This window comes from Ixodes scapularis, unplaced genomic scaffold (assembly GCF_016920785.2).
Source record: "Ixodes scapularis isolate PalLabHiFi unplaced genomic scaffold, ASM1692078v2 PGA_scaffold1__304_contigs__length_218370807, whole genome shotgun sequence".
Taxonomy (NCBI): domain Eukaryota; kingdom Metazoa; phylum Arthropoda; class Arachnida; order Ixodida; family Ixodidae; genus Ixodes; species Ixodes scapularis.
Window position 1 is genome coordinate 74,695,735 of NW_024609846.1, and position 72,089 is coordinate 74,767,823.

The window sequence follows — 72,089 nt, forward strand, 5'->3', positions numbered from 1 at the left end:
AAGCTTATGTCCAAGTCACTGGGAAATCTGTGCTTCGTATTTAGCATGGCTACCAATTTAAGGAGGCAGCCTGGCACGCGACATTCTGAACACGAATGTTTCGGTGACGGCGAGCTAGGACGGTGAGTTACCGTGGCAACCAAGGACATAAGGCTCGTCGTAACGTAACGTAAGGAGTTGAGCTTGGTCCAACTTTAACTGGTTCACACGTTACATCTAAGTCACCGAAATATTCGTGTCTTGAATGTCACGTGCGAGGTTTACCTTCTCGAATTTGTTGCCACGCTTGTCATGAAGCACAGATATCCTGGTGTCTTGTACGTAAGCTTAAGTAACGTAACGTAAGGAATCGGGGCTATGCGAACCAGCCTATTGGGCAGGAGATCGAACTATAGGGGGAGCTTTATCGAGCTTGTTGTCTTCACAGCCCGGTGTTTACTAACGCAGAATAGCAACGAAATTGAACCTCGCCATGCACGGTCTAGACACGAGCGCTTCACTCTTACCAGTGCTTTGGTTGCACGAGGAGCGGCCATTTCAATCGCCACCATCGATATCGCTGATCAAAAATAAACAAGAAAAGTTAGGTTGTTGTCCCCACAGCTGAAGCGTGCCGCCAGAGGCGTGACTGTTCGATCTCGTCCCCAATAGGGAGTATTCACTGGCGGCCATAGCTGTGTGCGCGGCTGCTCAGCACGTGTTGAAGGCGAGCTTCCACAGTTCTTTTGAAACGTGCACACCAAACCATCAAGATTGACGGTCTTAGCAACCTATTAATGTCAGCTCGTTCTGAGCATGCGCTCTAAACAGCACCCACAAATATGGCGTTCAGTGAATACTCCCTATACTCTGTTCCATGTTCAGTGCACAACGCTGTCAAAGATGCTGGTGCGAGCATGGGTCTTGATCACGGTGTAGGATAAGACTCTTCAGGTGAGGACAGCGCGCTCCTCGCGCAGTGCAGATAAAGTTCGCTTTTCACTCTCTCTCTCTTTCTCTCTCTCACTATGATTTCAAGCGATGACTCGTCGCTTGAAAGCGCAGATGACTCGTCGACCCGAAGGCACGGCAAAGACGGCTCGTGCCGCCTCATGCTCAACACGCGCAGTGCTCCAGCGAGGTTGTCGCTCGTGCAGAAAGACCACGGTGTACCGGGTGAAGGGTGTAAGATAGACAGGTGGGGAAACGGCCCATAGAAGCCTACCGCAGCGCCGTGACCGGATTGTGTACTCGTCTGCTTGCGGGTACCCCCGATTTGCGACAGATGGCGCTGCGGCAAGAAGAAAAAAATTGGAATTGAATTTGCATGGAACTTTATGTTAGAGTGCGCAAAATAAACCGAGAGCACGGCAGTCCTCCATTGAAAATCCACGAGAAACCTTCTCCATCAGTTTAGCAGGTCGCCACCGTTCGTCCACTCGGATAGAGAGTTCGCGGCGCTCCACATAGATGGCGCCACAGAAAAAGAGAAAACCGAGGGGGACACAATCCGGTCGCTCATTTGGCTCTCGTTTCCCCACCTGTCTATCTTACACCCTAACCGGGTGTCATGGCAACGAGAGATTTGTTTCGCTCTCACACAGTTTCGCCGTGTCGCTACCGGCGACACTAGGGAGTTTTCGTAGACCGCGTTTCCCCCTCCACTAAGCCCTCCGCAAACCGCTACGATAGCCGGAACTCTACAGTTAAGGAGTCAAGGCCATGGGCGCGCAGGCGCAGTAGCGGCTTCTTCGTTGCGGAGGGCTTAGCGGAGGGGGAAACGCGGTCTACGAAAACTCTCTACTATCAGCCGCGGGCACGGTGGCCGCAGAATGATGCAGCCTTTCGGATGCGCGTCGAGCGAACACTATCCGATTCCTCGCGCCGCGCATTCAGCCCCGCCGTGTCCTCGCCTAAAGAGTGTACGTTACACCGTGGTCTTGATCTCGTTGATCATTTGCACGCGTCCTCGCGCAAAACAAAACCAAAGATGACGCCCCGCTTTCGTGGCAATTGCTTTAATAGCGTTATATATTACGTATGATACGGAATATTCGCGGTGAGAAGCTCGCAAGAGGCGCTTCTGTTTTCCTCATTATATCTCAGTATAGGTAGTGTACGTGCTGCCCACGCAGTTATGTTTTAATTTTCATAGTGCATAGGCGCTTGGCATTGCACGTTCTTGCACCAGCAGAGAAAGTTGAAGCATCTTGATTCTGAAATTGGTAACAAATTACCAGGCGGCGATACCCATACTTTTCGCCGCGAATAGGAATGGTCGTAAGGCTAATTTCATTCCCCACGCCGTAGGCGCTGCATAACTTCTAGCTTTCCCGTTAACGGAGTGCCACGAGAGCTTGGCAACAAAACAGTGGCCGGTGCCAGCTATACAAGCAAATCTGCACTGTGAGGACTGAGCAAAAATTTTAAGAAGACGACACGAACGGATCGAGCGCTTTGACATGGCAGGTCACATCGTGGAACCGCCGCGATTCATGGCATCCGAGACTCCCCTTATGGATTCGCTAGAATTTCTGGAGGGAGAAGCTCCGTTTTATTAATTCAGCCGATGAAGCATTCCTAAAAGCACCAAAACAATAAACGCTGGGTATATTTGTGTCCGCAATGCTACGAAAATGGAACAATGTTCGGGAAACACTTGCTCTACTGTGGAAAAAAGAGAGCCGAAAACATACCAATAGTTTATATTTTGACCACCAAATAGCGCCACAGATTTCATTGGTCTTAAAATTAATGCACGAAGGGTACACGGTTCGAAATGAATTCAAATTCATGCCTGCTGTCTAATCTTTTTGTCGCCCAGGCCCAGGGCTTGGGAAGGAGCTTTCTCTAACATTCGCTGAAGATGACGCAAGCCAAGCTATAATTGACGAAGACTTTAGTAAGTGCGTCTTATGTATTAAAATTTGACAAAATCTAAAGCGTATCGCCACAACTCCCTTTAGTATTGCTGCATTATGTTGTCGCGAAGCCAACTACCAATGTTAGAAATAACTATAGTTTACCGTGCCAGCTGAATCAATCGGCGTGCTTGTTGGCTTTTTTTTTATATTTCTTTACAGTGAAGGGTTTTTATTATGGAAAGTCGAATTTGAATTATTCCAGTTCCTTCGAATGCAGGGGTTGTACACTGCTCTTTGTCTCACCCTGCGATGGAATACAGCCAAAGCTATGGGCCGCCCGTTACAATCACGTTATATGGACCGTTCCGTTAATCGCCTTCTGGACGCTGCCACCTTTGTCTACCGGGCTGTGAAACGTGTTCTGGGCATGCTCAGTAGCTCTCTTCTGCGCCACATGAGACGCCCTACTTGTGTCCACACCCCACAGACTCGACGTTTCTCGCCTGAACGATGAACGCCAGAAAGGTGTAATGTCATTGACAGCTTCAGGAACGCAGGACGTAACTTATACATATAAATGTTGACACTTCTTGCATTCTAATTCGTTCTTTGTGTTGTCTGTCTTCAAATACCGATATCTCACTGGCTGGAAAGTGGTAATAAGATGCTCATTACTTTCCGCGTTCTGCCTTTTCAAAGCTGTCGTGAATACAGTTGGTACTTAGAAAACACCTATGAAATGCATACAAGTGCGTCGAGGTATAGCTTACACCGCCTAGAATAATTGAGACCTGTGCACTAGAATGTTTACTTCATCACAGTCAGTAGGTGCGAAGACAGATTAGATACGAGTGCTGTGTCAGTGCTCGGCTTGGCCTCGTGTCCAATCAACGTGTAGATGGACGCTCGACATCGGGCCCGGGTCCAATAGCTGAGTTGGCGCAATCGGAGGGTGATGACGTTCCGTGGAGGAAGAGTTGTACCTTCAGAGGCCTTCATTATTCTAGATGGTGGTAGGTACGCGCGCCTTGTGCTTGTAGAGCAATATTTTGCGTAATTTCAAAGTAGCGTCGGGTTTAAAACTGACGGCACGTATACATATAGCTTTGGCTGCAGTGTAGTGCCAGACGTATGTTAGCAAAAATAAATATTCTTCAACGTCCAAGCACGAAAGGGTAAGGTAAATCTCAATAGCATGCTTAAGTCATCCAGGCAATGGCGAAGCCGACCCCGAAAACGCGAAGTGAGCAGAGATAACGAGCAAATAACTTTTCCAGATGCTCACTTTCCCTCGGCGCTTTGGGGGTTCGGGTCAAGAGGTGACAGGGGTTGCGCAATTCGGAAAGCGATTTTCGCATACCGCAGTGACCGGAGCTATGCATGCTCTGTGGGGAATTCGACATGCGGGTATTTTTTATATTGTGAACCTTGAGCGGTCGAGGCCATTGCTTTAACCGAAGAGAAAAACTATATTCTTTGATATCCAATTGATTCTTGTAATATTTCATAGAAGAAGTGATCGTAAATGAGGTTTCAAGGTTTTTCAATTATAGTTCGTTTCAACTTAAGTGGAGACACAGGCGACACTACGAACTGACGAGACAAAGCAGACAGCATCAAAAGCGCACCATACATTCGCCATGTTCCTTTACGTGTTCTATCATCGCAGTACCAATCAACAACAGGAGAGGCCCAGTCACTTGCTCCGTTGACGCTGCGTCATTTGTCCCTTTAGCTCGTACTGTCGGCTTCGTGTGAACTTACGCTGAAAAGGAGTTTACAAGCTTTTATTTTGCAACTCTTAAATTTATTTTACTTTTACGAGACCCGAGTTGAATTCCCTTGAAAGCCTGAGCTCGATAAAGTTAAGAAAGCTTTTTTTTTTTCTTTAATAAAAATTGCCCAGCGCAAATTACACTAGAAGATTCGAAAGACATCTAGTCTCTAATTTTTGTAAGGTAGGAATCAAATACATAAATGACATATGTTTGAAAATAAATCCCCTATTTTCTCAACGCGCCAGTATATATTTTGCTGGGAGACTTAGCTTTCCAAGGAACCAAAAGTGGTAAGGTTTCTACAAGAAACGTGGGCTGCCGATTTGATGTCCTTGGGAGGTTTCTCGAAGATATGTCGAATTTCTTGTGATCAATACTAAATAAAAATTGATCTTATCTTCGAACAAAAATGTAAATTTATGTACCAGAAAGATTGCAACGTAAAATGTGTGCTCGGTCTTTTGGTGCCAATGTTTCAAAGTAATTGAACATATCTTCCGCGCCAGAGCTATTCGGAAAATCGCACGCGGCTTCACTTAACTCCAAACTAGACGACAAAGTATCACTTGTACCTTCAGCAATGATAAATGTATTCGCTTTGGCAGTTTTTTAAGTTTGGAATGACGCAAACGCCACTGACTTGCACCAATTTGCAGGCGATCAAACGGACGAAAACATCAGTATTCTTATTGACTCTGATGTTCCGGCGATAGATATCTTCTAACAATGGTAAGTTGCAGGACGAGAGCTTTCTGACGTATTTTAAAACTTGGGAAGTATGTTTTATTGCAACGCGTCCGTCTCTCTTTATAATAAATTGAATGTCTATGAAGCAATCAATTCAGACGAACGCGCTGTTTACAAATCACTCCGCGCTCTCCCGCACTATGCAGTATGTGGACATTGCGCATGCGCAGAAACCAAACTCGCGTGAACCATTTGCTCATGCGTTGAACAAGCAGCAAAGCCACCACAGCAGCGTGACGTCAGCGTGCTAATAACGCTGTTTTTTATGTAGTTTAAGTGGAATTCTTTTCAAAAAAAGGCATTTTGAAATATCTAATGCCATGCACTTTCTGCGGCCGTCATCACTCGGTGGATATATGGACTAGTCTCCGGAGCTGCGTATTCATATTCGCCGCGTCTTATATTGCGTAGAATCACAGTTGACAAGACGGCAGCTCGTAGGAGGTGAGCATCGGAATGGCCTTAGAGACTTTCCCCCTCAGAGAAAATAGAATCTAGTGGATTATGATCCTTGAGCCCCCAGTTTGGAGAATCAAAAGCTATAAACTACCTCTGCCGGCGCCAGACTACTGAGCTGCTTTGTATGCAGCTCAATTTTACGGAAGTTCGCCCCTTTCCCGCACTATCCTAGCGAAGCGAGAAATAACACGTGATCTACGACCCGTCTAGCCTTAAGGCAACAGCCATAGCTGCAAGCGCGAGCTGGCCAGCACTCCTGGTTTTGATACGTGTCTTTTAATACACCGCTCACCCTAAAGCCGAGGCTGCAACCCATGCCACAAGGCAGAGAGCTCGAGGTCGCTGCTTTGAAGTGTCCTTCCGCACAACGAGCACTCGCGTCAAGAAATGCACGTCTTCAAGTCAGGAGTCCATGCTGGCTCGCTGTTGTACGTACAACAACGAGACTGCAGCCAAAGCTACGCGCGCGTAGCTTTAGCAGCAGTCTCAGTTTCAGGGTGAACAGAATATAGCGCACGCACTGATTATTCTACACACTAAACATTTTCACGCCCTTATTGGTGTAAATGGCATGGGTCACAACTCACCCCCTTATTGGTGTACAAAAACGCCCTAGAAAAATGGTGTTATTTCTCACACCCTCAAAAACCGGTGTAATCCCTTACACCCTACACAGAAAGGAGTGATTCTGCTCTACACCTATTTATTAGGGTGTGATGGCAGCAGTACACCCTACCAAAAACGTGTACTGCAGCTAGAAGAACATGGTGGGTAAACCCCGAGTCTAGTGACAAAAAAATTGGGAAAACACAATACTGTCTCAAAATGTCTTGAGACGTGTTGTGGTGTCCCGATTTTTTGTCCTAGTCTTGGGTTTTTTTCACCATGATCCTTCACCAGCTCGCCTGCGCAGTAACTCTGACTTCATTCAGCTACAAGAAGTTATACTAAATGTGTAACACAGCACTTCATCAAAAAGTATTTACGGAGAAATGATTGCTAACAAATTCAAACATGTGGAACACTTTATTTTTTGAATCCAGAAAAAACGTGAATCCAGAAAAAACGTGCATGGACCTCATCTTCTTCTTTCGCGAATTCGCGAGAAACCCATGTCAAACCTCAAATGCTGGCATTTGTGACCTAGTGTTAAGTTTTTGTGACAAAGCTACAAAATTCTTAGAGGCTTAAAATAAATGCACTCAAACTTTAAATAAGGCTTTCCTTCGCCTAAACCTACTTTAAAGCTTTCTAGCTCTGCTGACGTAGGCAAAACTCGACAGGCTGGCAGAGACGGAACGACCGGGAGTTGATTGAGGCGTAAGCAGCAGTTCATGCTTGTAAACAGTAAGATGGTCTATTGAGACGGAAGCAGGACTACTACCAGAAGCATGCTTGCAGAGTACTTACAAATAAAACACCGATCTCATGTAATCCGTGATAGTTGCATAATCCGGTTCGGGCACCACAGAAAAATTCGCAAACACAACGTCCAAGATGAAGGCGGTTGCTCACATTCAACGGAACTCTCGCCGTCGCCGATGAGCAGCTCTCTGTCGTGATAGATGCACAATCCGACTAGGGCAGCACAAAACTACGCAAACACAATGTCGAGGATGAAGGCGGTCGATCACAATCAGCGGAAGTCTCACGAGCGCCGACGAGCAGTTAGTTCTTTGTCGAAACGCGTCCAACAAACACAGCACAATAATTCTATGGACTCCGACGAAATTCACAAATATTACCAAAAAATTAGAATGAGCGTATTCCGGCCGTTCAAGACGAAAAACCACCGCTGCGACTGCAACGCACGAAAAACAGAAGAACACTGACGCCTGACGGAAGCTTTTTAGAAACCGGACCTACGTGGCCCCTACACTCACCGTAATTTGGAATACGGCAAAGACTTCGGCCCCAGTGAGCCCATCAGCGCGTCGGAGCGAGTCACGTGACATATTATAGTCCAAGCGTCCCTGTCCCACGGAGAACGGTCACGTGTTACACACCACCCCTCTGATTTGCTAGAAGCGGCCTTCGCACTCGCTCACAGCCACACGAAGACACAAAAGAAGGTGTGGAGGCTTATCAGAAGACGAGGTCAAAGAGGGGTGGACAAAGCAGCTAATCTCCCTCTGCGGCTTTGTATAAGCCACCTGGGCTGCCCAAGGAGGGTCGCAAAATGGGACACGTCAGGACTTGCTTCACGCAGTGGCGTGCGTGCTCTGATGCCGACCGCGAAATCACAAAATAAATAACACAAAACAAATTCGAACGCATGAAACAAGAGATGCAATTTCACCCGTACGAAAAAAGAAAAAAAAAAGGGAAAAAAAGCGTCGGGAGGCTAGATATTTTGGTGTCAACTAAGGATCGCGTACTATAGCCGGGGTGTCATAAATTCGGCACTTTCGATTGTCTTGCGGAATTGTTTCGTTAGAACTACACACAAAAATAAAATCTCAGTGAAGGTGCTATAAGTAGTGCGAGGGCCAGTCAGGTGAGTTTGTAATACACGAAATGAGGGCGCCACGGCCCATAAATTGTTCAGTGGTTCAGCGCAGGAGGTCTTTCTCTGGTTAAAAGTAAGCAGATTCCGTTTTGCTTCATCTTGTTTTTCTTTTCTTTTTTAACGTCGGATTTTAGGCGGTTAAGAAATAGACATACCTCGCCGGCATAGGCCATTCATGCGGGAATCTTGACGCTCAACCAAAAACGGCATCGCCTACGGTATGTCAGGATGGCGTCGCCGCGACCCATCCTTTTTTTTCACAGATATTGGCTGGACCAAAATGGTAACGGCGCAATTTTTCATATTTGATCCTATATCGGCGCAATGCTGTGTGCTGTTTGGGTTGTATATTGACACGTCTTCGTTCATCTTTTGCGAGTGGAGATGTTTTGTTTTTAAGTCGAAGTTGAACTGATGAAACTGACGCACACGCGACACGTAATTTTCGGCTCCTCTCGGACGAAGAGTTCGATCGGAGTTGCAAAAACTATACTCCATCACTTCCTAACCATACGCGACTTCGTGTAGCGATTAATTATACTGGATGTTTATAGCGCCGTACATCAGCAACAGTTTCAGCAAAGCAATAAGCATTAACGGATATGAAATCATGGGTGTATTAGACTGGCATCACCATAACGCCCCTTTCACACCGTGTTAATACAGGGCGTATAATTCGCCCATACACCTTTTTTACACGATTTCAGACGCCATCGCAATAAGCGAGGTCGTAAAAAGGGTGTGGAAGGGATGAAAAACATCATCACACCATTTTTACACCCACCGATATTCAAGTATCGTGTAAATGAAGTGTAAGAAGGGTGTTTTTCCTAACTTACACCCTTTTTACACGATTATGGGTGTTATAATGTTTAGTGTATACAGGTGAATTTGGTACGCAATCGGTTCCTCGGCGGCGCGAACGTGGCCGTTTGTAGGGTCTTAAAAAATAAAACAAATCACGCCAAAGCTAACGTACGAGTGCAAGTATACCGCAAAGTTCGCGTCTTTTGCTGTCGCACACCCCAGCTTTGAACGTGTTCTTTCGCGTCTTCTGGTTTCCTCCGACGCATGTGGTCTCGTGCCATAACTTGAAGAGGTCAATCAAACATATCTGACTTTTGCCTTTCAGATTTTATTCCGGCATGTGGCCATGCCCTCACGTTCTTGTGAGGTGTCGGGGATAGCATCGCCGAGTCTGCAAGCTTCAACGTGCCTGGGGATTTGAGCCGCGTACTGCATAATTTTGACTAGACTCTGTTCAGTAGCATCATTGAAGAGCCCTTTCAGACAAAAATCTACCAATAAAATATTTTTATCTTAACTTATGAGTGTCATTGGGAATATATTGTATAGATAGCATAACGTTTTTTTGCCTTTCTGCAGTTCCTGAAAGCCCAGGAATGGGATTCCAATTAAAAACGAGCTTTCTTCTTTGAGTCGAGTTCGAACAAGGATAAATGTAATGTGTGTCAAAGAAGTCTGCGAAGAAAGTAAATGTTTTACGAATATTATAAACAAATAGGTATTGTTAATTCTGTATCAGTTACCTGAATGCTTTTCGTTTCTTACTTGTAGCTTTCATTCAATATTATACAGGGCCACATAATGATATATTTTGTGTTCTACAATTGATTGTGGATGGGGGCGTATAATATATGCATATTTAAAGAAACCCCAACCTGTAACAGTTAGTGGGCCAACAGTATCAATCAATAAATAAACAAATAACTGAACGAATAAATTAATATATAAAATTGAATAAAGACGTATTGGTGAACCCTGAGAGAATGCGATAGCATCAACCCTGGAAAACGCAACACATGTCCCCCTTTGAAGAACACTAAGGCTGACTCCTTCTCTTTCCTGTTTTGGCTTTCGCTTTCTCAATTTCGTTCTGCCTCCTTTTGGCTTCGTTACTGGGTCAGTGTTCGAGTGTCTAAAAGGGTGCGTTGTTTCACAAGGGTCATGCTACACTCTTTAAAAAAAACTAGTAGTATTTACTAGGTATAAGAGCTAGTAACCGCTGGTCACATATGTTACTAGGTACCTAGTAACCTTAAGTAGAAACGGTCAAGCTAGTAACGGTTACTAGGTCAAGAAGTTAGTAACTCTTACTAGCCTCTAAGTAGAATCCATGTATATTACTACCTGAAGTTAGTAACTGGGGCTACCTCCCGACGAAAGACTGGAAACGGAACTAGTCACGTGATTTCCGTTGGAAAAAAGAAGGTTCGGAGTTATGCCACTTAGCACCAGGTGGCAGGCGCAACAAAATTTGAAACTGGAAATGAGTAATCCAGGTGGCGCTAGTCACCGTCCAATTAAACGTACACAAAAAAGGCAGCAGATTACAGTGTTGTTAATGTTTATAGTTTATTTCAATTCTTCCACATTCGCAAGTAGATACATATACACAGGCAGACCCTCATTTTTAGCACACAATCGACACAATGCATTCAACACAAACACTCTAACCGGGGGCAGTGGGGATCGAAGTTCGAACCTACGTGGTTCCCAGCGCAAGCCTTCAAGCTGATACGCGTTAGCCCGCTCAGCCACTACCTCCCTGCTAACTTCCATCCCTGTTCTTAAGTCTTTTATACTGACCATTTGAGTTTGCAAACTTGTCGCCGTGTATCACCACGTCAGTTCTTCGCAGTTGTTAGGTCAGTTGCGCAACCAGGCGAACCGCATGAAAGCGACGGGAACAAGCGGTCAAGGCAATGACGACGTTTCCTAGAAATTAAAAAACCGAGCGACGCGACGGGTGACCGTGAGAAATCGCCGTCGCTCGTCGCTGTCTCCGTCGCTCGCTAAATCGATTACATGCCGTTCAGCCTTTAAAACGAATGCGGCCGCCGTCGGCGAGAGAGTGCTTTCTTTCCGTCTTCCGCGGCGAACGAAGGCTGTAATTGACGGGGAGTACGACGGCAGCTGCACTTTTTTCGCGTGCTGCCACTGCTGCGCTACAAAAATGCATGCAAAATTAATACCGCGTGCAGCTCGCATCTTAATTTTTGTAGTACACTGACGAATGCTCGCGTTTTGGGGAAGATATAAGCGAATTCGGAAAGACTCGCAGAATTCCAAAACAGTGTTTTTTTGCATTAGTCCCAAAGCTACACACACTATTTACGACGCACATCAATGGTTGTGACAGTGCACTGTCACGACCGACGACAGCTCAATCAGAATCATTCAACTACCGAGCACACAGAAACCATGAAGAAGTTTTCAGTGTCAAATAGGAGGAGGGGGGGGGGGGGGAAAGCTTCTTGGACGACGAAACCCAATCCAGTGACAGCGGCACCGGCTCGTTAGAACTATCCTAGGAGCAGTCCAGGTCCACGCACACACTCGCCCTGCCGAGCGCGCGAACGTTAACTATGCACTCCAACACGGGAACACGAGAACCGCTCACGACACAAGGCAAAAACGGCAGGTTCACATCAGAGAAATTAGCGTCTTGCGAACTCCGACTGGCCCAACCTGCTTGTCGTACAATGTTGCCTAGCGTCTCATGTGAAAAAAAAAACCAAAAACACAACAACATATGTTCTAAAAAAAAATATATATATATATATATATATATATCAGTGTGTCGAACCGAAAAAAATACGGGTTCGGTTACGGTTCAGGTTCAAGTAAATTTATTTTGTTCCAGTTCAGTTCCGGTTCGATTAATTCGATCCGCGAACCGGTTCACGAACCGGTTCGGGGCGCTGAACCGGTTCGCGAACCGGTTCGGAAATTATAAATGACAAATTGCAGCATCAAAACAAATTACAAATAAAACATCTGAAATCAGCACGTACGAAACGGGATACATCGTAGTGTAAGGCTCAGGGATTTCCCAGGAATGGTTTCTTTATGTGCACTCAAAGGTTACCTCACCGACGTTTACGCATTCGGACTTCATCTAATTGGGTCCGACGCAGTAGCTGTAAAATCCGCGACCTCCTTACAAACCCACTTACAAGTAGAACTCGCTAACTATCCCGCCACCTCCGCGTGTAAGCAATTGAAGGAACAGTGGGGAGAAAATAGAGCTTTCTTTATTTGAACTAGCCTTCGGTAACTCAAATTAGACCCTTAAAAAAGTTTTCATTAAACAAGATACGGAATATGAAAAACTCTTCACCGAACGCAACGCCAGAAGGACGTAATAGGATAAATATTAAAATAGAAGAGTTCGCTGTCTCACAAATATGTTCGCCTCTAAGTGCCTATACGAAACCGGATGCGTTATTATCAAACTCCACAGCCTTTTCTTTTCTCATTCCGATGGAAGCAAGCTTCAAGAACTCGCGCGTTGTAGAAACGTGTTATGAAATGAGAACACAGCAGCATTTAGGATTTACGAGATTGTAGGAAAATAAAATCCCGTGACGCGATTTTTTTTTTTTTTTTTTGCACAGCCTTCCAATTCTCTTTCTTCCGTGCAAGCCGCGACCAGCGCAATACTGGTTCCTATGTCAAGATTCATGGATGCAGCGTTTGTCAAGATTCATGGATGCAGCGTTTATATTTCTAAGACTGAGTGGAGAAGAAAAATATGTAAGCGAGGTGTGTGTCAGTTGACGGCACTTAAAAAACAAATGGCATTGATAGCACATTCATTGTCAACAGCGCGTGGCCGAACCGTTTTGACATGAGCCGGTAACCGTTATTTTTTTCCGGTTCAGTTCCGGTTCGGGTTCATCGCGATAACAATATAACGGTTCGGGTTCGGGTTCAGTTCCAGAAAAAATACCGGTTCGGTTCCGGTTTTCGGTTTGGTTCGGTCCGGTTCGGTTCCGGTTCGACACCCTGATATATATATATATGTATATATATATATATATATAAGAAAAGAGAATGAACTTTTCTTTTTTTCGGAACCGTTTTTAGTATGTGCTACTTGGCTACTATCATCCCAGTTAAAACCAAAATGAAAATATAAACGCTCACAAACGAATGCAAACGAGAAGAAAAGTATGTAAGCCGCATGGCCATTGCATCAACAATGTCTGCTTTGCTCGCTGCAGCGCTGGCTTCCACGCCGTCCTGGTACTTAGGCTACGATCGTTATAAAGTCAGGCCCAACCCTCAAACATGCCCCCTCACACAATATTTGACGCTACGATTGCGTGTGAATACCTCCCCCTGTGATCCGAAATAGCAAGTACGTCGCTAACGCTGGCAATCGGGTATGAAGCAAGCGCCGCCATCTTCTCCGCGCCTTTGCGCTAGTAAATGACTGGTAAAAAGCTAGTAACGATCAGAAAAAGGTAGTAATGGCTGCATTTGCTAACTTTTTACTACCTATCGCGCATTTGAGGTAGTAAATAGTTAGTGAAAGGTAGTAACGCTCAGAAAGCGGTAGTAACTGCTGCAGTTACTTTTTACTAGCTTTTTTTCAAGAGTGTAACGCATTCTCGGAGAATCCACCAAAGGACTTTCCTTTACTTTTTTCCCGGCTTCTGTCGCACGCAGACCCGCGTCGGCTTGCCGCTTCTTGCGCCGCATTTCGGCCAGCCGAGCTGGGCGCCGTTTCCACTCCGTCTGGTTCGCCCGCCTCGCTCGCTGAGCAACGGCATCCGCTGCCCGACGCTGCTACATGTTCAGAGTCACCGCAGCATCCGCGCGCGCATTGGCTTCCGCCTCGTGACGTCGCCTCACTCTGGCCTGTGACCTTCACTATCCTCCTCCTCTCTATGTGGCGCTCTTCCCTTTCCCCTTTTTTTGTTCGCAGACAGATGTCGTTATCTTTTCCTTGCCATGTGGGAAGTCCGGAAGGGCAGAATAAAGGTAGGCAGTTGAGCTGCATTTGGGCCGGGCTATCTTTCAGGGATGATCAAACCTTGGAGAGATGTAATGAGAAGGGTGAAGCAGGGAGTTATGTAAGGTTGTGTGGTCACAAATCTTCTCCAGAAAACAAAGACGGAAGTGTTGCGACGAAGAGAAAGATTGGGGAAGTCAAGCTGCGCTTTCATGGCATACGCACTGGAGAAACATCAGAAATCAGGCAGGATGAATCAAACGGCGCAATTCTGGACAGACTAAAATTTTGTTTGCTAAAATTAGTTAATGAGGACTCCAAATCGAAGGCGCATATTGTAATTTAGGGCGGACAAGGAAGCTACAAAGAAGACGTTTAAAAACAGGAGAAACAGACTTAAACTTGCGGCGTAAAAATCCTTAACTGCGGTCAGCCGATGCTATGATAGTATCGATATGAGTATGCCAGGAGTGATCAGAAGTACTGTGAGTACCTGGATACTTATACTCATTAGTATAAGTAAGAGCTGTAGCGTCAAGAGTGAGGTTCGGCTGGAGGAAAGATGAAGAACAAGAGAAACACATGCATTTACATTTATCAATGTTAAGAGTCATCTGCCACGTAACGCACCAGTCGGCTATTTTAGCAATGTCTGTCTGTATTGTTAGGGAGTCACCGTGGGTTGTTATTTTTTATACACAACACAATCATCAGCGGAAAGACGAATAGAGAAGAGAGGAAAGAATGTGAAGTGGGAGATCACTTATGCATATTAGGAAACGGAGAGGGCCCAAGGACAGTTTCCTAAGGGACGCCAGAAGTAACAGGAATGGCAGTGGAAGTTGTGTTTTAGCATAGACAGACTGAAAACGATCAGATAGAAAAGAATGAATCTACGCAAGTACTTGAGGGTCAATGCTTAACGTAGATAATTTATAAAATAAAAGGTTATATTGGATCTTATCGAAGGCTTTAGCAAAATCCAGACACACAGCGTGACGAGGATAACCGGAGTCCATATTCTGCAAGAGGTCGTTAGTAAAGCAGGTAAGTTGGGTCTCACAGGATAGGGGCTTGCGAAAACCATATTTAGAGCTGCAGGAAACGCGGTTTGAATCTAGAAAGGGATGAAGATGTTTGGCGATGATATGCTTCAGAATTTTAGAAGATATTTAAGTTAGGGAAATTGGCCTATAGTTGAGAAGGGATGTGTTAGCACCGATTTGTGAACCGGCACTACCTTGCCGCATTTCCAATCATCACGCACCTTCCTCGCCGCCAGCGATTGTACAAATATTCTGCTGCGAAAAAGGGCACATGCCAACTGTTAGCTACGAAGTACTTCAGAATTTATATTGTCATAGTCACAGGACGAGGTTATTTTCACAGAATCAATGATTTTACTAATTCCCATAAAATCTACTATAATTGGGTCCATTGGGTTGTAATCACATGATAAACGAAGGAGGCATAATTCACATCGGCAGGATCAGTAGAAACACTTGAAAGAAGCGTTATTAAAAAGGGATGCAAACTCGCTTTTCGGAATGGGAGTGTCTGAGTCGTTGACTAGCTTAAAGAAAGAATGCGGTTTAGGATTGACAACAGAAAAGAATTGGCGAGTTTTACTTTGTAAAATACTAGGCACTGTATTATAACATAACATACGATTACGCTCGGTAAGCTTAATCTTATACTTACTGGCGCCATTATTGTATCGCAACAAAGATTCAGGCGTGTCGGCAAATTTGGCTGTACGAACGAGTCGTTTCATTCGGTTAGAACGAGAACGGAGCTAACAAGTCAACCATGGGCTCAAGACATTAGATTTGACCACAACAAAAGGAACGTAGACCTCTATAAGGTCTTAAACAACACATGACAATAACCGTTCATAGGCCACGTTATTGACATGTCCAGAACATGACAATAACCGGCCTAGACTTATTTGTAATGAACGTACCTATCCTGTGGGCAAACTCAATTGGGGAGTCATCAAGAGTAATGCCGAGATGTTCATTAACACGACTAGCAATCTTACGTTCCGATTCTAACCAGGTTTCACCCGGAGTATATGATAAACCATAAAATATAGTTACACCGCCGTGATTTTCAGCGTCATCCAGACGAGGTACCAAGGAGGACGTAGCGGCTGGCTGGTCATTAACGATGCTGTTCAAATCGGCGACCTCTTTTTTGATTGAGGTAACGAATAAAAGCTTGCTCTCAATAGTAGCAACTCTTCTATCAAGGGAAGCTATACTCTTATCTAGAAGCACTTGCTCATCAATAACAGTTTTGACATCAGTTCCGAGAGCAACCTGCCGGTCCTCAATTCTTGAAGACCTAGATTCGAGTGACCTAACGAGCGTATGCTCTGCATCAAGTAATTGCTCTGCTTTTTGAGCGGTCATAGGTTCCGGGATGGACTCAGTGTCACCCGATAGTGACAGTAGGGACCAGAGTACACTCGCACAGTCAAGAACAACATAAAAAGAACCCCGGGGGCACGGGAGCACAAGAAAGTAATCATTGCTACTTCTCGCTTTACGTAAAAGGTACTGTTTACATACTTGTACGAAAACAAACATATCGGGGTCAGGAGGTTCTACCGGGCGTACGCTCCTATGCCCACTGAAGTGGCCGCCCTCGCTGCAGATTCTATATAGGTTGCCGAAAAGCACCATGGGTCTCTTGATTGCGTTGTTGTCACGTAGTCAGCGATAGTGGCACTCCGAAAGTTGATAGGCGTTGAGATGCTCTGCGTCTCAACGCCAGGTGGAGCTGTAGGGCTGCTACCGGCAGGCCGAACGATAGAAGGTGGATGAGAGTGCATGCCTGCGGGAACTGTACGAAAACGAAACATATCAGGGTCATGAAGTTTTGCCGAGCCTACGCTCCCATGCCCACTCGTTGAAAAGGTGACGTCTCTGGCAGATGTATGACGATCCTAGAGAACGTTCTCGAGGTAACGGTTTACTGAGGGCATATTCGGTATAAGAACCGGCATAAGAAGAGAACATTTCAGGAGACTGTGCACGAAATTCACTCAGTTGTGTCATAACCAATTTTTAGTAGCGAAGATTCTAACGAAAGAATGGATTAGCAGAAACACTCCTTCGTTAAGGTTAAACCGGTATTTTCGATAAGCAAGGAATTTTTTGTGAAGACCTCAATATCTGAGATAGATGGGTTTAGGCATGATTCTGTTCCGAATACTATATTAACTTTGACAGACTCATGAGACTAGCAAGTTCCTTAAAGGGGGACCAGCAGAAATATTCTTCCACCTGGCGGAAAGTCCTCCTCGCCCTCTTCCTTTCTTGTATTGTAACACGGCGAGGCGAGGGGAAAGGCCCCCTTTTGCGCCGGCTTCTTCTGAGAGGATAAGCCGAGAAAATCCCCTTTCTGAGCGACGGGCGATGGGTGCGGCAGCAGCGACCTCGTGACTTACAGGTATCTTCAGCTCCTATCGCGTAATCTGCCCTATTGCTTGGCTCTCGCCAAGCCTAACCCCTCGGGGGTAGGTTTTACGGAGCTGCAAGGCTGCGCCTTTGCGGTCACCGAATTTGAGCTGTCGAAGTTCTTTGGTTTAGCCCGTGGCAAAGTAGGTAAACGCATACTTGGGAGCTGCCATGCATCCCCGCACCCATTGAAGGAACGTTTCATAGATATTCTCGGTTTAGCAAAAAGCTCAATACACATGCGCGAGATGTGGTGATTTGAATATGTAAGGATGACTTACATCTTCAAAAAACATTCCGTCTTCAAAAAAAAAAAAAAGACGGCTTATCACGCTCATACCTACCTCAAAATGGGATCGATGGAAAAGAAAACGATGTACCATGCGCGGGCATCTTGTAGAAGGTCTCTGTTTTCTAGCAGTGAGCACAAATTATTGAAGAACTTTAGCAGACTTTGTTTTCAGGTCACGCTATATTGCCGCGCGCGCTCGCCAAGTAGGCAGCGCGCGCGTGGCCTAATGGTAATCGCGCCTGCCTCCCACGCGAAAAGCTAGGGTTCGAATCCTGGAGCGACATGTCTTTTGTTTATTCCTCTAATTTAGTGTTCTGGAGAATTCGAGAATCATGTTGCTTGTTCCAGGCCCGAATGTTCCACGCGTCGAAGTTTCTTCGCCGATTATTCCAGAAGACCACGCATGTACATAAGGGGCTCCGCGTGGCGAGCCGCAGTCAGTTTTCGCCCCAGCGTTCGACTGTGCTGCTACGCCGACTTCGACGCCCGCGACGCTCTGTTATTATCTTTGTACCCTTTTAGTTTTTGGCACAAGCTCGCCACATTAAACGTTTCTTTCTTTCTGTTTATTTAGTGTTCCTTTGGTCACCACCCGTGACATTTTGGTGGAGGTGCGGGGTAACCGCATGCCCGTGCAGCGCTCCCCTCCGAGTTCTCGGAGTGCAAGTCCGAACACAAGCCCCCAAGAACCCAACGAGGACCAGACCGAGATCCGATTAAGTCGCCGGAACCTTGGCCTACCCCCGGAGTTAGGACCCTTGCCACCCAGGACCAGGCAAACAAGGAGGACGACGATGGCCAACCAGTCGGAGACCCCGGCCGCTCCAGCCGTCGTTTACCTGCCCGTCGTACCGCAGACGGCTGCTCCATTCCACGGCGAGCAATACGAAGACGTCGAAGACTGGATTGACCAGTATGAACGCGTTGCCCGCCACAATTGCTGGACCGACGAGCAGCGCCTGAACAACGTCTATTTTTCGCTTGAGGGTACCGCCAAGCACTGGTACGAGAATCATGAGTCCTCTTTGACGTCGTGGGACATGTTCAAGACCGATCTCAAGGCTACGTTCAGCAACCACCACCGCCGAGAGAGAGCCGAGGACCTACTGCAAACCAGAACCCAGGGCCCCAACGAGAGCGTCACCGGCTTCGTCGAGGATGTTCTTCGCCTGAGCGCCCGCGCCGATCCTCAGCCTACAGAGGAGGAGAAGCTGCGACACCTGATGAGGGGTGTGAAAAGCGAGATATTCGGAGGTCTCATTCGCAATCCCCCGACAACTGTGGACGGGTTCGTCACGGAGGCGACGAATATGGAACGTGCCCTACTAGCACGCGCCAGGCACTACGAGCGACACCCTGGCGTGACTACTCTGGCGACATCCGGATACAACCTTGGTACCGACCTCCCAGGCATCCGTGACATCATCCGTGAAGTCGTCCGGGAAGAAATCCGCAAGATGCTCCCCGCTATGGATCGCCCGTCCTCCCTGTCGCTCGCCGAGGTCGTGCGAGATGAAGTTCATCGGGCCTTCCAACCTGAGGTTCCGATCAACATGACGACGCCAGAGGAGCCGACTTTGAGCTACGCCACCATGGCCCGACGACCGCCGCAAGCTAACCGCCAGGCCACGGCGCCACCCCGACGAGACCCTCCGATGCCACAGTATCCTCGACGCCAGGAAGGGCAAGTCCAGGACGTCCGCCCGGAGCAACCCTCGTCAAGGAAGACCGACGTGTGGCGAACGGCCGACCGACGCCCGCTCTGCTACCACTGCGGGGAACCCGACCATGTGTACCGCCGATGCCCATACCGACGACTCGGGCTGCGCGGGTTCCACCCAAACGACCCGCGCCCCCGGTATGGTGAACGCCCTCGGGAGATCGACGAGTACCTGCGACGACCCCAGTCCCCCGAGCCTGCGTCCCGCCGAGAGTTCCGGTCGCCATCGCCGCGACGTCCAGCTTCGCCGATGCACCGACCCCGACGTGAAAGCCTGTCACCCCTCGCCCCTCGCCGGGGAAACTAGGCGCGGCAACCCCTGGAGGTGGAGTTGCCGAAGACGACCGACGTAAAGAGCCTCCAAGAACGACGGAGCGCTCCCACTCCCCCGACGCCACGCATCGCTACGACGCCCCTGCAACGGTGTCCAACAACCTAAACGTCGTCATTGACGGCCACGACGCATCGGCACTCGTGGACACCGGAGCAGACTACTCAGTCTTGAGTGGGAGGCTCTCCCGCCGCCTTCGAAAAGTCATGACGCCGTGGGAAGGACCCCAAATACGAACCGCCGGAGGACATCTCATTACACCAGTCGGGAGATGCACTGCTCGCGTCGAGATCCACGGTGAAACGTGCCCTGTCAGGTTCGCCATTCTACAAGACTGTTCGAGGGACGTTATCCTCGGAATGGACTTTCTCTGCGAGTATGGCGCCGTCATCGACCTCGGAACAAACCGGCTGACGCTACGAAAACCTGCTCCACCATCGGAGGAACCCCAAGCGACATCACCCACGGTCTGAGTCCTCGCAAACCACGTAAACCTACCACCGCGGTCGAGTGTTTTCGTACTTGTCGGGATCGATGAAGCTTCCTATGGTGAAGTTCTTCTCGAGGGAAACCTCCAATTGCTCCTGGGAAGAGGCATAGGCGTCGCAAGGGGAGTAGCTGAACTTCAGGATGGGCGGACTGTGGCCCTCGTGACGAACTTCCGAAACGAAACGCAACACCTCACGAAAGGTGCAGCCGTGGGCCACGTCGAGGAACTCCGAAACCCCGCCGAAATCACCGCGATTACTGACGAATTCTCGCCGTCCCAGCAAGACAGTACGTCGCCAGCGCAGCTCGACATTGACCCTAAGCTTCCGGACCCTAAACGACGTCAGCTGGTTAACCTCCTCGCCGAATACCGCGACTGCTTTGCGACGTCGTCGAAGGTGCGCCAGACCGCGGTTGCCAAGCACCGCATCGTTACCGAGGACGACGCGCGCCCTGTGCATCGATCACCGTACAGAGTCTCCGCGAAGGAAAGGGAGGTGATCCAGCAGCAAGTTCAAGAGATGCTGAATGACGACATAATCCAACCTTCAAGCAGTCCATGGGCCTCTCCAGTCGTGCTGGTTAAGAAGAAGGACGGAACTCTTCGGTTCTGCGTGGACTACCGGCAGCTCAACACGGTTACGAAGAAAGACGTCTACCCACTGCCCCGCATCGACGACACTCTAGACCGGCTGCGCCACTCTCGATACTTTTCATCGATGGACCTGAAGAGCGGCTACTGGCAAATCGAGGTCGACGAACGGAACCGAGAGAAGACAGCCTTCGTCACGCCGGATGGACTCTACGAGTTCAAGGTGATGCCCTTCGGACTATGCACGGCGCCAGCAACTTTCCAGCGTGTCATGGACACCGTACTAACAGGGCTGAAGTGGCAGAGCTGTCTCGTCTACCTGGACGACGTCGTAGTATTTTCAGCTGACTTCGACGAGCACTTGCGACGACTCCGCACGGTTCTCCATGCCATACAGACCGCCGGGCTCACTCTCAAGCCGTCAAAGTGCCGGTTCGCCTATGACGAACTGAAGTTCTTAGGTCACGCGGTTAGTAACGAAGGCATTCATCCAGACCCAGAGAAGACTCGCGCGGTCGCAGCATTTCCAGTGCCAAGAGACAAGAAGGCCGTGCGAAGGTTCCTTGGGCTATGTGCCTACTATCGGCGCTTCGTTCGAGATTTCGCAAGGATTTCCGCACCGCTCACAAACCTCACGAAGGACGCCGAGAAGTTCGAATGGGCCGAGGAGCAGCAGCAGGCATTCGACGAGCTGAAGCGACGACTGCAGACGCCTCCTGTTCTTGGACATTTCGACCAGGATGCGGAAACCGAGATTCACACGGACGCAAGTAACGCAGGACTTGGCGCGGTACTGGTTCGAGTTCAAGAAGGCACCGAGCGAGTCATCGCCTACGCAAGTCGGACATTGTCCAAGGCGGAGCGAAATTACTCCACGACTGAAAAAGAATGCCTTGCGGTCGTCTGGGCAATCACGAAGTTCCGCCCGTACTTGTACGGGAGCCCGTTCCGTGTAGTCACGGACCACCATTCGCTCTGCTGGCTTGCTAACCTGAAGGACCCGTCAGGACGTCTTGCTCGATGGAGCCTCCGACTACAAGAGTTTAACATGACAGTGGTCTACAAGTCCGGCCGGAAGCACAGCGACGCCGACTGCTTGTCCAGAGCCCCCGTCGAAACCCCTTCCGGCTGCAGCGACGACAATGACGACGAGAGCTTCCTAGGAGCTGTAAACGCCGACGACATGGCACGACGTCAACGGGACGATCCTGAGCTGCGCGCATTAATCGACCACCTGGAAGGGGGTGGGGGTACCGTGCCACGTGTCTTCTCACGAGTATTGCCGACCTTCGCCATTCGACAAGGTGTACTCTGCAAAGAGAACTTCGGCGACAACAGCACACCGTGGTTGCTGGTAATCCCGACCGACCTTCGGGAGGAGATCTTTCAAGCATGTCACGACGACCCGACGTCGGGACACCTCGGTTACAGCCGAACACCGGCCCGTATTCGTGAAAAGTATTACTGGCCAAAGCTCCCCAAAGCCGTCCACCTCTACACCCGATCGTGCCACGAGTGCCAGCGACGTAAGAAACCGCCAATGAAACCGGCCGGTCTCCTGCAGCCGATTGCTCCCCCGACCGCACCGTTCCAGCAGATCGGAATGGACCTACTTGGCCCCTTTCCGCCGTCAACATCGGGAAACCGCTGGATAATCGTCGCCACAGATTATCTCACGCGGTACGCCGAAACGAAAGCCCTCCCTTCAGGGACTGCTGTGGAAGTCGCCAAGTTTTTCATCGAGTCCATCGTCCTCCGGCATGGCGCCCCCGAAGTCCTGATCACAGACCGAGGGTCATCGTTCATGGCACAGCTGACCCAAGAAATCCTGCGTCTCAGCCACACCAGCCATCGTCGCACCACGGCGTACCACCCGCAGACCAACGGGCTCACGGAAAGACTCAACAAGACCATCGCCGACATGATTTCCATGTACGTCGACGTGGAGCACAAGACATGGGACGAGGTGCTGCCGTACGTCACCTTCGCCTACAACACGGCCGTACAAGAGACCACCGGAGTGACACCCTTTCAACTGGTGCATGGGCGCAGGGTAACGACAATGCTGGACGCGATGTTACCCCACGAACCGGCTCTCGACGGAAGCGACGACGCCCAGGTGGTTGCCCAACGGGCAGAAGAAGTCCGCCAGCTCGCCAGACACCGTATTCAAGCCCAACAACGTGTCGACGCTGGCCGCTACAACCTTCGTCGTCGGGACGTCCACTTCCAGCCCGGAGACAGGGTGTGGGTGTGGACACCGATCCGCCGCCGTGGTCTCAGTGAGAAACTCCTAAAGCGCTACTTCGGACCCTACAAAGTACTTCGTCGACTCGGTGATCTGAACTACGAGGTGATGCCCGATGGAACACGGACTTCATCACGCCGCCCTCCACGACCAGAAGTCGTCCACGTCGTGCGCATGAAGCCGTACTACGCCTGATAGGACAGTGGACCTTACGTATTCCAAATGACTCTTTAGTTTACCGTTCTTTTGTTTGCTTTTTGTTTTGTGCTGCATCGGGGCGATGCGCTTTTTAAAGGGGGGAGTAATGCCGCGCGCGCTCGCCAAGTAGGCAGCGCGCGCGTGGCCTAATGGTTATCGCGCCTGCCTCCCACGCGAAAAGCTAGGGTTCGAATCCTGGAGCGACATGTCTTTTGTTTATTCCTCTAATTTAGTGTTCTGGAGAATTCGAGAATCATGTTGCTTGTTCCAGGCCCGAATGTTCCACGCGTCGAAGTTTCTTCGCCGATTATTCCAGAAGACCACGCATGTACATAAGGGGCTCCGCGTGGCGAGCCGCAGTCAGTTTCGCCCCAGCGTTCGACGTGCTGCTACGCCGACTTCGACGCCCGCGACGCTCTGTTATTATCTTTGTACCCTTTTAGTTTTTGGCACAAGTTCGCCACATTAAACGTTTCTTTCTTTCTGTTTATTTAGTGTTCCTTTGGTCACCACCCGTGACAATATTTAGCGGGAGCTCGCGCTGCGACTTCGAAGCCTTCTCTGAATGCGCGCGCCTGAAGTGCCAGCGGGCCTTTGAAAACGATTCACTAAAATGCCCTGTTGTGTGCCTAACTCGCACAACATGATGGCCAGCAAGATTTATGAAATTCATAATTACACATTCCCAACAACCACCTGAGGTATAAAAGCATCAAGGGTGAATTCAATATTAGAAAGTTTTAGTGGGTCGCTTTTAGCCACTTCGATAACCGTACGGTCCTAAAGCTATAGACTCGCTCTTTACATTATTTTATCGAGTACGGCAATGGAGCGGAAAAGCAAATATTAAACCCCTTTTTGGCAAGTCTAGCGTGTCGTGTTATGGTTCAACGTTGTTTGTGTTGGTACCATAGAACGGGCCGCCACTTCGAAGTATTTGTGGCGTCTGAAAGAAACTAAAGCAAAAGCCCTTTTTTTTTAACGTGACACAGAATCGTATTTAACATTGTGAAAAACTTTTAGGTACCCTACGAAATAGGCGCAGTCTATTTCGTAGATCCGGGGGGGGGGGGGGGGGGTTGGCAGAGCGCCCCCCCCCCCCCCCCCCCCCCGAGCCATGATATCCTGACCAACATGCTGTTTCGCGCCTTGTAACGAGCTTCTAGCAGTGGCATGTAAACAAAGTAACGCCCACGTTGCCTTTATTGACAAAATACATGGGAAATGGAATCCCAGCGTGCTTACGTTAGCTTCAATCTCCAGTTTTGGCGAAAAGCTAAAGCACAGCACTTCCCCCACCCCACCGGGAAAATGGAAAGTCTACGCCGGTGCCCTACGCCACGCAGTTAGCACGAACCAGACTTGTACGTAGTTCAACTACTCTACTCAAGTTACTGTAGTTTAACTACTTTTCTGAGTAATTTAGTAACTTTCAATTACACTTTTATTTCGGTAATTAGTAGTTTACTTTAAATACTTTCTTGAGTAACTTCTACTCAAGTTACAAATTACTTTCGAATTTTAGTGGTTGTTTTGCCTATCAACAAACATTCCCGCACAAAAGAGATAAGACAGCGGAAGACCAGCTGATATTTGCAAAGAGGGGGAAGCATGTAGCGTAGGAAAGGGGGGGAGGGGGAGGAAGAAAGTAATTTGGATAGTCCAAAACCCCCAAAAGTTTCATGCGCCTCCTCCCCTCTGTCCCCCCCCCCCCCCCCCTTTACTGCAACAGCACTGCTACAAGGCGCGTGGAACGAACAGACACGACGCAAGAGAGGCCAAGTAGCTGCGGGATTAGCGCCGAAGACTGGTGTTTCTCTGTGTCCCGAAGCTCGAAGAGACTTGAGCCATCTCAAAAAGGGCTGGTCCCCGCTTCTTTCGCCCACTACAGGAGGTGCACATTCTGCATCCTCAATCAAAGGAGGCAAAAAATGCAGCACCTGCTCTGAAACTCATCTGCTGCTCCCGTAGTTTGCGCTGTACTCAAAAAGTCGCGTGCTAAAGGGCAACGCGAAGATTACCTTTCTGTGTTGCGTTTCTCCCAAAACTTAGAATATGCAGATCTTCAAAGATTCAAAGATCGTTCGAGAAACCTGTAGTAATTCTCCCAACGTTTTTTATATAAACAATAATAAACAAGCAGTGTTGGAAAGTGCTCTATGTACATGGTACTTACAGTATACTACTGTTTAGAAATATTTTACTTTACTTGAAGTAAATTCTCTGAACATGTACTTGTATTGTCCGAGGAAAACACAACTCCCGACTTCAATCTGCAGGATGTCACAAAAAAAAAAAATCTACAGGGTTTTTTCACCGGAAAAATAAACTAGGCATCGCCGAATGCTCATTCTCCGCCCAAAGGTAGCGCTAGTGATCACAACCAGATGCCAAAGTTTCAGCTCGATCCGATACCTTAGTCAAAAGTTATAAGTGATTTTCTGAAAAGTTCAATGGGGAAATGGAGCCCATTTTTTCCCGTTTTCGGTTTCAGGTGCCCATGGAGCCCCATGTATTCGAAAACTCCGTCGCCTGCGTTTTCCCATTGAACCTTTCAGAAAATTACTTATAACGTTTGAAGAAGGTATCGGATCGGGCTGAAACTTTAGCATCAGGTTGGGACCTCTAGCGCTTCCTTTAAGCGGAGAATAGGCGTTCGGTGATGCCTATTTTATTTTTGAGGAGAAGAAAACTTTGTACATTTTTTGTGACACCCTGTACATTCCCCGACTTAGAAAACAAAAAATGGTGGTTTCGTCGTGTGAAAACGCTCTCTTTAAAGACGTCATCTGGTCATTTCTCTTGAGTGAAGCAATAACGGCTATAAGACAGATGGAAATAAGTGCCTTATACACTGATTGTGTGAAATATCTCGTCAGCGAGAGTTAAACAACTACTCTGCGGCGACTTGGCCTTATACAATATTTGCTGCCATTTCCGTAAGAAACTGATGCACCTCCGACTACCCCTGGAGCACTGCATACCAGTTAAAAAACACTTTATAGGGAATGAAAGGGCACCATGAAAGATTGTGTTAAAAGTGCTTGTACTTTACCTTGAAATATATTGTATTTATAGTACGTTACTTTAAGTACATTGCAGCCGGTGTACTTACTAGTTTACTTGAAGTACATAACCTCTCATTTAATTTGTACATACTTTACTTCGAGTACTTTTTAGATGTACTTATGCAACACTGTGCACAAGCAAACACTGCCTAAAAAATCAAGCTCACACAGTGCTAAACCTCGAAGTAGAAATGGCACATTCGCAGTATTATATTATTCACCAAACAAACAAGAAATTACAAAACAATGAGGCAAGCAGATGCAGAACCAGCTATTAAAGCATTTCTGTAAAAAAGACAAGCTGATTCCTTCATGGCTCGCACAATTTTGCTAACAGATAAAAAACTTCTGTACTTTCTTTTCACCATAATAAAACATGTAAAAGTAACTTCAAAAGTAATTCGCTACTTTTTATGGTAATTAGTAATTTACTCAATTACTCTCAATTTGAGTAATTTTTACTCTACTCAAATTACTTTGGACTTCAATACTCAGTAACTTACTTTTTTTTAGTAACTTGTACATGTCTGGCACGAACAAACTATCGGCGGTGTTTCCCACTTTTTTTTTTTTCTTATTAGAAGTGAATGCGTTTAGGAAACTGTTAATGCGAGTATCCAACCTAAGTGGTAGATTTTAGTGCGAGCCAATACATTGCTGGGGAAAATAGCAAAAAGCGCCGATGTCGTGTTTGCGCTAACAGTGTAAAGAGTGCTTCCATTGGGCACCAACTTACAAGGCATCAATTTGTTCTTATACACTAAATTCTGCATGGCTCTTGCGTAAAAATGTCAATATTGCGTTCGTGCTAGCTGTTTCACGCACAGTAAGAAGACCAGTTCATTGCTCCAACATTTAAACAAGGCCTTTCTTACGCCAAATAGACATTTTGCGAGTACGCTCTATTACTGGTGGTTTATACAATAATCTACGTTGTTTATATGAAGGAAAGGAAGTGGCGGTGAGGGGAGGGAGAATTGAATACAAAAAACCACTCTAGGGAATTTCGAACTTTGTAAATATTTCGCCCAACCTCTAATGCTGAGTTAATTAAATCACTTTTGCTTTGTCTGTTTCAGAACTTGTTAAAAGTCGCGCTAAAGGTCAACAAGAACGAAAAGTCAGATGCCCCTGTTTCTTTGAGCAAGAAGCGTGTATATACGAGATAGAACTGAAAAAAGCATACGAGTGTAACCGCAGCAATCTCCGACCAAGCCTGAACCTTACTTTTTCTGAAACCACGGAGATGACTGCTTTTGACGACTTGATAAAGCAAGCCAAAGCCGTTAATAAGTGTGACTCGTTGTCAGCTGATAATCAAGGCGCTGCGACGATTTCTTGAAACCTTTCATTTAATAAAACAAGGCGTGCAATAAATCCATTGCCATATTATGCTTAATTGCTCTGGTTTTGTAGCGGTATGCGTGCATTACGTGGCACTGTTAGCCCGAACGCGACATCGGTGCTTTTTACTATTTCTGCCCAGTAACATATATTGTCTCGCACTGAGCTCTGCCACTTAGGTTGGATAGTTGCATAACAGTTTTCTAAACATCATTCACTTCTAAGAAAACAAGATGAGAAAGACCGGCGATAGTTTGTCCGTGCTAACTGTGTGGCAGTATACCAAAATTGTGTTTGCAATGACAAATTACAAACGCGTTTCATGTTAAAAAAAAATCGGCTAAATTTGATTCTTCTTTTTTAATGCTTTAAAAATATTTTAAAGGGGCAGCACATGCTATAGCACCAATTTAAGCAGCGTTGAACTATAACACGACACGCTTCGATAGCCGCACTCGATCAAGAATGCTCACAGAAAGGTTGGAGCTTATATATTGTTGTAGGGTACGGCCATCCAAGAGCTAAAGACGATCCACTAAAAAGTTTTAGTGTCGACACACACCATTGCTGCATTCTCACCTCATGTGGGTTTCTGGGATGCGTAAATATAAATGTAATCTACATTCGTTGGCCATCATATATAGTGTGAGTTACGCGCAGAATAATTTGTGCTCGCTGCTAGAAAACAGACCTTCGACAAGATGCCCGCGCCTGGTACATCGTTTTCTTTTCCATCGATCCCAATTTGAGGCAGGTTTGAGCGTGATCAGCCGTTTTTTTGAATATTTAACGTTTTGTGAAGATGTATGTCATCCTTACATATTCAAGTCACCACATCTCGCGCATGTGTGTGGAGCTTCTTGATCGACCGAGAAGATCTATGAAACGTTCCTTCATTGGGTGCGGGGATGCATCGCAGCTCCCAAGTATGCGTTTACTTTGCCACGGGCTAAACCAAAGAACTTCGACAGCTCAAATTCGGTGACTGCGAGGGCGCAGCCTTGCAGCTCCGTAAAACCTACCCCCGAGGGGCTAGGCTTGGCTAGGGCTTGGCGAGAGCCAAGCAATAGGGCAGATTACGCGATAGGAGCTGAAGATACCTGTAAGTCACGAGGTCGCTGCTGCCGCACCCATCGCCCGTCGCTCAGAAAGGGGATTTTCTCGGCTTATCCTCTCAGAAGAAGCCAGCGCAAAAGGGGACCTTTTCCCTCGCCCTCCGGTGCTACAACACAAGAAAGAAAGAGGGCGAGGAGAGCTTTCCGCCCGGCGGAAGATTATTTCTGCAGGTCCCCCTGGCTGCGTTACCACGGCGGCCATCTTGAACAAGACATTAGTTGAACCATCAGGCCGGCGTTGGCTGTCCGCGTGAGCAAATGCTTCGGAACCTGCGCGCCAATTTCGAAACTCGCTATCCCGTCGCCTGAGACCTTGGGTTTCCTTTTCGGCTCTTACGCCCCCCTTTTTACGTGTTCACCCTCTTGCGCGTCGCGCGTACGTTCATTGTTGAGTGGGCAATGTCCGGTTGAATCCCCAACTGAAGGCCTCCTCTCCCAACCTGTCCAGCTGCCAAGTGATCTGAGCGAGATGAGGTTTTGCAGTGGTATGAAAAAGTAGGACCGCCAATTTTGAACTACGGTTTTTGGATGTTGCACAAGTAGTGTACAGGGCTGGTAAAGGCACGGGCCTTTGCCAGCCCTATACAACACGTATGACACGGACCAGATGAGCTTCAGAGCAGGTGCTGCATTTTGTTACCTACATTGAGTGAGGATGCATTGTGTACACCTCCTGTAGTGGGAAAGAGGTCTTATTTTGGGGATAAAGGGGTCACACCCTTCCTTCAATTTCTTCAAGTCTGCTTGAACATCGGAACACAAAAAAACGCGTCTTCGGTGCAAATCCCGTAGTTACTCGCCCTCATTTGCGACGTGGCTGTCCGCTCCCCCGCGCCTCGTAGCAGAGTTGTTGCAATCGGAGGCTCGCGAAAAGTTTTTTGGGAGTTTCGGACCGTTCAAACTTTTACCCTCCCTTCGCCTCCTTGCCTACGCCACATGCTTTCCCCTTTATGCAAATACCTCCTGATCTTCAAATGTATCTCATTTTGTGCAGGAACGTTTGTTTGTAAGAGAGCCTACCACTAAAAATCGAAAGTTATTTGGAAAGTAATTAAAGTAAACTACTAGTTACCGAAATCAAGATGGAATTCAAAGTTTCTAATCTACTAAAAAAAATAGTAAAACTACAGTAATTTGAGTATAGTTGAACAACGTACAAGTCTGGTGGCGAGACTGATGATCAATGGGCTCAACTCAGAGTGCCCCTGATATTGCCGTTTCACTGGCTCGATCTCTGTTTCGCGCCTCAGTCTTTTTGGAACTGAAAGTAGAGCATGGGCATTCATACTTGCATGAATGCCAAAGAAGGTAAAACCTGACAAATTTTCAAAACACTCCTCCTAATTCCAGCCCACAATAAATCATTTAAAAATGTACCCTCATCTTCCTGTTTACAATCAATGTATATTTGCTGATACCTATGCACTTCCACAAACACAGAGAACTAGCCCCAAAAGAGAAAGAATAAACTGTTCTTGGGGCTTGATTTTTTTCATTGTTGAGATCGCGATGAAGATCTCACTACATTGGCACTGTGATTGGACACGATGCCTCAGACGGGTGCTCTCGTCCAATAAGTTTTTTTTTTTTTTTTTTGCTGTCGACGAGGAAATTGTTAGGTGAGAACCTCTCAGTTTTTTTGCGGATGGTGACATTGATATTGTGGCCAGAGTGGTGCTTGTTCCAAGTTCTTGTTTTACCAACAGTGGGATTCAGGTTACACACGACCAGAACACGAATCGGCATAGTCAAACGAAGTGCAGAACGAGAACTGCGTCCGTAAAAGAGACGCTGTTGGATATTTTCATTAGTTTTCGATCGCACTCTTCACAGCAGACAATTCGTAGCAGACAATTGCCCATTTTTGGCTCTATGTGCAGATGACCTGTCCGTGTGTTTTTTTTTGTTTCCGTCAGGGAATGACACCTTGTAGCAAAAAAAACTCATTCTTATTCCCTCATGTTACCAGACGCTGTGTCTGCTAGTGGTATTTTAGCTTCCTCAGTGCAAGCCGGCTGAAATCTCGATGACTAAAATTGTACCCCGGTGAGATGAAATGGCAAACTGAGAAAGATTTAATGGCCAGAGGTCAAACAAATACTAGGTGCACTGCATGGTGAGAGTATTAGCCCCAAGAACTTTGGGTGGCGACCCCCTACGCCGGGGCGAGCCGGGGTGACGTCGCGCCGAAAACAGAATTTTTCCCTCACTCGTCCAGCTCGCCTTGCAGACGCTGTGACGGCGTCAGCTGTCGGCGCACTGGTTACTCTTTTCCCTTTTTTTTGTGCGTGTTTTTATTAAGAAAGGTAAATTATTATATGCGGCCTCATTGAGGTAAGGTTTGTAGCTGCAGGCGAATCTTGAACCAACATTGCAAGCAAGGTTTCCAGGGCAGGCAGCGCATGAATCACAGCTGGTATGTGATAAGGAAGAAATGTCACCGCACTCGCGGGAAAACGCAATAAATTTACACGTCACACAATGAATGCTACTGATGATTTGAATAAATTAACAGGTTTTATCGTATTGCTTTCTAAACAAAAATGCCTCAGCAAAAAAGCTGCATTATGCTCCAGCAATATGTTAAATATATTCTGGGCCATCGTGTGAGAATCATAAGTGACACCGCCCAAAGGCCTTTGATATAAAGGCCATTTGAATGTCCGGAAAGCGGGATATTATGTTATCCTAACTCATAAACATGCAAGAAAGAGAATTTCAATGTCTGAAACACATACAACGCCGTTTCCCCGACCCCTCGCACGATCGCCTTATATCGCGTGTAGGGGCCGAATTGCCTCCGGCGATATCGTTCGGTACTTATAACCTAATATAACGGTAAACATGAGAAACACGTTTACAAAAAGGTACGAAAATCCCGTCGGTAAAAGTCTCACCCAGCGTCTTGCAGTTAAGTGGTTAGTTGGGCCAGTTGGTAATGATTGAACATGGTTAAAATTGCGCACAAATAGACAGGAACAAAGAAGAGGGAAGGGAACAGAGGGAAGGGGAAGTTGTGAGTTTTCGCTTGTCTCTTCTCCCTTCCCTCTTCTTTGTTAGTTTCTATTTTTCCGCAATTTTAACCATGTTCAGCGTCTTGTGCAGCGGGTAAACAAAGTCCCGCTCCTCAAAGTGCTTACAGCACAAAACGACCGACGTTGACGGTGCCTTTCCCATCCTTAGTTTGACTGTCCATGCTTTATTTATTCTCGGCGTCTTCGGGTGGTAAAATATGATACCGGTTTCTTTTTGGAATTTGCATTGCGGCAATGAACCGTAGGTCAACATGATCACAAACTTATGATCGTGAGGAAAAGGGCGCAGGGAAGCGAGCCGCGGACACCAGAAGTCAAGCGGAGTCCTTCGCCTGACGTCACGGTACACCTCACCCAATCAAGACGCAGCGACTGCAGCGGCGCTTATCTTCGCTCTCGGGCATAAAAGTACGCTATGCAAGCAATACCATTATCTCTGACAATTTGCTGGATCGCGCGTCCCCGCTTGGTCGCTGCAACGCAAGTGCGGCTACCGGAGGCCATCTTGGACATGGAAAATCAATCAACCTTTTGGAGCGTTGCAGAAGTTGGGCGGCAGCGTGCTAAAGACATGTGAGAATTGCTTTTCAAAATGCGCGGAAACTTTTAGCCGCAGCTCGTCAATCCCAAGTCTCGCCAGTCTCGTGGCAGGATCAAAACTTCCTTGACACACCAAATAGCTGCGTCTCTGCCTTCGGACGCTTGAATACCGACCAACACTCTAAAAAAAAAGGTGTAAGGGGTGTATCGTTACACTCTTTGTCCCATATAATACATCCCAATACTTCAATTCTACGTACAGCGCCCTATAGTCGAACAGACGGCCCCAAATTTTACGAAGAGCTTGAGCAGTGTGATACAACTTATTAAATAGCTAACGTACAGTTTACTGATTACTACTGACTACTTATCAAAGACCACAGAATGGAAAAACTGAGGTTTTGCAGTAGGGCCAAGAAAACCTTGATTAATGTTTTTTTTTTTTTGTGCGTAACACTTACACCAGCTATTGTATAAAGTTGTACCACTCGGTTATCAAGCGGCTTGTGAAACTTGGTTCCGTCGGTTTGACGTCAGCTCTCTGTACGTCGATGCAACAATGGGGTCTAAAAATATACCTCCTTTTTCCGAAAAACGTTGCGCGAAAAACTTTATGTGTTCTCCAAGCCAATTCTCATCGTTTACGCAAAGTGTTAAAGAACGTCTTCAGGGAATGGGCGCGTTAAGTCAGCGCTCCGGAGCGAGAGAGTTTCGCGGTCCTTTCACTAAACGAACAGGAGCGCCACTGGAGACTGACACTCGAGCGCGCTTTTCATTCACCGAGTATTTCTCGGAGCACGAGTGAATTCCTCGCCATCGTGAGGTCATGTCCACAAACAAGATGGCTGCGTTGTTGTTGAGACCGTCGAGACGAGAGGCATAGCTGGACCGCTGCTCCTTTTCAGTTGATTCGTGCTTACTTCAGCAGGTAGAAACGATTTGATTTGAAAGCCAAGACAGCAGTTAGCATTTTGGAAAAAATTTGTTCGTGCATCTCGCCCGAAAACGAATTCATTTATAAAACGGTATCGTGCCGGTAGCACAGCGACAGAAAAGTTGTCGAGATGAGGAGACATTCGGACCGCTGCCCTTTTATTATGCTTAGCCCAGCAAATAAAGATATTTTGACTGGAAACAAGAAACATCAGTTAGCGTTGAGGAAAGGTTTGTTCATGTGTCTTGCCAGAAAAGGAATTGATCTATCGAACGAGTGTACCGATAGCTTGGCGACAGAAAAGTTGTCGAGGAGACAGTCGGACCGCTGCCCTTTTTAATATGCTTAGCCCAGCCGCAGCGAATGAAGCTGCTTAGATTGGAAAGCCGAAGCATCAGTTAGCATTACAGGAAAGATTTGTTATGCATCTCACCTGAAAACGAATTAATCTATCGAACGGTAGCGTGCCGAAAGCACAGCGACAGAAAAGTTGTTGAGATGAGAAGACAATCGATCCGCCGCCCTTTTTAGAACGCTTAGCTTAGCCAATCAAGATACTCTGGAAAGCCGAAACATAATGTCAGGCATCCCGCCTAAAACAAAATCACGTGCTATTTATTGAACACCGATGGTTCCGGTATCGGCTTAGCACATCGACGGCTTTTGTCCGATTCCGTCTCGCTGCAAGAATTAACCACACAATAACTAACAAGTTTGAGGGTTTCGTGCGTCGACAAGCGGGTTCAAGAATGTTTATGGTGCAATGAAATGCAAGAATGCAAGCGAGCTGGACAAGAATGGCGAAAATAATCCCTGGAGAAGGGGAACAAAACGGACAGAGGACAAACACTAATCTCAAAACACAGCTAGGTTACTGATGCGCGACCGAAAAAATCCGCCTGGTGCGGGTCTGGAACCCGGGTACTCTACCGGGTTCGATACCCGGACCGGGTGGACTTTTTCGGTCGCGCACCCGTCACCTAGCTGTGTTTGGAGATTTGTGTTCGTCGTTTGTCCCTCTTGTTCCCCTTCACTAGGGATCATTCGCGTCATTCAAGAACGTTGTCTTTAATTTAAATATGAACAGCATCCATGGTGAGTAAATAGATCGGCCAAGGTAACTTTCCCAATATGTGCTCAAAACGAGTCATCAAACCTTTCAGAATATATTAAAACATGTGTAACAACCTGACAATATCGCTGTCCCTTTTGCTTTACACCCTGTCGATTTACACTGGCCTTAATTAATTTATGTACGATACAATTTCGGCTTCTGCCAACTATATGCATGAGATGCCGGGTTCCTTATAACCGTGAAATCAGAAGGAGCTTGTGCGGCTCGTCAATAGTTTCGGTTGTTTCGGTGCGTTGCGCTCCTGTACGCCTTGCGCCATTTAGTTGCTGCGCTCAGAGTATGAAACTCGGAGCGTCGTAGTAGGCATAAAAAAGCGTGGACTTCACGCTCCCAATGACGACGAACGAGCAGAAAACGTGTATTCAGCACGTTGCCGACCAGTAACGCTCCAAAAGGTTGATCTTCCGCTTCCCAAGATGGCCGTCCGGGAGCCGCAATCGCGGAGCAGGGAAGTGCGCACAGCAAATATGATAACGATCAGTGAGAAATACGGAATGAATACCCTCCTAGCCTCCATCAGGTAGGATTTGTGCTGTCGCAAACCATGTTCCGTTTGTCAATTTTTCACACGTCCCTTCTCCTCCAATAAAAACAGCACGAGAGCCCTCCGCGAACAGACTTAACACCCTCGTGTGGCATGAAACCAGATATGATTAAAATAGCGCAAATTTGACAAGAACAACAAAGAAGGCACACGTAGAACAGGACTGGCGCTTATGAGCAGAAAACGCCTTCTTTGTTGTCCTTGTCAAATTTGCGCTATTTTAATCATGTCTAGTAAGAACCAACTAGCCCAAACAAAAGTCGTTTTACGGCATATAACCCCCGATGACTGCCGCTCCTCCCCCCCTCCACCCAACACACACACACACACGCCTGCCATGTACTAAAGCCATAGAGCACGAGCTGAAAGCATGGCTAGATGCTCGCACTGAACGAACCCTCGTCCAGCTTGCGTATGTAGCAAAGCTGTAAGCCCGTACAGTTTGCCCCTCTATAGCCTTCGCTTTAGTACATCCCAGGATGAGATGGAAGATATCAATATAGAGCCAATGTGGTCTCACCATTTTGAGCAGAAGTGCGTGAGTAACCGATGCTATTTCTGTGGTCGCTTGCACGTAAACAACCAAAGGCTTGAACACAACACACCCTTTCAACTGGCTTGAAAAGAACTTGAGCGTCGGCTTGGCTTGGAGGTTGTCTGCCAATTGTGCTTACATCGAACTGCACGAAATTTGCCAAATATAGCAGACTGCCTCTTGACTTCTACTGTCGGAGCATATATTCGCAATTTTGTGGTTTCCGATTTTGACGACTCCCAAATTGTACCACTGCAAACTCCTCTTTAAGGGCAACTCCGCTTTATTTTTGATATTTATAAAACTATGCAGCCCTCTTAGGTATCATATAGGAAGACCCCATGACAAATGTTGCGATCTAATTCCGCCCCTACATTTAATAAACTGGCCAGCAAACTTTCAAATGAGCCAAGTCGCCAAAATCTGCCAACTCTAGCGTGCGACGTGAGGCGCAATCGTCAGCGCAGGCAATGCGACGGGGTTGGAGCGGCCAACGTTGAGCCACTACGTCAGAGGCATGGCTACACCACCCAGGCAGCACAAGACGTCGTGGAGACGTCGAGAAAAAGTCCCGGACGTCCGTGACGTCCCGTATGACTTCGATCACGTTTTTTCGACGTTGAGGTGACGTCCTTATATAACGTTCCATTAGAGTCCAATCAGTGACGTTGTGACGACGTTGTATTTCAACTCAAACGTCGTCAACGTTCCCACGACGTCGATGCACGACGTTCTCACAACGTCCAACGCTCACGTTTCTTTGACGTTGAACTGAAGTTCATAATAGACGTCCCACTATTGTCCTGTCCGTGACGTGCTGGCGACGTCACGTTTCAACTTTAACGTCGCCACGACGTCAAGACAAAACGTTTTAGCAACGTCGAACACTCACGTGTCTTCAAAGTTAAAATAAAGTCCAGGGTGACGTTACATTATTGCCCCGTCAGTGACGTTTCAGCGACGTCGCGTTCACACCTAAATGTCGTAAACGTCATACAAGACGTGCTGGCAACGTCGACCACTCACGTTTTGTTCGATGTTTTTAGATTTTTTAGCTCAATCTCCAGCCGCAGAATTACTGTGGTCAAGGTGACAGTGCTGAAGAGCCGCAGACAAAACTTAGTTTTTGAGAGGTTGAGAAGTTTATTTATTTATACATTAATTTGCGTATTTCAATATGCTATTAATTGCACATCGATGACGCTAAAGAGGGCATTTACAAAACTCAATGTAAACGGAAGAAAAAAATAATATGAAAGCATGTTGGGAATATCATTCCTTTTAGATTTGCTTGTTATAATTTTGGTTTGTTTAAAATATTGTTACGGGTTTAATTTGCGAAGCCTATGGCGTCTAGAACGGATCGAATTGTATCATTCTTGCATTTTCCACGCGCGTTGTCGTTTTCCATGGGTCCTGGGCCCTGGCACGCGCCTCAGGGGCGCCGCTACACTATCCCCTCTCCATGTGATTTCAGGCCTGCATCCTTTGCTAGGAGCATCCATACTGCTCCGCGACCACCCGAAATCGTTTTAAGGATCGTCAATTTCTCTTCGTATTTTGTAACCCATGCTCACCTGCGCACAACCAAAAAATTCGCATCAACATCACAGTTCATTCATAACACCAACTTCCAGCGCCTTAGCGCTTTCGGTAGATCGGGGCGCAAAGTCTTGTCACGTGACTGTCAATACAGATCTGGCTTTCGTTGCCACTGGTGACGTACCCAAACGAAAATCGCATGCCAGCACACACTATACCAGAGCACAACTTCACTACACACTTGCGCATTTTTGGAATTGACTAAAAAAAAAAAAAAAAGCCCGGCAATGACGCAATCCGGTAGATACTGTCAACGGTTTGTGGAAATTGACATTCATGATGCCAACCCCTGAATGGCCCAGATGACGGTCCAAAAAGCGTTCAAGCCCAGTCCGCACTTACGTGCCAAAAAAAAAACACACAAGAAAAAAAAAAAAACAGCCGGCACGGCGCGCGAGAGAGAGGGGGAAAGGTAGGCAGAGAAGATGCCAGATGCGTCGGGAAACTCGGCAAGAAGAGGGCGAGAGCGAAAAGTGGGGGAAGATAACGACGGACGAACAATTGACAAGTCTAAGTTCCGGGTGGACGTATGTTTTCAGTCGTTGTCAAAATATTTCACTGAATGTTCTGTTCTTCGAATTGGCTCAGAGAGAACAGCTCTGGGACCCGGTCCAGCTTTTTCCGAAAGCCAGTCACTAGCACCGGCCGTTACGTCTACGGGTCTACGAGGCAGGCTGCTATGTCGCCGTGATTTTTTTTTTCGAGTATGCATACAGTATAAGTGCTGCGATTGGATGAGTCGTTCAAGTCGCCCCTATGAAGAAGTCGGTGATCGCCAAAAACGCCGTCATATTCAGTCACGGCTCGAGGACCTTTTTCAAGGCCACAACGCTTCACACGTTGAATCGTACTTCTGCTCGGATCAAGGTGCCTGTGAGGATATTAATGACGCCTCCCAGAAGACAAGTGGCAGTGCACATAACGGCGCGTCAAGTCCAGTCTCCGATCAAGACCCTTCAGACGCCTCCGACGATCCCAATCAAGAACGATCAGCGGACGGGATCCCCCTTCTGAAACCATTCCCGTGCACGCAGCGAGAGTACCAGCTACGCGCAATGGGGCGGCTAAAACACCCGCGTCAGCGCATTAATCAGAAGCAGAACGAGGTAAGCGGTGGAAAATTCCGCGCTGCGTGACATTGTCCCTTGTTCGTTTATTTACGTGAATTTGTTCTTTTATATCGTTGAGGCTGGCACATCCAGGGACGTGTTTTGGAGGCGCTCCGTATTGTATCTCGTGTCGGAAAATGCTTAAATAAACAGTTCGTACCAAACCTGTGCTTTAGTTACTTCCTTCGTACTTGCATGATAGCAACTTGCCTTCGCAATGATACTAAAAAAATACTTTTTTTGTGTGTGTGTGTGGGGGGGGGGGGGGGGGGAGGACACAACGTATTCCCACGACGGCTAGGGAACGTAATTTGGAAAGGTTTCTCGACGTTCTGTCAACGTCGTTGGTAGTCCGGATGTCGTAAACACACGTACCATAAACGTCGAGGGAGGACGCAACGGCCTACTGAGACGTGCAAGTGACGTGCAACAAACGTCATTTGGAACGTCCCCTCGACCTTCTGTGCACCTTTCCTCGCGGACATTTAAAGGTTTCATCGACATCGAAGGAAGGTAACGTCCGGACCTTCGACGTCTTACGACGTCACGTTACAGACGTCTTCGACGTTCTTTCGACGTTTTCTTCACGTTTATGTGCTGCTTGGGCATCCTCACGCTTTGTTTGTTTTTACTTCTCATGGAGAAAAGGAAGGATGATGTCATGCGTTTCTCCTCCCGGTGTTGGCTCAATGGCGTCCACGTGATCACCGTAACGCGGATGCACCAGTTTGCGCTGCCCTGCGCGCTTATCCAACACCTCCTAGAAATAAGGCCGTAGCGCTCTTGTCGTGACGTCGCAAAGGAAGGCCATCGGGGGCGCGCGGCGAAGCGAAGGCAACGCGCGTAGATCGACCGTCCTAACGCGCTTTTCGTCACATACGCGTGTCTTAATGGCTGAAATGAAAGCTGCACATTCCAACGGCCCAAAGAAACACTTTATTACACGGGCAAAACATTACAATGCTAAATAATCGATGCGAAATGGCACGAGATACGCGTATAAGACGTCTATAGAAAACATGTGATTGTTTTAAGTAGAAAATATTGAGTCACGCACGTATTGCTGTAGGAATGCATGCTTTTTACATAAATATTTTGACAAGATGGTGAGATACGCAGTGATTGGACACAGCAATTCAGACCAGTTGAAAATCAGGTGTACGTAGCCAACGCGGTCACGGCTCGACAAGTGTCACGACCATGTAAGCGATGTTATCGCGTGCAGGCACTGAATTAAAATTAATGCAATTTCGATCGAATGACGATATGGGGCCGACAAATCAGCTTGCGACACTCTTATAATCACTCAAAAGAGCGAGCTGATTAAATCCCGTATTATTTAATCACAATATATGAACTTTTCCGTGTGGCAGGGGTACTAAACTTATTATTTACAGTCAACTAATCTACTTCTCCCTATGGGCTCGAGCTGCCTACGAACAAGATATAACCAATTTTGTATACAATAATACAATTACCTTAATACAGTTGAGATTCTAGTATAAACGCGATAAAGGCAACTACATAACTATAGTATAAATAAACACGTAAGCACAAACAACGCACTTTCAATAATCACACAAACTTGATAATTACCTTGCAGTAAAAACTAGAATATCACCACACATATTTACAAATGTCGACGCAATAGCAAACGGATCACGACGAAGAACAAAATTCCATTCTATCACGAGATTTAAAAAAGAAATTGACTCTAGCGCTTTACTTGCGTCTTAAATGACCAAGAAAGCCCGTAAATAAGTTGTTCCTCACCTTTCGATCGTATCCATCTGTCCCAAACGATTCATCACGAAAAAATTTGAACACAAACTTCTAGAAGTCTTTCCGTTGAGAAAGAGGTCATCGGCCAGTGTCATCGTTGATTAGTTGCCAGATACGTCGCTCAAACCGTAGCAGGACTTGTTTCGGGGATCCACGTAAATGCCGTAGTATCAAGTGAACACAAAGAAAAAACTACTCGAGTCTGCGATGACGACAAAAAGACGACGGGTAGGAGGATCAAAAGAACCACACACACACACACACGCGCGAGAGCAGCAGCAGCAGTGTGGGACGAGAGGCTTAACATTGTCGACCCGTCTCTTGCTCGTGGGCGCTCCCTCCCTGCGGCGATGAATGGATCTTTTTTCGGTTCCTTTTCCTTCTGAAATGTCTCACCGTACCTTTGCAGAAAGTCAGCAGCTCACACGCAACGTAAATTTACCTGAACCCGAGCCCGTGTGAGGGAAGAATATGTCGCGTTGGAAATTCTGAGCCACTTCATTCGAAAAGTGGGGGAGCTGCGGGACTGAGCGCAGTACCGCGGTTACGGGGATAGTCAAAAATATAAATTTGGTACTTTCAACCTTAATAGTGCGTTGTATATTACGTTTATATTATATATATAAAAAATGGTAGAAGACTGCGCCTTTAAAACTTGTATTAATGTCGGATAAACGCGCACTAACATTAATGCGCCGACTGCGCCGATACGCGTCGACAGCGGCATTTTCTCACGTAGTTGCGCCATGACCTTCCTCAACCTCAATATTAATAATAACAAGCGACTTATCTCGACGGCGTGCGATTTGTTTCCCATTCTTGCCGGCACTACGCCGGTAATGCACTTCAGGTCGTCGTCGTAACTGATCTCCATGACGTGGTTTGATTTTACGGAATTTTCGCCCCTCTGAACTAAGCTGGGTTCTCCACAGAGCAAAAACCCACATTGCGGAGGCCTCTGGGGCCTTGGCGATTCACTTTCTTGTGTTGCTCGTTTACCGACGCAATTCAATGAAGACGCCCGCTGCAACACAGGCCAGAAAATCTATCATGTCGTCTGCTACCAAAGCAAAGCGGAGTGGAACACTTCAAAAATGGCTTTCATCGTTGCAATACGACGCTGAGATGACAAGAACATCTTCATAATTAAATATCAAGAAGTTAGGTTGCTTAAAAAAATTAGTTACTTATAATCGAAAATCTAGCCTCGTCTGGAGTCTCCATGCATTAGTCCATAGCAACGTCCCTAGCAACGGTTTGTTTGGACCCAGACGCCAAGTTGTGACGTCATCACTTACGGGGTCAGTTAAGAATACACAAATAATATTCCACATTTCGCAAATCCGAGACGTAAATCTGTTTAGTAATTCTTTGTGAAATGAAATCTCATGAGAGCCTAAATCTTTCGGAATTGAGCGGAGTTGCACTTTAACACGATTTCAGTACTCGCAGGGTGTAAAAGGTGTATGCCTTTCTGTACACCCTTGAATGTTCAGAAATATGTAAAAATGGTGGAGGAAGAGTGTGAGCTGGAAAAACACCCTTTTAACACGAAAATGGTTGTTAAAATATTAGTGTGTACACAGGACAAACAGTCAGTGCTTTAGCTTTATTAAGCCTGGTTTAGTTTCAGGACTTGCCCTTAGGCTTCTAACTCTTCTTCGGTTTCTTCTTTTTTTGCATCAGTGTCATTGGGCACACCTGAATCTGTTGTCAAATGGCATTCTCCGTTTTGACATAATCCCTCATCACCATTGTTGTACTGCAAATGAGAGAGAGAAAAAAGGGTATTGAAATTTCAAATGTTCCTGAGATGTACACTCTAAGAAAAGGGTGTATTATTACACCCTTTGTCCCATATATACACCTAAAAATTTCAATTCGACATACAACTCTCTACAGTCGGATACACCACCCAATATATTACGAGGAGCTTGATAGCCGAGTGGTGCAACTTATTAAAATAGCTGATGTGCGTGTTACTGAATACAAAAAAAAAAAAAAAAAATAATCGGGGTTTTCTTGGCCCTCCTGCAAAAACTCGGTGTTTTGTTTGTGTGGTCTTTCATAGTTCTTTAGCTACTTAAAAATTTATATCCCACCGTTATCAATCCCCTCGCACAACTTGGGGCCGTCTGTTGGCCTATAGGGCGCTCTACAGCGTACTGAAGTTTTCAGGTGTATTATATATGACAAAGGGGTGTAAGGTGATACCCTTTTTTTAGAGTGTAATTTGAGGTAACGGAACAGTTTAAAGTATGATATCATATAATTTATTAAATCTACCGCTGAATATAGCCGTAAATGTACCTACTACATTTAACGTAACAAATTCTACTCTAAACTTAGAGCGGAAAAAATCTCCACGGGATCTGATGTACGCGACATCACGTGAAGTTGTATTTTCCGCGCAAAGTTTATCATAAACTTATATTTGAAATACTTCATACTGAAATTAATTAAAATATAATAAAATATAACTTTGTAACGTTGTGCTGTGGCGATTGAAAAAAAAAAAAAGATTGCGTGTTAAAGAACCCAAAAGAAAATCTGGCCTCGTAATAAAAAGATTTCTATTCCCCCTTGTGAGATTTCTCAGCTAAACGAAGGAAGAAATACAAACTATAGAAAGAGACAAGGAATATACACATTTACTCAAATCTCACAAGCGTGAATAACCAACCAGCTCAGCTCTGGGAAATCATGACTGTATTCCAACTACTCTGGCTCACATTTATTGAACTAATTTCTGTTATGTGGCATATGCACAGCGCTCAAACGAAGCGGTCAACTCATATTCTTCACGTTTTATTCGGAGACATCACCTTCATTAGCCGCAAACAGTTTTCTTTCGAAACTCCTGTGAACGGTATAGTAAAGAATCATGACGCGCAGAAATAGATTGAGAAGCTCCTTCATTTAACAATGTACCGTCATGTGAAGATATTCCTCCCTATATTTAGGGGGAACATTTACCTTCTGAGAGTACTATGAAAAAGGTCACGTGACGCCTCATGATTCTGCAGCGTCATATGACGTTACTGGACCATGTTAGATCATATTAACGGATGTCAGTTACACGCTACGTCACAGTATTAAGTGACAATATATTTTCTGCGTCTTTACCAACTTCAATTTCAGGACAGGGCAAGGTACAATAAGTTTGTTTGGGTTCAGGGGAAGAAGGCAAAGTTTAGAGCAAATACAATTTAATTGTGTTTTGTGATTTTGCAGAGTCACCGCCCATATCCGAGGTCATGGAACATAGCTGTTTAGAGTAGGAATTAATTTCATATAAATGTAGTACCATACCATCTTGAGCTGTATTCTTCTAAGGGAATCATAACACAAAAACTGAGAACCTTTGGCATAAACATGGCAGCATAGGAACTAAAGAAATAAAACCGCGTGTACACCTCTTGGTGTTTCATATTGCAGAGAGGCTACTGAAAGGAATTACACTACGGGAAAAGCATACATGTAAGACATATGACCAGAATGCGCGGGAGCCCGTATGTCTGGTAACAAGATCACATTTGCTACTCACAAAGCATCGTTCTCCGTTCCCGAAGAAAAATTTGTCCCATGATTTGGTCTCAGCGTTCCAGCAGTAATAGTCGCAGCCTTCTCTCTTTTCTTCCTATAAACATAATAAACCGAAGGAATGAATTTAAAGTAATATTCCCAAGATCTTGTTTACACAGGGTGCAACGCGTGCATGATTTACGAAATTAAATAATAGTTTGGGGACACATTTAAATTCATCAAGTACCTCAAAAACATTTTGACAGAAAGCGGCCTACATGGACGCGTTGATTTTGTTTATACTTCAGCACACGAAATGTTCTGAAATATGTACGGAAAAAATTGTTACCGAGGCGGGTCTCGTTCCGTTTTGGCAATCGTGGGCCGCAGCGGTTGCGACGAAGGCCAGAGACACTGCAGACAATGAAGCACACAAAATTCAATTCAAGTAAGGCCACGCTCAAAGCTTTTATCTAACACATACTTGTCTTCAGCGTATGTATCGCAACTAGTAATGTAACACTAAGCAAGCAAAAAGAATTACGAAGTGATGAAAATAATCCCTGGAGAAGGGGAACAAAGGGGGACAGAGGACAGACACAAATCTCCAAACACAGCTAGGTGACTGGTGCGCGACCGAAAAAAATCCGCCTGGTCCGGGTATCGAATCCGGGACCTCTCCATTACAAGTGGAGCGCTCTACCAACTGAGCTAACCAGGGGTTAGACGTCAGTAGAGCAAACGGGTTTTATCAGCTGCCACCAGTCGAACACCAACAAGGGTGAAGCTTGCAATTTAAGGTTATAATTGTAATGTTTTCGGTCGCACACCAGTCACCTAGCTGTGTTTGGAGATTTGTGTCTGTCCTCTGTCCCCTTTGTTCCCCTTCTCCAGGGATTATTTTCATCACTCTCGTCCAGCTCGCTTGCACCTTCGCATTTAATTGCATTATAATTATAACCTTAAATTGCAAGCTTCACCCTTGTTGGTGTTCGACTGGTGGCAGCTGATAAAACCCGTTTGCTCTACTGACGTCTAACCCCTGGTTAGCTCAGTTGGTAGAGCGCTCCACTTGCAATGGAGAGGTCCCGGGTTCGATACCCGGACCAGGCGGATTTTTTCGGTCGCGCACCAGTCACCTAGCTGTGTTTGGAAATTTGTGTCTGTCCTCTGTCCCCTTTGTTCCCCTTCTCCAGGGATTGTTTTCATCATTCTTGTCCAGCTCGCTCGCACCTTTGGATTTAATTGCATTATAATTACGAAGTGTTAGTTTATTGAGGGGCTCCAAGACACCAAAACAATAGTTCGGTTCTTTAGAAATAAACTTACAGTCTAATATTAAGGCCTCCGTTACTGCGAAGCTGATTCAAGTTCTCAGCAACTATGCTCACGCCTATTATAATTACGTTTATATCTCAAATATAGTTTTGATCAGGAACGCGATTCCAGAAATTTAATTTATGGTTAGACATTCAATTATAATAAAAAAGATGACAAGAACACAATTTTTGAACACGTTTTTTTTTTGTCATGCGTAACTGCACTGAAAAATTATCTACACTTGTCAAAAGCACAATGCATAAGTTCACTAAGCAAAGTTTTCTGCATGTCTTTTTTACCCAGGAGACTCGACATAAAATCAACCATTCTTGTAGCGAGTATGCAGGACCCTAGGCGTAGGCTGCTACATTTGATGGAGTTTCACGAAATATATTTTCAAAGTCTACTGCGAAATTATTTTTTCTCATGTTGGTCTGAACAAAAAATTAATATCTCAATTGTTTTGAAAGGTTAGTAGAAATGCGTATTGAAGCCCCTATATCGTTAAAACGTTTTGAAGGCATAAGCTCTCCGTCGTGGTTTGGTCTTAAAACTCCTATACTTTTATTTACCGCAATCGTGTGCAGTGCTGAGGCTATGTTTGGAGTTTGATATATCAAGTTGACGTAAACTTGCGAGAGCTTTTGTCTAAAATGCACGATATAAAATTTTTGATATTCTTATCAATAAAATAAATAAAAGTCTAATCTTTAATAAAAACAATCAATTTACGCGTGCATAGGTTGAAAATCTGCGCCTGGTGTCCTCCATTCTAGCTCAGAGATTGATATCGGTTGAAAGTGTCGGGTAAAGCAGGTAATAAGCACTGTTCATTTAATTACAGACCAATTTCATTATTCAGTTTTTCTTGCAAAATATTCGAGCATACTATTTATTATACCTTCGTTAATTTTCGTGATTGCAATTCATCATTTACATCATGTCAGCAAGGTTTCCGTAAAAGTTACTCGTGCGAGGCAAAAATTTGCACAGTAAACGTTTTCTGCTATAGACAGTGGTAATACATCGACTGCGTAGTTTCTTAGCGTTCATTCTTTTTTATTAAAAGCTATCTACATAAAGCATAGTAATCATCGACTGCGACATAATCGGGAGCATTCAGCATTTCCTATATAATACAACCCAATTCGTAACAGCTAACGACTTCGAGTCCCCAATTTCTCCGGTTGAGCCTGATCTCCCGCTATGCTCTGTTGTTGGCCCCCTGTTATTTCTCATTGACATGGATGATCTACCTGAATCTATCACTTCATTCATAAAGCTGCTTGCCACCCATCGTGTCATTTTTCGTATTATGTCCTCTAGTGCTGATACCTTCTTACTTCAATCTCCTCTAAACAAAACTTTCACTTGGTGTAGATCATGAAAAATGCCGCTTAATTATAAGTGTTAAACAATGCGAATTTGACACCGACTACTCAGAGCTATCGGTTGAAGAATATTGCAGATGTTTTACTAGAGGAGGTTCCATCATGTAAATACCTAGCAATAAATTTAACTGCACACCTCGTGCGAAACACACATAAATTTTATAATTAAAAGCTCCAATCAGATGCCTCGATATTTACGGCGTAACTTCGTTATGGCGTTTTCATCTTTAAATCCTCAACTCTTTAAAATTCTCCTTTATTTTAACCTTAAATACAGGTCATCAGTATGTGGTCCAGGCAGCTAATTTCTTACTAATGAATTATAAGCGGTAGAACGTCGCAGTGCGTGTTTGAAAATCTGTAAGTGCATGCTTATTAACTGTGTCATTAATCAAAACCTACTTAAATCTCCGTCACATTTTCCTAAATAGAAGTGTGACACAACTAGCTCTATCTCACAGAATTGACCATTATAGTCAGTCAATGAAAGCAGCTTTTTTTTTAAGCCGTCATAGTCGCCCTCTCGTACAAATCACCGACAAAAAGTAGATATTCCTCAGTGCCCTTATCCTTATCACGCTTTTTCATTCATCCATACCAAAAACCAGCGCTAAATGAAACGCCTGCCCACCTTTCTTTTTCTCTTTTAACCTACATTCGCTGTTCCTTTGTTGTACTTTGACAATTTCGCGTATTTATTATCTACTTTTCACACCTTGAGCAACGCCCTCTGCGCTTTGAACTTAAATAAATAAATAAATAAATGCATACAATAAGTTGAGCGTTATATCCACAAAAATAATGCCTGAGAGTCGAGGCCATCAGATACTCTAACAAAGTAGAGGGCTGAGATAATTGTCTAAATAATTAAAAAAACTCACCCAACACCAGCGTGATCTCAGTCAACCCCATAGCTTGTGTAGTGCTCTCAACGAGTATGTGAGTGCTTATGCCCCAAAAGGGACCATTATATACTCGCGAAAATTCCGGTGGGTTTTTAATTTGTTCTGCATTTTTCGTCCGAACCTCAGACCGTTTTAGCATTTGCACTGTTCTCTCGTGCTGGATTACGTAGTAATTCCTTTGTTCTAGACATTTTGAGCTTGATATATGAGTGTAAAGAAGCTGAAGGGACATTTGCACGATGACTCATCTACATGTTATATGCACTGTCACTACAGGTGTCTACGCTTTTTGGAAGAAATGCTCCGGCCTTTTACGTTTCGTTTCTATTTTAACCTAACCAGCGAATGATGAAAAAAGGTCGCCGTACTGTAGCTAATAAAATGTGATCTGCGGCTGTATTATCATAATTTGTCCTCACCGAAGACGAATATTCGAAGGTCGTCGATTCAAAATATATGTGTAGTATTTTTAAAGGTTTCCGTGTCATGATAAAATTGTAATATGACCCGCTGCACAGTGTCTTATTTATACAAACATATTTTAGTTGTTTCAGGACCGAGACATGGCGCTTTTTAAGCTAAATATTTATATGCCTGTTCGTATATTAAATGTTCGTTTTGAAAATGGTGTTCATTCTCGCCAGCTCACGTGACTGGTTTCCTTATATCCAAAAGTTTCCTTAGCGCCAGTTGTTGATTCAGTGCTTCCGTTAGTGCAGTGGTTCTCAAATGGGGTTCCGCGGACCCTTTGGGGTCGGCGAAGGCAATGTAGGGGTCCGCGAGGCCCTGCCTCATCAGTCAAGCCCGGTAGTAAAAGTTGCCTCTTCTCAGATTGAGAAGAAACATTCCAATTTTCGGGCAAGATCTCTCGTGTGAGTGTCAATGAGAGAAGTGTACTTCACACTAGCCCTTAGTTATATCCAAATATTAAATCATTATCAAAATTAACCCCTTCCTCCCGTCACGAACCGGGTCCTCCCGGTTCGTGACGGGAGGAAGAAAAAGGATCCACAAGGGGTCCGCAGAACAGCAATGGTTGAGAACCACTGCGTTAGTATATTCTTATTTTGATCCGATGATGTTAGGTCTAAGGTGTTGGTCTGTTTCCCTAACCGATGACGGTATTTAAGGCGGCATGAGTATTTGGTGATGGTTCATTCTAGATTCGAAGTGCGAGAAGAACAGCTGTCAACAGTCGACAGCCCCCTCCTAAGAGCTATTAAATGAACTGATCAGGCACTTAATCTTTCTTGAATAATTCAGATAATATTACTTATAAAGACCACTTACATCTTGAGCAATTGTGAATATTGTATGATATTAGTATTGATAATCAGCAATGAATATACATAATTAAGTGGCTTACACATATGATTTTGTGTTTACGTACTTTGGAGTGCTTAGGTGTATCAGCTGAAGGAAACAGTACTCGACTGAATTAAAAATTGAAAGATGATGAATATCGTATCAGATGTCCATAAAAGCGCGTTAGGCCTAGCATGCGATTGCGACTGTGCTGTTTTTCTACTCCCGATACTCTTCAGTATTCGGCAAGGTTCTGCAGATAAAATTATCTGTTCCAGCCCAACAGCCATGCTCGTATTTTTGTAAAAGAGCAAAGTCCATATTCTAAGTTTAAAAAAATTCTTCAATCTAGAAAATGCAATTGTGGGAAAATAAAAAGTGTCTCTTCTAGAAATTAAAAACCTAGCAATTTTAAAAAAAATAAAACGGTGTCTTTGCGCTTGCTATGCGATACTAAAGTAATAACTTTCGTGCATACTATATGTGTGTTACTTTGGGCAAGGATAAATTGATTACGCTCAAGCATTCTAGTGTTTAATATAATACTGTATTTCAAATACCCTTCGTAAATTATTCGAAACATTTTTATGAAGGCGAAGCGGTGAGTCATTCATGGTAAGGAGATATCTTATATTTGAAGAAACCATCTCAACTCACTTTATGGTCATATTGGACTGTATATAAAGGCCGCAGTCATTCTAGACTGCGAGCAATGAACAGGAAGGCAGTGCGCGGCGCTAATCGCTTTATATTTGATAAGCTTTCACACTACTTTTGCACCAAAGTTGAAAGCATATTAAATTCAAGTCAATTTCTTGCGAAGTCGAATAGCGCAGAATATCATGATTTACTTAGCGTGCAGAGCGGCTCTAGAAACATACATATGTGCATTTATTGCTCACTGAAAATATGCAAGAATTTGGGGAAATTTACGGTGCTCTTCGCTGTACAGTTCTTTTTTTCTCTCCATTCGTATCTGTTTCAATCAGTCGACAAACTATCACTTGAACGAGGCGCTTTCTTGAGTAATTCTCTTGATTAAATTATCCACATTTTATTATAATAAGCTGTGCGGGCCGAACCCGAGAACTACAAGTATTCGCATGACACCCTCAAATGTAGACCTCACATAAGCTTATAAATCTCGTCACTGAAATCGATTCAACAATAGAGCGGATGAACATCGGGAATGTTCAGGTCCGCATCGGTGACTGTCTTCAAACTATTGCTTCATCACCTCCAGCAAGCTTAAGTGTCAAATTGTTATTTTTATATGATTTTGTTTTTTTGTGTTGGTTACAGCTTGAAGACATTCATTAACTCAATCACGTATTCTTGATTTTTGTGCTGATGAACATCTGTTCGAATTGTAATATTGCCCAAACAAGGAGATTAAAAACGTTTACAGCGACCTTTATACAAGGGGTCCTATAGAGAGAAAATACCCTTCATTTTTAATAATGTTTCCGCTCCATTTAGCAGAGAAACTGGGTGCATAGGTAACGTGGCGTAAATTCCCCGCTTGATTTAGAGTGGAATTTCAATTCCTATACGGGTCACGTAACGTCACATTTCCTTCTAGATTTGGGAGGCAAATTTTATTGATGCATTTGTCAGATGTAGGGAAGCTACGTGACGTTAGTTTCTCCGCTAATTATGGCGGGGAATCTCAATTTGTGCATAGGTCTCATGACGTAACTTTTCCGGCTAAATTTAGGGGGCAACAGTATTGATGTATGTGTTACGTGTGGTAATGATTACGCTACGTTAATTTTCTCGCTAAATTTAGCGGGGACGCTAAGGGTGCTTAGGTCATGTGACGGTGATGCTCCCGCCAAATTCTCCGGGGAATCTGGATTGGTGTATATTGCCGCGCGCCAAGTAGGCAGCGCAGCCGTGGCCTAACGGCTATCGCGCTCTCCTCCCAAGCGAAGGGCCAGGGTTCGATTCCTGGCAGCGGCTACACATTTTTTTGACACTGTAATGTGATGTTCTGGTGAATTCGAGAACCGCCTTGCTGATTCGAGGCTAGAATGTTCTACGCGCCGAACCTTCTACGCCGAATGCTCCAGAAGCCCACGCGTGTACAAAAGCGGCTCCGCGTGGCAAGCCGGAGTCAGTTTCGCCCCAGCGTTCGACTCTGCTCTTTCGCCGACCTCGACGCCCGCGACGATCTGCGGTTATCTTTTGTTTTCTTTTAATTTTTGGGCGCAAGTTCACCCCCACTAAACGTTTCAGTTTCCCCAGTTATTCTTTGTTTCGCCGCCTGTTTATTCGTGACATTTTGGTGGAGGTGCGGGGTAACCGTATGCCCCTGCAGCGTACCCCTCTGAGGACCCGGAGTGCAAGTCCGACAGCAAACTCCCGACGACCCGACGAAGACTACCAAGACCCGATTGAGTCGCCGCATTCAAGGCCTACACCCGGAATTTGGACTCTTACAACCCAGGACCGAGCAGTCAGACAGGACGAAGATGAACAACCAGTCGCCGCAGACCTCGAACGCTTCATCCGTCGTCTTCATGCCTGTCGCCCCACGCGATCCGACGCCATTCTATGGTGAGGCCTATGAGGATGTGGAGGTTTGGCTACAGCATTACGAACGAGTGGCCCGCCATAACCAATGGACACCAGAGCAGTGCCTTCAGAATGTCTACTTCGCTCTGGTTCGAGAACCCCGAAGCGTCGATTTCGTCGTGGGAAGAGTTCCAGGCCGAGCTGCGACGCACCTTTGCCAACCAGCAGCGACGGCAGCGTGCCGAAGAACTTCTCCAAGCAAGACACCAAGGGCCAAACGAGAGCGTCCAAGCTTCGTCGAAGACGTTCTCCGCCTCATGAACCGCGCCGACCCAAACGCTCCCGAAGAGAAAAAGTTGCGGGTCCTAATGTGGGGCGTGAGAGAAATCATTTTAGGGGGCCTAGTGCGAAGCCCGCCTACCATTGTCCAAGGTTTCATCACTGAAGCCAACAACACCGAACGTGCCCTTCACGCAAGGGCCTCACACTACCAGAGACTTCCCGACTTCCCTGCCCTCTCGCCGTCCAGCTGCAGCATCCCTGACATCCGCGACACCATCCGGGACGTGGTCCGGAATGAAATCAAGAAGTTCCTGCCTGCTGGCCACCAGCCTGCTTCGCTGTCAATAACCGAAGTTGTCCGCGAGGAAGTTCAGCGGGCATTCCAACCTGAGGCTCCTGCCAGCGCAGCAGTACCCGAGGAGCCTTCCCTGACCAACGCCATGGTAGCTCGGAGACCGGCTCCAGCTGCCCGGGAGTATTCAACGCCATCTCGACGTGACCTACCAGAGCCGCAGACTTTCCGACGTCGGTAAGGGCAACCCCAGCTCGTCCCTACTGAACAACCGCCGCCTAGAAAGAATGTCTGGCGCACGGCCGATCGACGACCGCTGTGTTATCACTGCGGCGAGGCCGATCACGTCTACTGGAGGTGCCCGTACTGACAAATGGGCCTGCGAGGCTTCGCGCCGAGCGTCCCGCGACCTCGCCTTGGGGAGCGACCAAGAGACATCGAGGAGTACCCCCGACGACCCCTGTCCCCGGTGCCGACTCCACTACAACCTAAATGTTGTTATCGACGACTACGACGCATCGGCACTCGTGGACACCGGAGCAGACTACTCAGTCATGAGTGGGAGGCTCTCTCGCCACCTGCGAAAAGTTACGACGCCCTGGGGAGGACCACAAATTCGAACCGCCGGAGGACACCTTACCGCGCCTGTCGGAAGTTGCACTGCTCGCGTCGAAATTCACGGCGAAACGTGCCCTCTGAAATTCGTCATACTACAAGACTGTTCCAGAGATGTCATTCTCGGCATGGACTTTCTGTGCGAATACGGCGCCGTCATCGACCTGGGTGAGAACAGATTTACGCTGCGGAAGCCTGTTCCACCTTCAGCGAAATTCCAAACAGCATCGCCCGCCGTCCGAGTCGCCGCCAACCACGTGATCCTGCCTCCGCGATCAAGTGTTGTCGTACCCGTCGTGGCCGATACAGCTACCTGCGCGAAGTTTTCCTGGAAGGCAACCTTCAATTGCTCCTGGGAAGAGGAATAGGCGTTGCAAGAGGAGTAGCTGAACTTCAGGATGGGCGGACTGTGGTCCCCGTGACGAACATCCGAAACGAAACGCAACACCTCACGAAAGGTGCAGCCGTGGGCCACGCCGAGGAACTTCAAAACGCCGCCGAAATCGCCGTAATTACAGACGAAACCTTGCCACATCAGCAAGGCAGTACGTCGCCAGCGCAGCTCGACATTAACCCTAAGCTTCTGGGCCCGAAACGACGACAGCTGATTAACCTTCTCGCCGAATACCGCGACTGCTTTGCGACGTCGTCGAAGGTACGCCAAACCGCCGTAGCGAAGCACCGCATCGTTATCAAGGACGACGCGCGGCCTGTGCATCGATCGCCGTACAGAGTATCCGCTAAAGAAAGGGAGGTCATTCAGAAGCAAGTTCAAGAGATGCTGAACGACAACATAATCCAGCCTTCAAGCAGTCCGTGGGTGTCCCCTGTAGTGCTGGTGAAGAAGGACGGAACGCTAAGGTTCTGCGTGGACTACCGGCACCTGAACACGGTGACGAAGAAAGACGTCTACCCACTCCCCCGCACCGACGACACTCTAAAGCGGCTGCGCCACTCTCGATATTTCTCATCGATGGACCTGAAGAGCGGCTACTGGCAGATCGAAGTTGACGAACGGGACCGAGAGAAGGCAGCATTCGTCACGCCGGATGGACTGTACGAGTTCAAGGTAATGCCCTTCGCACTATGCACGGCACCAGCAACTTTGCAGCGTGTCATGGACACAGTACTGGCAGGACTGAAGAAACAGAGCTGTCTCGTCTAGCTCGACGACGTCGTAGTGTTTTCCAGCGACTTCGACGAGCACTTGCAACGACTCCGAGCAGTTCTCCAAGCCATCCGAACCGCCGGACTCACCCTGAAGCCGTCAAAGTGTCCGTTCGCTTATGACGAACTGAAGTTCTTAGGCCACGTGGTTAGTAACGAAGGCGTCCGCCCAGACCCCGAGAAGACTCGCGCCGTCGCCTCATTTCCTGCGCCGACAGACAAGAAGGCCGTGCGAAGATTCCTTGGACTTTGTGCCTACTATCGACGCTTCGTTCGGGATTTCGCAAGGATTTCCGCACCGCTTAAAAAACTCACGAAGGACGCCGAGAAGTTCGAATGGGCCGAGGAGCAGCAACGGACATTCGACGACCTGAAGCGAAGACTCCAGACTTCTCCTGTCCTTGGACACTTTGATCAGGATGCTGAAACCGAGATTCACACGGACGCTAGTAATGCAGGACTTCGAGCGGTACTAGTTCAAGTGCATGAGGGCACCGAGCGAGTCAACGCCTACGCAAGTCGGACGCTGTCCAAATCGGAGAGAAATTACTCCACGACTGAAAAAGAATGTCTTGCGGTCGCATGGGCAATCACGAAATTCCGCCCGTGCCTGTACGGAAGTCCGTTCCGCGTAGTCACGGAGCACCACTCGCTCTGCTGGCTTGCGAGCCTCAAGGACCCGTCAGGACGCCTCGCTCGACGGAGCCTCCGACTACAAGAGTTCATCATGACTGTAGTTTAGAAGTCAGGACGCAAGCACAGGGACGCTGACTGCCTGTCCAGGGCCCCTGTCGAAACACCTTCCGGAAGCGGTGACGACGATGACGACGAGTGCTTTTTAGGAGCAATGAACACCGACGACATGGCTCGACGTCAACGAGACGATCCGGAGCTGCGCGCCTTAATCGAGCACCTGGAAGGGTGCGCGGGTACCGTACCACGCATTTTCTCACAAGCCCTGCCGACGTTTGCCATTCGACGAGGTGTACTCTACAAAGATTCGAGACTGGAGACTAATTCGAGACTAGAATTTTTCTACGCGCCGAACCTTGTTCGCCGAATGTTTCAAAAGCCAACGCGTGTACAAAAGCAGCTCCGCGTGGCAAGCCGGAGTCAGTATCGCCCCAGCGTTCGACTCTGCTCTTTCGCCACCTCGACGCCCGCGACGCTCTGCTGTTATCTTTTGTTTCCTTTTAATTTTTGGGCACAAGTTCGCCCCCCTTAAACGTTTCAGTTTCTCCAGTTAGTCTTTGTTTCCCCGCCTGTTTATTCGTGACAATATATGTTCACGTGACATCATGTCACGAAACGTAAGTTTTTTTTCTGCTGTGTCTTTTGATGATTTTATATTGGCGTATAGGTCTCGGGTCGGGCGGCCACGTACCATAAAGTTTTCCGCTACGTCGATTTTGCCGCATAAGTTAAGGGGGAGAGAATTCGGTGTATACGTGATGTGATAAATTGCCTCGCGTGGCATAGTCTGTAGCATGTCTGGCTCGCAACCGGAGGGTCGTGGGTTGGAATCTTCAAAACTTTCATTACTTTACTTTATAAAGTGAAACCATTTGATACATGCGGCTACCTTTAATTCGCATTACATGTCATGTTTTTTAATCACTTCCCTTTTCACGCGCGGCGTCACGTTTCGCGGGAGCATTTTGGGGTGTTTGAAATTCCCGTGCGAGGTCATGTGCTATGACGGCATGACCCTATCGACCAAAATTGGATTTTAGGGCACGCCACCGATGCCGGCTTTTCTGCAGCACGAGCTCCTTAACGCTCTCGCGGTAAAACTTGCGTCGCTCAATAACTGAGAAAGTTAAACTGCTACATCGGGTTGAGAGAGATATGCCGACAGTCTAGTCCTTATAGCCGCATCATGAGACGGTGTTGTGTACGCCATTTTTATTTCAGTGGCTCCTGCTTTGTTATGTTGCAGCATGATCACCCACCCAATTTATTTATTTATTTACATCTTTATTTAGTTTTATTTTTTTACATATTTATTTATTTATTTATTTCGGATACCCTCAACGGCCAGAGGCACTACAAAGGAGAGTTAGTAAGGCGATTAGAAATAACGCTCCGAACCAAGTTGCCGTCGCTGATGGTGACGATATTCTCCGGAAGGTCGTTCTAGATAACTATGGCGTCCGCAAGGGCAGAATAAAGGTAGGCCGGTGAGCTGCATTTGGGCCGAGCTATCTTTCAGGGGTGATCGAACCTCGGAGAGACGTAAGTAGGCGGGTGATGCAGGGAGTGATGTAATGTTGGGTGGTAATAAATATTGTACAGAAGACATAGACGGGAAGTGTTATGACGAACAGAAAGATTGGGGATCTCAAGCTGGGCTTTTATGGCAGACACACTGGAGAAATCGGATAAATGAGGCAGGGTGAAACGAACACCGCGATTCTGGACAGATTCAATTTTGTTTGCTAAAATAAGTTGATGAGGACTCCAAATCTAAGATTCATTTTCATATACAAGGAACATCGACCTCTATAAGGTCTTATGACTTGCCACGAAATACACACCAATTATTATTAACACTTCCCGAACCAAAATTATCATTATAAAGCGGAAAGCAATCAGATAGACACGCCACAAACGTTTTTTGTTTACAACACTCGCACACTGGGGGTAAGAACACCGAGAAAAGAGTGTAATGCTCTGTGGTCGCTTAACCCGCTAAACAGGAGATTAAATGAACCAATGCAGGATTAGCAGAGATAACTATAAATGCAGGGTGCTAGAAAAATTGCCTACAACTCTAGTCGAGAAATGTACCAGCTAACTGAGGTTAAACGTCGAGCACACATCTAGAAATGCACGGGCGCCTGCCTCTCCAAAAGCACTTGGAGCAGTACAGCTCCAGTTTATACTGGGGAAGTTAAAACCCCGAAGATAGACGTGGGGCAATCAAAAAGGAGCATGATAAGACAGATAAGTCACCTTGTAAGGAACCAGTAAAAGATGGAAGGGAATCAGGGGGACGATAGTCAACACCTATCGACATATTCGTTAAAAGAAAGCTTTAAGCACACCCAAACTGATTCGAGCACACTTAATAGTTGATACTGAGACAAACTGGCTAGGAACGTCTTTCTTAACAGCGATAAGGACACCACCGCCACGCCGGCCTGTCCTGTCGCAATGATACATGTTTTAATTCATGATTATCGTCTATATATTCAGAATCATCTATATCAGTAGAAAGTCATATTTCCGATATTGAAACAATACTTCATTCACATGAGCTCAATAAAGCACACAAATCATCTTCCTTGAGTTGAATAATTCTAGCATTTGCATAAAGAACGCTATTGGTCGTGGATTTCGCTGTTACAGAGCACGGGTCGCAAGCACTTGCAGCATTTTTATGAAAAACACTAATTCCCCTGGTGTTCTTTGTTACAGAGTCAGCCGAACAAGCGCTCCCCGAGCAATTCTATCTAGTCTGGTTTTTAACAGTTGTACTTCGGGGTCGTAAAATGAAGTTCTTTCACCAATGTGCAGCTTATAATAGAGCAGTTTGAACGGTTGCGGTTGGGATTTTGCAAACGCAAGGAGGCAGCTACGGGCTGCTCCCGTCGTCACAGTGAAGACTTCAGACAAGGAAAACGGTGAGCCTTTAAATTTAAATGCGATCTGAAGGAAGTGTTTTTCTTAATAAAGAACAACATGACAATAACCGGTCTAGCCTTATTTGTAATAGACGTTCCTATCCTGTGGGCACGCTGAATGTGGGAGTCATCAAAGGTAATGCCGAGATGTCCATTAACACCACAAACAACCTTACGTTTCGATTCTAACCAGGTTTCACCCGCAGTATTTAATACACCATAAGATATAAGATTACACCGCCATGAGCGATATTCAGCGTCACCCAGACGAGGTATACTATGAAGGACGTAGCGGCTGGCTGGTCATTAACGTTCGTGCTCAAATCGTTCAAATCATTTTTTGATCGAGGTAACGAACAAAAGCTCGCTTTCAATAGTAGTAACTCTTCTATCAAGGGAAGCTATACTGTTATCTAGAAGCACTTGTTTTTCAATAACAGTTTTGACATCAGTTTCAAGAGCAGCTTGCCGGTCCTCAAGTCTTGAAGACATAGCATCGAGCGACCTAGCGTGCGTTTGCACTGCAGCAAGTAATTGCTCTTCTTGCTGAGCGGTCATAGGTACTGGGTTGGACTCAGTGTCACGCCATAATAACAGTAGCGACCAGAGTACACTCGCACAGTCACGAACAACACCAAAAAGAACCCGGGGGGGGGGACGGGAGCACAAGAAATTATCATTGGTACTTTTCGCTTTACGCAAAGGTACCGTTTACATACCTGTTCGAAAACAAACAAATCGGGGTCAGGAAATTCTACTGGGCGTACGCTCCCATGCCCACTAAAGTGGCCGCCTGGCTGCAGATTGGTTTATATGATGCCGAAAAGCATTATGGGTATCTGGATTGTGTTGTTGATGTCGCGTAGTCAGCGATAGTGGCGCTTTGAAAGTTGATAGGCGTTGAGATGCTCTGCGTCATGCCGGTTGTCGACCGAGAACCGGTGAAAGCTGTAGGGCTGCTACCGGCATGCCGAGCTATGGAAGGTAGGTGAGAGTGCATGCCAGTGGGAGTTTTACGAAAACAAACATATCGGGGTCATGAAGTTATGCCGAGCGTACGCTCCCATGGCCACTCGTTAAAACAGTGACGTGTCTGGCCGATATATAATAATCCTGGAGAACGTTCTCGAGATAACGGTTTACTGAGGGCATATACGGTAAAAAACCGGCATAAGAAGAGACAATTTGAGGAGACTGTGCACGGAATTTAGTCAATTGTGTCATAACCAATTTTTAATAGCGATGTTTGTAAGAGAGAATGAATTTGCAGAAACACACCTTCGTTAAGGTTAAACCGGCATTCTCTTGTGAAAACCTCAATATTTGAGATAGATGGGTTTAGGCATGATTCGGTTCCGAATACTATATCAACTTTGACAGACTCATGAGTCTAGCAGTGTTTTTTAACGTCGTATTTATTATACTTCTGTAGTTTGCAACAACGGCTACTAAATCTCAACAGTCGTGTTTCTTTATGCTCACAGTGGCGGTAGTGCTTTACTAGCGGAACATCTTCCATTTCTTTGGAGCCCAGCTGTGAATCGTTCCTTGGGCTCCCTACCCAGCCGCTACGTCAATGCGTGGCGTCAGCAAAACTTCATACATCCGTATATGCTTTCAAGCTACGCGTGTTCTTTTCGTCACTCACCCGTGAACAAGGTACAGAACTGGTCTCGAAACGTCAGGTTTGTATGACGTCAGGTCCACGTGCCCATATATATACCAGTTTAGATTCCCCGGAAAATTTGGCGGAAACATCGAGGTCACGTGACCTAAGCAGCTTCAGTATCCTTGCTAAATTTAGCGAGGAAATTGACGTCGCGTAACCTTATCAAACGTGATACATACATCAATATTATCTCCCCAGTAAATTTAGCCGGGAAATTGACGTAATGTTACCTATACACAAATTCAGTTTCTACAGCATAATTAGTGGTTAGACTAACGTCAGCCAAACTGACGCCATGTGACACATGCATCAATAGAATTCGGCCGCAAAATCTAGAAGGAAAAGTAACATTACGTGACCCATATAGGACTTGAAATTTCACTCTATATTAAGCGGGGAATCGACGCCACGTGAATATCTGCACCCGGTATTTCCGTTCAATGTAATGAAATAATTAATCAAATAAAGGTTCTTTCCTCTCTGAAACGATGGTTCAGTGTCTTCCAGATATATTTTAAATGACCGCACCTTAAATTCTGCATTTTATGCTTGGGTATAAAGGTAGCTGTGAATTGTTTTAATCCCCTTGCTTGTGTAATATTACAATCCCATCCCATGTTCATAAGTGCAAAAATTCCGAATAAGTAAATGATTTAATGAAGGCCTTCAAGATGTAACGACCACATAAATGTAACATAAACAACAATTCAACACTAATACTTGTTGACGTTAGAGGTTGCCAAAATACTTGAATATGTTCAGTCATCATTAAAAGCGCAAGAATATGTTTCTAGAGCCGCTCTGAATGCTCAGTGAATTATATGCTCATGCGCTATTCGATATCGCACGGAATGGGCCCGCATTTAATATTGGTCCAACTGTGTTACAAAACTAGCGTGAAAGCTAAAAAAATATAAATATATTTGTTGCGCGCACTGTCACCCTGTCCAGTGTTCACATTCCGGAATGACTACGGCTTATATATAGAGTAGAATATGACCATGAAGTGAGCTGAGATGCTCTATTGAAATATAGTACATCTCGTTCCTATATGTGGGCCGCCGTTTCGCCTTTATAAAAGTATTTAAAATAATTTATGAAGCGTATTAGTGAGACAGCATCATATTAAACACTGGCATGCTTGAGCCTAGCCAATTCCTCCTCGCCCAAAGATACACCCATAGAATATGCAAGCAAGTGATTACAGAGTACCGCAGAGCAAGCGTAAGCACGCCGCTTTTTTTTTTGCTTTTTTTGAATGCCGCTACGGCTTTCGTTTCTAGCAGATACACATGTTTTAATTTCTTGCAATTGCGTTTTTCAGATTGAAGCTCTTTTTTTTTATCAGAATATGCACTTTGCTTTTTTACAAAAAATACGAGAACACCGTTGTGAGTAGGAAGGGGCCATTAGGTCTGCGCTACATTGCCGGCTGAAAAAGAGTATCGCCAGCAGAAAACAGCACAGTCGCAACCACATGCTAGCCCTAGCGCGCTTTTGTAGGCATCTGACAAGGTATTTTTCATATTTCAATATTCACTCTTGTCGAGTACTGTTTCCTTCAGCTAATACACCTAAGCACTCCGAAGTACAAACACTCCGAAGTAAACACAAAATCAGAAATGTAAGCCAGCTAAGTATAAGGATTTATTGCTGACTATCAATACGAATGCCTACAATAATCACAGTTGCTTCACAAGTAAGTGGTCTTTATAAATAATATTATCTGAATTATTAAAAAAAATTAAGTGCTTGATGAATTTCTTAAATAACGCTTAGGCGGGGTCTGTCGACGGTTGACAGCTGTTCTTTTCGCACTCAAATAAAAAAATGAACCATCGCCAAACACTCATGCCGCCTTAAATATCTTTATCGGTTGGGAAGACAGACCAACACTTCAGGCCTAAAGTCTTCGGATCAAAATGAGAATAGACTAACGGAAATATTGAATGAACAATTGGCGCTGAGAAAACTCCTTGCATACAAAGAATCCAATCACGTGAGCTGACAAGAATGAACCCCGTTTTCGGAACCAACATTTATTATATTAAAATGCACATAGATATTTAGTTTAGAAAAGCGCCACGTGTCGGTCCTCAAACAACTAAAATAAATTTGTATAAATCAGACAATGTGCAGCAGGACATATTACAATTTTATCATGACACAAACTCCCTTAAGTATACTACGCATATGTTTGGAATCGATGACCTTCGAATATTCTTCTTCATTGAAGACAAACTATGATAATACAACCGCCTATCAAATTGTATTAGCTACAGTACGGCCAGCGTTTTTCATTGTTCCCTGGTGAGGTCGAAATAGAAACGAAACTTAAAGTATGGATATTTCTTCCAAGCAGCGTTGACACCTGTACTCACAGTTTATTTAACAAGTAGATGAGTCATCGTGCAAATGTCTTTTCAGGAATCTTTACACAGATATATCAAGCTCAAAAGTTTAGAACAAAGGAATTGCTACGTAGTCTAGCACAAAAGAACAGTGCAAATGCTAAAACGGTCGGAGGTCGAGATAAAAAATACAAAACAAATTAATAACCAACTGGAATTCTCGCGACTATATAATGGTCCCCTTTCAGGACGTAAGCACTCACGCACTCCTTGAGAGCACTACACAAACTATGGGGTTGACTCAGACCACGCTGGTGTTGGGTGAGTTTTTAATTTATTTAGAGAATCTAGACATGGTGTAGGTGTAACACCGCGTTACAACGTTGCTCCGTGCTCCATTGCCTGCAGTGTCTTTGGCCTTCTTCGCAAGCACTGTGGCCCACAATTGCCAAAACGGAACAAGACCCGCCTCGGTAACAATTCTTTCATTAAAAATTTGAAAATATTTCGTGTGCTGCAGCATAAACGAAATCAATGCGTCTATGTAGGCCGCTTTTCTGCCGATATGTTTTTGAAGTACTTGATGAATTTAAATTCGTCTGTAAATTATTATTTAAATATGTAAATCATGCACGCGAAGCACCCTGTGTAAACAAGATCTTGCGATTATTACTTTCAATTCATTCATCCGGTTTATTATTTTTATAGGAGGAAAAAAGAGAAGGCTGCGACTTTTACTGCTGGAACGCTGAGACCAATTCATGGGACAAATTTTTCTTCGGGAACGGAGAACGATGCTTTGTGAGTAGGAAATGTGATCTTGTTACCACACGTATATGTATGAGGTTTACATGTATGCTTTTCCCACACGCAGTGTAATTCCTATTGTTTTCAAACACATTTACAGTAGTGTCTCTGGAATATCAAACTCCAAGAGGTGTACTTGCGTTTTTATTTCTTTAGTCCCTATACTGCCATGTTTATGGCAAAGGTTATCACCTTTTCTGTGTTATGATTCCCTCACAACAATACAGCTCAAGATGGTATGGTACTATATTCTTTATATAATAAAATGAATTCCTTGTCTAAACATCTAAGTTCCGTGATCTCGGATATGGGAGGTGACCATGGGCGTACCAACCGGGGGGCAAGGGGGGCGCTTGCCCCCCCCCCCCCCCCCCCCAGTTCTCCAAGTTGGGGGGAAGGCATCTGCTTTGCCCCCCCCCCCCCCCCTGAAAAAGCCGCCACTGGGCAGGGCAAACTCTAGCCGGCGGTGCCACAGGCATACCAAGGGACCGCCCCGGCCATGGGGCGGTCCCTTGTTTCCTTGCGCCCCCCCCCCCCTCACTCAAAAACAAGTTGGTGCGCCCCTGGCGGTGACTCTTCAAAGTCACGAAACAGAATTAAATGTTATATGCTTAAAACTTTGCCTTGGTACCCTGAGCCGAAACAAAATGACTGTACCTTGCCCTGTCATAAAATTGAAATTTGTGAAGAATTAGAAATTAAATTGCCACGTAATACTGTGACGTAGCGTAAAACTGGCATCTATTAATATGATCTTACGTGGTCCAGTAACGTCATGTGACGCTGCGAAATACCGTGACGTCACGTGAGCTTGTTTTGCTGTACTCTCAGGAGGTAAAGGTTTCCACCTAAATATAGTGGGGAATTGCTTCACATGACGGCACATTGTTAATTGAAAGTGTGATTTTCTGCTAAACCTAGGCAAAGGCGCTTCTCATTAAATTTTGGGGAATCGTGATCGTTTACTAGATCGTTCGCAGGAGTTTCGAAACCAAACTGTTTGCGGCTATATGAGTTGATGTCTCCCTATAAAAAGTGAAGAATTTGAGTTGACCACTTCGTTTGACCGCTGTGCATATGCCAAACAACAAAAATTAGTTGTATAAGTGTGAGCAAGAGTAGTTGGAATACAATCATGATTTGCTAGAACTGAGCTGGTTGGTTGCTCCTGCTTGTGAAATTTTTGTGAATGTGAATGTTCCTTGTATCTCTCTAGCTTTTGTATTTCTTCCTTCGTTCAGCTGGAAAACCTCACAAGCTGGAATAGAATATTTTCATTATGAGGCAACATTCTCTTTTGGGTTCTTTAATACGCCATTTTTTTCAATCGCCACAACACAAACATTTGAAATTAATATTGTATTATATTTTAATTCATCTAAGAATGAAGTATTTCACATAAACATTAATAATAAGAATAATAAACGTAGCAGCGAAAATACGACGTTACATGACGTCGCGTCACGTCAGGTCGCGTGGAGCGCTTCCCCACTAAGTTTAGAGTAGTATTTGTAACGTCAAATGTATCCGGTACATTTCATGGCGACATTTAGCAGTAGATTTAAGAGATTATGTGATATCATGCTTTGAACTGTTCCGTTACCGCTAATTATATCTCAAGCGCATTTGCAATTTCAATATATTTTTTCCCTTATTTGCAGTACAACGATGGTGGTGAGGGACTATGTCAAAATGGAGAATGCCATTTGACAACCGATTCAGGTCTGCCCAATGACAATGATGACTAAACTCCAGCTCCCACTGAAAAGCCGAAGGAAAAAATGGAGAACCCGAAGAAGAGTAAGAAGCCTAAGGGCAACTCAACGAAAGATTAGGAAGGAAACTTTTCATTAAAAGTCTCGAAACTAAACCAGGCTAAATAAAGCTAAGGCACTGACTCTTTGTACTGTGTACGCTGGTTGAGTTAGATAAACCTTTGAAACCTTTAAGGTCTTCTTTTCCAGGATTTTGCGTTGCATTTGTTCTGTTATGTATCGTTATGAATGAGATTTATATACCTCAGGTTACACCTTGGTATTGTAGTTGACTTAAAGTCGGTACTAAACCAACCGACTACATCGCAGAACTCACTGATTCGGTATAGTCGTTAATATGTGACCACATGAACAGTTTGTTACCGAAAGATGAAGCCCTAAACTTTTGTCGGAGTAAGTTTCCAATCCTTTATAATTTTGGCGTTTTTAACCCTGGAGAGTGGGAAAACAAGACAGGACAGCATGAATTTCCTATTCGTGTTGTCCTGTCCCTATGCTTCCCCGTTCTCCAGGATTAGAAACGTTATTTATCTATTTATTTATTTTACTACCTACGACACCTAAAGACGCATTACAGTAGTGGGGGCAGCAAAATATATACATGATAAACACATTATAACTAATATGAAATGACGTTATACATGAAAATTACAAACACAACAAATTCAGTCATAGAGTCATATGATTATGAGATTTAAACATACAAATGGACTTATACCACGACATGAAGTGACCGCTGAAACAAAGAACATTTAAAACATCAGTTTTACATTTATATAAATGAATTTGTTTTTAATGATCTTTTCTGAGAGACATGTAGACAGGCTGTAGTAGATATGTTGATTTAGAGATACAAGTATTTTCGTAAAAAAATGTTAAATGAAAGTTTCGAATGTAGGCATTAACGCTTCTGACTCAGAGGTTTCCAACTCGGAGACGACTTAAGTTTAGTAACACAATCTCTGAAATCATAATTTCCCGTAACAAACCTGGCAGCGCGATTCTGGATTTTTTTTTTTTTTTTAATATAATGTTCCAAATTTAGCCTACAGGGGTCCCAGATTATACACGCATAATACAGAATAGATCAATCATGTGAAAAATAGAAGGTTTTTTTTCGCGATAATGAAGCCAACCTAAAATTACGTTTAATGAAAGCTATTGACCGACCAGCCTTCGCAGTGATCTAGTCGGCATGTTTGTTCCAAGTTAGAGCTGATGAAAACATTACTCCTAGTTATTTAGCCTCAGTTAAAAGCTTAACCGGCGACCCTCCAATACAGTATGATGAGGAAAAAAAATTAGCGTTCCTAGTAAACCTGATGTGAATACATTTTGATAGATTTAAAAACATGCTCATTTAAGACACCAAGTCTTAATCTTATCTAAGTCACTTTGGAGAGCAAACATGTCAGAGTTGCAAGCGACGTCTCTCTGTGAAACACAGTCATTGGTATATATTCTTATGTTAGGGGAATCGTTTTCAACTATATTTATTTGATAATAAGAAACAAAAAAACAAAACAAAAAAAAAAACAAGAGCGGTGCTAGCACTGATTCCTGAGGGACACCAGAAGTAGAATTTACAAACGGGGTCTGGAAGCCAATAATTACCATGGACTGCTTCCTGGAATTCAAATAATAACCTATCCAACAAATACCGTTATGATCAATACTAAGCTTTTCAAGTTTAAAAATTAGGAGAGCATGAGGAACCATATTGAAAGATTCTTGAAACTAAAAAACTGCAATTGACCTACTTATTTTTATTGAATGATAGTGCTAAATCATGATAGAATTGCGTTAACTGCGTGGTGCAAGATGACCCGGAGCGGAAACCATGCTGAGTTGAAGTAAAAAAAAAAAAATTAGTGCTAGGTGATTTATGAGAATGCTGTAAATTATGTGCTTCATTGTTTCGCAGGATTCGCTCATGAGAGAGATAGGCATATAGATCCAAACCAGATTCTGTGGACCAGACGTGTGGATCGGGACAACATTTCCAGACTTCCATTCAAGTGGTAAAGAACCAGAGTTAAAAGATACCGTTAATATAATGACCACGTAACAAGTGATAATATCAGCACAGGACTTTAAAATAGTCTTTGGAATATCATCGGGACCAATCTCTGAACCGTGTTTTATTTTGGGTAGCAATTGAAAGATACCTTGCACATGAAATTGAATTTGGGGCATGTATACCATGAGATTAGAAGCAACATGTGAGTATGTGTAGTGACACGTGACATGCGTAAATATGAATCTAAAGTAATTATTGAAGGTTATAGCCTTTAAGTTGCCCTCAGACGGAAGGTTGCCATCGACGAGCAAAGACGAAACACCAACAGTATCCTTGCGATTAGACGTAATGATCTTTCAGAACTCCTTAGCATTTGTCGAGCTTGGCATTCAGCGTCGCGAAATAGTTTGCTAGAGACGAAGGTATTGCACGTTTAAGAAGAGATCCTACCTCCACTAGGTTATTATATAATGCGGAGTCATTACGCACATGCGGTATGGTTTCAGTGCACGTTTATTTTTATTTGTAAGATTGCGCAGCTCAGAATTTTTACCATGGTTTGTCACGACGTCGCTTGGACGAAAGAACTCTCGATGAAACAGAAGTTTCAAGACTTGCTAATCTTTAAGAAGTCAATAAAAACAGCTCGCGCTTCAGTATGAAGATTCATGTTTTTATTAACGTCCGTTTTATATTAAAAAAGCTGGGTGCAACAGGACAGAGACCGCCGGAATCCGTCCTGATTTACAAAATGTAGACCATTCTCAACCATGCATGTAGCTCATAATTTTTGAGCAAACAATATGATCCATTAACTTATTTGCAACACAGGGGAGGGAATCGGGCAGGGGCTCCTGAAGTATATCTGAAGTGTGGGGGCGGCGTCTGGGGGCTCATGTGGCATCGTGTAACTCACCTCTCTCTCTTTCTCTCTTTCTTTACATACATCTATATATATATATATATATAAAGAAAGAAAGTAAGAGAGGTAGGTCTGGAAACGGGCGCTTCGAATGCTCGTGCGTTTCGACTGGGGGCTTTCACGAACTGCGAATTCATTAGGCCTCATTGCAAAAATCATATATTCAGTCATCATATACGACAGTTATGATATATATATACATATGAATATATAGGGTATTTCACGTCAGGTGGGCAAATTTTATATTACAAAAACTACATATCACACCAAAAAAAAAGCTTGTGTGGTTTTGGTCCTATAGGCCAGGTGCCTATTTTGGAACATTCTTAAAGTTCGGGAAAATCCAGTTCTGAAATGTTTTCGGGTAAATACATTTTTAAATATTTAGTTTAAAGGCATGGTTTTATTTGGACACCTGTTGATCATCATCCAAAAACACAAAATAGAAAATGGGAGTGCGATAGAAGGCACGCGCTGCATTTTACAGCTTTGTGAAAAGCCGCACAACTTCGACGGGTTTTTAAGTTTAGGTTTGAAATGGAGCGCGTCTCTGTACCGACGGCACCACGCCCCTTGATGAAGTAGTGCAACCTGCCACTGCGGCGTTGCGTGAAGACAGCGAAGCAGATGTTGGTTGCACTATATCTCCACCGGGCGCGGTACGGTCGATGCCGAGAAGCGCTTCGATTGCAAACCGAAACTTAAAAACCCGTTGGAGTTGTCGTGTTTATCAGAAAGCTGTAAACTGCGAAGCGTGACTTCTTTTGCACTCCGATTATTTCATTTAGTGCTTTTCGATGGTGCTCAGCAAGTTTCCAAATGAAACCGTGCGCCTAAACTCAATATTTAAAAATAAATATTTACGCGAAAATAATTAACTCTTTAATTATCCCGAACTTTAATCTTTTTTCTAAGTAGGCCCTTGGCCAAGTACCAAAACGACAAAAGCCTTTTTTCGGTCCGATGCGTAGTTTTCGCAATATCGAAGTTGTCCATCGTTTGTGGTACATCCTGCAAAGAAGGCGTATTTACTGCTACGTTAATGCCGTCTTCACTTCATGTTTCTCGAGCTCGGCAGACACATGAGGGCCAAATAACCGTCGCTGTCTGGTGAGTAATTAACCAGAAGTCGTTAATAACTTTTTAATTAGTGAAATGAGATATATGTTGATAATTAGAAACTTACTGAGCGTCATCAAAAATCGCTGACTCAACTTTTTTTAGAACTACTTGAAGCTCGTGGGAAACTAGGGGCGCGCCAAAGTTACGACTCGTGAAGCAGCCCTAAAATAGCAGACGACTTTTGGCGCGTCTTTTTCAGTTCAAGCCTCAGTCGTCGCCTCGTCTTGGTCTCTCACTTCGCTAATTCCGTAAATTAACTAGTCTACGCAAACGCAAACAAACATGACATACTCGTGTGCATGACCTATACCAACAGAGATAAGCTGAACTCGGCGTCGCGTTTAACGGATAAGTTAAATTTTACTACGCCATGGCTGCATTGTGAGCTTTGCTGACTTTAATATTCTGAGCAAGTACCGTTACGCGCGTATATTATAGCACCTTGTCCTGTGCTAAACTATATAAAACCCGCATTCACGCGGAGCCGGAAGCGTTTTCTGAGGGAAATGTACCTCAATACAACCTGCCCCATGCTGAAAAGATGTTTGATGTTTTCACTTAGCTTATGCCTCCCGTTGGGGGAATTTATTGTCCTGAATAGTGTGGTGTACTTATCTAAGAGCAGTTATCCAGAGGAAGGTCAGATTTATAATAAAATCAGCACATAACCATTATACTATACTAGGTTCCTGAAAGTACGGGAGCAGCTCATATAACCTATTAAAAAAACAATGTCTTTGTACATTCGTACAGAGAGCTCACGTCATCACCAGTGGGATTAGTACTTTGTTTTTTATGCTTTCTGAGAGGAGAGGCTTTCATAGATATGGAAATATTTTTTCGATATTTCAGCACCCGCAGTTTCCTATATACTGTCCCAGGTTCCCTTTGGGAGATCCAGAACTCCTGAAGGCGTGGATGAAGAAAATGCCTTGCGAAGTCTGAACACCCAGCAGATGCTGCAAGTTGTGTTCAGCGCATTTTGGCAATTACTGCTTCTACCAGATCGGCAGCAGGAAGTAGCTCAGAAAAAGAAGTGCGCCGCTGAAGTTTAACTTTCCGGCAACACGTCTGAATGGTCACTTCGGAAACGACAATGATCACAGCTTCATGTGCAACTCTTCAGCGCCAGCAACGCAAGCAAAGGCACAGGTACATTGCAGCGGATCGCTTTATTTATTTGCCTGAGAAAGACATCTTTATTACTACGATGCATGGCTGCTTCTTGAGCACACATTCATGCACACACACTAAGGTAAAATGATCGAATTTTACCTTAGTAACACAGTAAAAAAAATCTGCAGAGCATGGAGACGAAGATGAAAATGCGTGGCATTTTTAAGCAACGAGGTTATGCTATTTCAATCCTGGCCTCTCATTGACAGAGGCAAAAATACCTATCATCGATATCAAATAAAAATAGATGGGTTCGCAAAACTACCTGCCTAATGTGGCATGTATATATTTTAAAAGAAGTCGCTGCAGCTTGGTTATTAAAGAAACACGAGAAACTACATTTATGGTTTGTGGCAAGTAAAGGAACACCAGTTCAAATCTTACGCCAGATTTCTTATGCGGAGCGTAATTTCGTCTGCTTCTTTTGCAGGGATTGTGGTGACTACAGAACGCCGAGCTCTGATTGGCTCTGATTGAATGATAGTGGGTTGAAATCAAAGCAAAGTCCCTCGAGATCTACCACTATTCTTCAATTAGGACCAATCAGTCGGCGTTCTGACGTCACCACGATACCCGCAAAAGCAGCAGACGAAGCTGGGTACCGCATAGACAAGATAAAAATTATACACTACGAAGCGAGCTGCCTTGCTTACGATGAAATCAACTTTAGTGATTATGTGTTTTTTTAGTGTTGGAAGGTCCTCGAGCCAGACTGTTTCTCCTTCAGAAAGGCAGCCTGGGCCGGAGGTTACTTATTTAAGCCGCGGGGAGACTCCAGAAACCAGCTCCGCTACTGTACCCGGAAGCAGTACGGAGTCGACGCTCCAGGCCATGCCCGAAGATTTGTCAGTGCGGCGCCACGCTTGTTCCAATGATCATAAATATTGTAACGATATTTCTCCTCAGTCACTCAGTCGAGCCGTCTCGTTCTCAGTTTTCGTTGTCTTCCTCTTCTTTTCCCTTTCTTGTCGTAGCAATATTTAACTGTGTCACCATGACAGCATGGGTGTATTCTGCGTAGCACTAGACGGAAGCTACAGAGGGCAAGAAAATTGCTTAAACAGGCAAGAAAGGTTAAGAGAAAGACGGCCAGAATAAAAAGGCTGAATGTCCACGTCTGAGAACTGAGAAAGCGGCTTCCTGGGCCAGCACTCAACATTGTTGACAGCATCTTCACCGACACGCTTCGCAACCTCGTTCTGAGAACATCCATGAAAGCGAACAGCACGTAGTATCCTGTAGGACACGCGCATCCTGTGCGCAAATTTGCGCATCCTGTAGGACACGCACATCCTGTGCGCAAACTCGCGCACAGGATGTGCGCAAGCTTGCCCTAATGATGCACTTTTACTCGGCCAAGGCGTACAAGTTTCTGGGGGAGGAGGTAAGGCTATTCCTACCCAAGTGCTCTCCGAAAATGGGCAGCGGTTATGTATTCAAATCCAGGCTTCATCAGGGAGCCCTTCAATCGAGTCACACAAGGAGCCCAGAAGGGTCGTATTCTAGTCACCCTGATGGTCGACGAAATGAGCATGAGAAACAAGTGAATCGGGACGGCGAAGGGATCATCGGGTACCGTACAGTGACCTGGGCCACGGCATCCTCAACAACGACTGCGTCGCCTGTGCCAAGCACGCGTTTGTGTTTCCGGCCCTGGCATCAAACAGAAGCTTGTTAGTGAACAGAAGGTTATTGTGCAAATCTTTGACAGGAGGGCCAAAGGAGGCAGAAACTGGCTCCTAAGGTTCCACTCTGCGACGATGGTCATTACCTGCAAGACCTCGCTTTTCAGGAGTTTCGATTATTTTTCTCTTGCTTAGACAGTTGGGAATCAGTCCCATTGTGCTATTATCATAAGATAATGCCGGAGTACTACTTAAAGCTGCAAATATAAAAAATGTACCGTCAGCAAAGTGCCTCTAAAAAAGGGGGGTTCTCCAACAGCTTTTTACAAAGTTGGTCGTCTCTCGAGGGCAGAGACTAGGCCACGGCTGCATTAAAGCACCAAGAAAGGAGCACTGTGGACTTGCCCACTTCAACAGAAGGCATACATAAAGATTTGGTGGAACACGCAGAAAGAATCATGATTTCAGCAAATGCAAGAACTGAAACATTGTGACCTCCTACGAAGCTTTGCAAGCTACAAAGTTCGGAAAGACCAAGACGCCTCCATAGTTCGACTGATTAGACATTACGACCGCTCGATGAAAGCGCGTGGGCTAAAATGGCCAGCGTGCGACAGAGACTGGGTGGTTGAGAACCAGCATGCACTTGAAGGCAGTGGACAAAAGTTTTGTTTTGTACTTTTAGACAGAGAAAATTTACTTAGCCCCAACGGACGTCGGCATCTTTGTTTAGGTAAGAAATTCAGCCTGTGCAGTGGCACTGCTAGTCTGTAGGTCATTAACATGCATTACGCAGTAGTGATACACAACCGCACGCCGGTGCTATGCCCATTGAGATCAAAATAAGCAGAGGTGGAGACTGAACACCAAACATCTTGGTTCTGTAGCGTAAGGTTTCGCTCCACATGCTGCATGCTGCGGTGCACAATCACACTCGGCCAATGATTCTAAGCCCCGACACCGCGTGTGGTGGCGCTACGAAGATGTACACCCCCCGGCAATATGAAGGTGAACGCCGGAACGTCGACCGCTACGTGCTATCAGCGCAATGACGTGGCTGCCACGGCAGCTGCGTCATGGCGCTGATAGCCGGAAGCGGTTGACTGTCCGGCGTTCACCTTCATATTGCCGGTGGGTGTACGCTTGTTTTGCTGGGGCGTGGATAGCAAAATCTCGGTACGCAAGAACCGTGTCTATAACGTTACCCGTCTCCAGATAATTTAGATCGGCACCCCAAGTACGGAGAGGTCACGGAGAACTTGTTCACTACAAGGGCCAAAATGCCGACCATGCGAGGTGCTTGACACTACTTTCCCTCGATTCAGTTACTTTACCCTAAACCAAGCCTGACAGATCGCCACGAGAAACGACCGCCGAAATGGAAAAGGCAGAGCGGCAGACAGCGGATGAGAGGAGAGCCAATTGATGGGCGCCCTGCTGCGCCGAGACACCGAAACACACTTCTCCCGAGCGAACAAGGCTGCTTCGAGTCCTCGCCGC

General features: G+C 45.5%; 2 protein-coding genes and 1 non-coding gene across 3 annotated transcripts; 2 read left to right on the forward strand and 1 right to left on the reverse strand.

Annotated features, from left to right (window-relative positions):
- Nucleotides 1-41,767: 41,767 nt before the first annotated feature.
- LOC115331415 lies at nt 41,768-47,354 on the reverse strand. Its single transcript, XM_029993542.2, has 4 exons — nt 47,295-47,354; nt 44,052-44,116; nt 43,725-43,817; nt 41,768-41,939 (listed from the first exon to the last, which is right to left on the reverse strand). The coding sequence occupies exons 1-4, from the start codon at nt 47,323-47,325 to the stop codon at nt 41,820-41,822; spliced, it is 309 nt and encodes a 102-aa protein (XP_029849402.2). The 5' UTR covers nt 47,326-47,354; the 3' UTR covers nt 41,768-41,819.
- On the forward strand, nt 44,743-44,815 carry Trnaa-ugc. The gene has a single exon. It is a non-coding gene; the product is annotated as a tRNA-Ala (tRNA).
- A 14,078-nt stretch (nt 47,355-61,432) lies between the features above and the next one.
- Nucleotides 61,433-63,697, forward strand: LOC115314356. The gene is made up of 4 exons (XM_040210568.2): nt 61,433-61,463; nt 61,551-61,615; nt 61,851-61,943; nt 63,611-63,697. The coding sequence occupies exons 1-4, from the start codon at nt 61,433-61,435 to the stop codon at nt 63,695-63,697; spliced, it is 276 nt and encodes a 91-aa protein (XP_040066502.2).
- The last annotated feature ends 8,392 nt before the right edge of the window (nt 63,698-72,089 follow it).

Coding starts and splice junctions, on each gene's coding strand:
- LOC115314356 (XM_040210568.2), top strand. CDS start 61,433: ATGGGGTTGACTCAGACCACGCTGGTGTTGG. Junction 61,616..61,850: donor ACGGAACAAGACCCGCCTCG/GTAACAATTCTT, acceptor TTATTTTTATAG/GAGGAAAAAAGAGAAGGCTG. Junction 61,944..63,610: donor GGAACGGAGAACGATGCTTT/GTGAGTAGGAAA, acceptor CCTTATTTGCAG/TACAACGATGGTGGTGAGGG.
- LOC115331415 (XM_029993542.2), bottom strand. CDS start 47,325: ATGGGGTTGACTGAGATCACGCTGGTGTTGG. Junction 43,818..44,051: donor ACGGAACGAGACCCGCCTCG/GTAACAATTTTT, acceptor TTATGTTTATAG/GAAGAAAAGAGAGAAGGCTG. Junction 41,940..43,724: donor GGAACGGAGAACGATGCTTT/GTGAGTAGCAAA, acceptor TCTCATTTGCAG/TACAACAATGGTGATGAGGG.